Genomic DNA, 72,089 nt, shown 5'->3' with positions numbered 1-72,089 from the left:
AATATACCAGTTGTTTCACAGTCTTCAAATGTGACTTCCTGTGACCACTGACAACAACTTCACAGACAAGGAAACAAACTGTCATGCTGTTTGAAACAATATGGCCCCAGTCACTCTGTGTCCCCAAAGAAAGCACTGATTTGTTTAGTTTGTAGCAAATTAGAAGTGGAAAAAAAAGACTTATTGTGTGCAGTGCAGCTTGTGACAGGCTGATAATTGTAGGTTGTTGGCTAGTGAGAGACAAACATATTTAGATGGTGAACAAAATGAATGGAAAGCAAAAAAAAATCTAAGCAATTGAACAGTTTAATACATTTTGTATTTCTTAAACACTATCACCTTAAGTTGCATAACTGTAATTATATTGAATAAAAAAAAAGAAGAGAAAGTAGGCATAAAACACATAAGCATTTATTTAGTTTTTCATTGAACTGATTTTGAACAGTTGACGCTGTATTACACAATGCCAAGTTGGGCAATTGTTGAACTAAACAATGTGTTAAATACTGAACAGAGCTTTGTGTCAGCAAGACCACAGCAACAATATTACATTCCCACTCAGAAATGGAGTTTAGAAAGACGGCGCTTGAACGATAAGTTGTCTTGACAGAACATTGGATGACAATTAAGGCTGTCACGCTTTTATTTTCTTTGCACCGCACACATTTTGTGAAGTCACTCAAACCACCGCGGTTACCGCCAACATATATTTTAATCTCAGTTGTTATAAAATAACTACTAAATGTACTTTTTGAATGCATTTATGCCGGTACTACCCTATTCTTATAGCATATATAGTCTAAATGTCTATATTTATTCTAGGGCTGTCAAACGATTACATTTTCTTAATCGCGATTAATTGTTGAATTTCTGTAGTTAATCGCGATTAATCGCATGTTTTATCACATGATTAAAATTCTATTATTTTGCATTTCAGAACTGATTTAAAGTACATATTTGCTATGGAAAGCAATTCTTACCAGTGGATCTTGATTGGGAATCAAATGAATGCAAAGAAAGTGACTTTATGAACTTGATTTTAAGATTTGTATTTGTTTATTATATATTTAATCTAGTCACACATTTGAATCTAGAGTCAATATTAGGGTCGGGTATTGTTTGGTTTGGATACCGCTGCTAAAGCGGTACTTTTAAAACGGTACCGGTGCCTGAACCGATACTTTTTAAGAAAGTTTAAAAAAAGAAGGGTACTAAACAGTTGGTGACTGTAAAGAATGGCTTGTTTATTGCTAAGGCCAAATCGTCAAAATTAAATATTTAATAATAATGTAATCACTATAACAATAACTTATTTCACTAGTAAATAGCTGTTGAACGACAAAAACAACCACCAGATGGGAAAAGGGCATTTAACAATAACTTTGAATGCACCACGAGGCTGTAAGTCACGTGCAGCAATGTTTCTGCTGCCTGTAACGTCTGTTTCAGAGCATCAGAGAGAAGTGCAGACATATCAGTGGCACCGGAATGAGGCACCGAAATCCGCGTTGCTATTCTTGCAGCAGCAGGATGTGTTACGAGATAGTACGGCAAAATAGTAGCCTGTTAGGCACGACGCAAAGCTGAGTGAAGTGAAAATAAATTAATAAATGGCGGCATGCGATTAATACGATAAAAAAAATGTAATGCATTATGCTCGGCCCTTAAACGCATCGCGATTAACGCGTTAATGCTGACAGCCCTAATTTATTCCATTGTTGTCCTTAAGAGGCTGACTTTGCAGGAATATTGGTCCGCATCAGAACATGTGGGCAAAGTGTGAGCAAGCGGGAGGATTTTGGATGGAGCGCAGAGCGGAAGTGGAAGAATGGAAATTCAACTTGCATGGATTCGGCAGGCACGCATTTGTTATTGAAACACAGACAGATGTGCTACTAAACACTGTTTATTATATAAAAAAACAATAAAAAAAACAGCGGTGATAAGTTGACTCGGTAACCGCTACAGGCCAACTGTCAACCATTTTTGATAATGAATTCATTGTTTAAGTCATTACATATAAGCAAAAATGCCCACACAAAAGAATCACAGGTTTCTTAAATGTGAGTATTTGCTGGTTGTCTTCTATTCAACTCTAACTCAACGGAGTTTCTTCTGACTTAGGTGTTTCTACATCCATGTCCATTTTAGCTCAGTTGTTATGCTTTTTTTTAAGGTGTTTTATGTGACATGACGATGGAGGTTCATAGTTTGCATCTGATTATGTTATGAAAGCCATGATTTCTAAGGGGCTGATTAGCTTGTGTAGTCCAGTTGTTGATTTATGCATCAGTATATTCATATATACATATGGAAGGCCTGGTTATGCTCCCTTGTTAATATGTGTACTTAAGTTTGAAAAAGTAAATAAAGATAGGAATGCTGGCAGATCATTTGACAGTCACATGAATTGCCTTAGCTCTCTTTCCCAAAAGGTCCACACTGAATTATTCAAGAGTTCTCTCGTACTTCCAGTGTGCATGGTACGGAGAAGAACAAAATAATTGGTGCTCTGGAAATACTAATTTGTGCTCTCGGATTAGTAATTTGTGCTCTCGATTTCATAATTTGTGCTCTCGATTTAACAGGCTATTGTTTTTGGCGTGAAACAGCCTCTTCCAAGATCTGTCTCTCGCTCTTTCGCCGTTCAAACAAAGCCACAATACCGCCCCTTAATGAAAAAATATGCAGTAGCTACAGTTCACAAGGCTGCCTCCGCACACAGGACATCTGAACACCAGGCTTTTTTTCCACGTTCTCTCTGAATGCCACAATTTCTGTGGCTTTAGTTGGCAAAGGAGCACATACACGCAGACCCCCCACATTACAAAGCACCTTCATGTTGCTTCTAAATAAACACACTGAATAAGTGACGCAGGCACAGGCTCAAAGCTCTGTGGCTGCTGATGGGCTCGAGCACCGCAATATTTTCCCCTGCGCTATGAATTGCAAATAATAGCCTAGTAATTACAATATATTAGATCAGATGATGTGGCCAGATATCACATCAGATATCTGACTGTCCCTTAAAAATTAAAAGCAATTACATGATGCAGCGCTGCATGCCCAGTCCTGCTGGAGACAGCTGCTCCAAAAGAGCATACAGTTAAATATCAAAACAAACGTTAATGCAATATATTAAAGCTGAGTGTTTACTGACGTGAAGAAAAGAGAAAGAAAGCTGTGTAAAGCATGCATGCTTACTCTATTGAACAGAAACTCTTTTAAACATGCAGCTGTGTTGGCTTTTACGTACACTAGAACAGTTGTTAGCACTGTAAATGCATGAGCGAAATAGGCACAGACCACACCAATGTTTTGTACCATTAGATTGTGACCAACCCTGTCGCCTGAATTTGATAATAATTGAAAATCATTTATGAAGTTACTGGTGATGTGCCACGTGATTTAAAATGCCCATTCCCAATTTGGAGACGCTCATATAGTTCTGCTGCTGTGTGATGGCCACAGATATTTAATAATTACCACAAATAACCTGAGACATATAAACGTAAATGTAAAATGAACTAATCTAACACATTACAGAAATTGTAGAGCAAAATGAAAGTCGCTAAACTCAACATATATGAAAGCCATGTTTGCCAAGTTAACGATACAGCTAATTATTAAGTCATAGCACCGATTATTGATTCAGGAGCACAAATTTGTTAAATAGAGGGCTTTGTTTCTTCTCCATGACACATTTCCGGCTCCGTAGCATGAAGCTCATTGCAATATAATTGAAACAGGAAGAGAGATTTACTACACACTAGGGAGCTGACAATGAGTGGTTCTCAATATTGAAACAAGGCTGTCCCTTGATCGTGCTGACCTGTTATTTTTAATTAATTTTTGCTCATGCACATTTGATTAATTCCTTAATTCAGTTTAAGGATTAATTAGTTAATTAGTTTAGAAATAGCCCGTTTGAAAAAAAGGAGCTTGAATGGATGTATAGTAAATTGCAAATTAAGTCCATTTAAAAAGTATCACAAGAATTCTAAAAAGAATAACGATAAGCAAAAACAGATGACAATTTCATAATCCTTGGATGGGCTCTACCTTTGTTCTGTGCTTTGTATTCTGTCTAGAATCTGGTTGTTATAGGGATGCTGATGTTTTCACTCAGTTCAACAGATGTTAAGCAACAACAAGTTCAAGTTGTTTGAGACTGGAATGATCACTATTGTGTTATGCAATTAAGTCACGGCAAATGCAAAAAATGGGATGAATCAGACACTATATTAAATTGAAATGTGAATCTGTTTTGCGGAACTTATTTCAAAATGTACTCTAGTAGACATTCATAACAACTTAAAACTGCTTAATAGTAATTGTGTCAGAAAGGATTTTATTTGCAAAAAAAATAAAGGTACATATAGTTAGTGGTTTTTCAGAGATGGACACGTTATACATGTTGGACAATTTTTTTTGGAAAAATGTTTTATGTCATTTTAAACTGTATGTATGTCTAATGTTCTAAAATTTTATTTCCTAGCCCTCCTTCTCTTCCCCTAAGTGGCTTTGTCACTTGTCAGGCTGTCATTGCAACTAAGAACCTGTTCTTAATGACTTGCCTGTAAAAATAAAGGTAAAAAAAAGTGCAATATCCTGTTGGTTGTGTTGCTATATTGCTATGTTGTTATTTATTTGCTACATGTGTATATTGTATACTTTAAAGCTTTTGATATCCAGTCTTTCCAGTTTGCTCTGCACTTGTACAGAACATGCTATTGCCCAAAAGAACGACCTGAACTGTGACTTAAGCTCAGTGAAAATCATGAAATCACTTCAAATGCAGCGGTTGTCAGAAGGCTGTCAGAAGAGTTCTAACAGAGTAGACCAAGCAACATAGATGTATTACATGATTCAACTGTGTATGTGATGCCCCTGCAAAAATGCATGGGTTACCCCATAGAGTAGGGCTGCAGCTATCGATTATTTTAGTAATCAGGTGTTCTACTGATTATTCCATCGATTAATAGAGTAATCTATCTAGTAGATATACAAAAGAAAGGTTTCATTTTTAGAAAAAGCAACAACTTTATTGCTTGAATTGCATACAATAATAGTAATTGGCACTAATATTTCTAAGCACTGGTCGCATGGGCCACCCAGCCCTTAAATTAGGTGGCCAAAGTAAATTTTTTGGTGGCCCAAATGCAAATCTTTTTCACCCCACTTCCCTTTCATGCCTCTGGCTCTTAACACTGGATATACAAAGAAAAGCTGTTCACTAAGCCCAGGTACATGTGACTGTACAAAGGTAACAGTAGGGCTATTTAACTATATTGTTCAGGAGGACACAATCTCAGAACGCTGAGCTGAGTGAAGTTTAGAAAGAATGAAGAATGCAGACATCATTGGTGTGGTCCGATGACGTCATATAAGTGCATATCAAGTAGCCATGTGCAGGAGGCGCTGGTAAAAAGAGGGGCTGGTTTGTCTTCGCCAGCAGCTACGGTAAGCTACTTTAGCTTTTTTTCTAAAAATTAGCTATTTGCAGAGTAGCATGCTGTAGTTGTGTAAAACTCTGGACGAGTAGCAGACGTTAATGCAACCTTGTGTAACTTGCCCACTCCGTGACACACTGTACAGAGTTTTAGTTTTTTTTTGCAGCCCAAAATGATCCCAAACTTTCTGTCGTTTTTCTCCACCTGTCTCTTCTCATAGCCCCTCACTATTTTTGCTGTCTTCCTTCATTTTGTAATCCACAGCGTCAGTCTTCACGGTATGTCTAGTGCATAGACAGTAAAATAATGGACACAGCGACGCCATAGACTTCCACGGAGACCAGTGAAGTCACTTTTCCGGTGATGGCTGAGCGTTACTGCACAGCCTCAAACTGAGCTCGAAGACGTAGATGTGACGTGAGCAACCTGTCTGAAAGTTGGAAGTCTTCTGGTAGCTGTGCCAAGAGAAATCTCAATCATTCCGAATCTTGCAGAGACGTAGAGCGTAGGTATATGTAAGCAGATAACATAGGCACAGGCTAATTATTACTAGCTAGTTAACATTATTAATTAAACTTAAACAGCTAATGTAAGTCGAAACTGCCTGCGAGCTTCTCCTGACTACACGGTAATTTCTCTAATGTGCGACAGAAAGTCGCGTGGTTATGACACAATCGTAAGCCTATTCTTACAAAAACGTCTGCTACGGGGCTATAACGTGAGTAATGGAGCCTTTTATACATTGTTGTGTTTCTTTAGAAATAAACAATGGACAAATAGTCTTTAAACGATCCAGATGTATAGTTATTCACTGTCAAAGTGACGCCAAAATGAATGGGAGTCAATGGAATGCTATTGGAAGGTGATGGCTTGTTAGCCTACAATCTCCCCATAGGAGGTACGCTTTCCGGATGCTCGCTTACCCCCTTGGTCTAGTGTCCACAGCAGCGTCAGCCAGTTGTGTGACAGTAATAATCATCCGTGTGGAAACATAACGGTATATAACGTTAGTTACATCGTTTAAAAAAATCGTTTCAGCTCTACCATAGAGCCAACGAGGGCTTCACACACAGGTACCATGTGCCACAAGAGAATTTTTTGGGGATTTTCGGATCACAGATTCCCAAAGTAAGAACACACTTTTACCCTGCATGGGTTTATCAAAGTGGTAGGCTTGTTAAAATAGGTGGTTAAAAGGTATGCTAGATCACTGTTACACAGGGCTGTCAGAACAAGCTCGCCAATTACAAGCTGTAGTTTTTATTACATTGAAAAAATTGTTGGAGATTTGGACAGTTTTAGAACGTCCCAGTTACCTAGTTCACAAAGCTAAACTACGGAGTTATATTTGAACGTGTGGTGGTACATTTTGAGCACAGAAATATTGTTTTTTGCAGGTGTAAAAAATGTGTTTTGTAAAGAAATTATTATTATGCAAATACAAATCCAGCATGGCACATTCTTATTAGATGAGTCAACAGCTAATGCTGGCAGATAGTACACAACTGAAAATCTTTTTTAAGCAATATTTTTTAGCTCAGGACCTCTGAAGCATTCAAGCCTTAACAGCAACATGCAAAACTGTAACATTAGCTCAGCATACAACGGGAAACGCAATAGATAAAAACAGACTCTTCTGATTCATTTTAAATATGACATATTGATTTTAAATTGTCAAATGTGACTCACAGCAATTACTTTCTCTTTTTTTCAAGTAAGAGGTGAAGCTCTTTAAAGTTGACTTCCAAGTAAAATACAGCACGGATAAAATATCAGCACAGTTAGTGGCACAGCTCTGGCGCAACAGGTAATGTTCTTTCTTTTACTCACCCTGGTTTTCAGTATTTTCATTAAAAGCCTTAGATTGCAACTCCTGTGTGTGGTCTGTTTTTGCCAGTCCTGATTTTGTGTTTTAACGTTTTGGCTTGCCAACCCTGATCTCTGCCGAGTGTATACTATATGGCAACACATACACAACAGTAACAGATACCAGGCAAGCCAATATTCCATGTTTGCATCACCACTTCAGGGCTATTCACAGCATTTGAGAATGTATTCATCAGCCTTAGCACTGCCTGTTCACACATAACTCAAAGCTGAGTACTGTGTAACAACCTGTCCTGTAGCTTGTATGAATTGGATCTGCAAGTTCTGCACATTTTCTTCAGCTAACCAATGCAGCAATTTTAGGTAGGTCTTGCACCTTGCCTTGCTTCTGCAATGACTCTAAGTGCTCTTTTTTTCAGACACATGTTGCTCCTAGAAATCAAAATCACAAATGTATGAATCTCATCCAGCCAAATCATTGACTTCAGCATTAACGCGTTAATCGCGATGCGATTAAGGGCCGAGCATAACGCGTACATTTTCTTTTAATCGCATGCCGCCATTTATTTATTAACACTTCACTCAGCTTCAAGTGAAGGCTACTATTTTGACCCTTTGCAGCACCGTTATTTATCATCAAGCTGCCACTTCCTCGTAACACACCCTGCTGCTGCAGACTGCAGACATGATGGAGAAAGACAGCAGAAAAAACAATTCTGAATGGTGCTTTTTGTTTTCCAAAACTCCCGGACGGCTCATTAGACAAGTCGAAAGCCACATGCACGTTGTGTAAAGCCAAATTAAAATATCACCGAAGCATGTCAAGCTTCAGCTACCACCTACAGAGCTAATTAACGTGACTCAGGTTGATGCTAGTGGGTCTTAGGCAAAGCACTATTTTGGAGAGTGCTACTCGCCGACCTGTTGATGAAACCAAATCCAAAAACATTACTACAGCTCTTGCGAAATGGATGGCAACTAACTGCAGACATGTCAGCATCGTAGAGGTCTTAAAGACGTACTACAGTTGGCATGTTCTGACCCGTCTTATACATTGCCGTCGAGGGGGACAGTAGTTTCACCATACACAGCCTGTACGACACGGAGGAAGCAGCCCAACTGGAACTGCTGCAAAGTGCAAACGCTGTCTCATTAACCAGTGATCACTGGACGTCAGTGAGTAATCAACATCATTTAGAAGTTACTGCACACTATCTTGGCTCTGGTAAGGATAGGCATTTTTAGTTTTTTAGTTAGGTACTTGGAGGAATTGTGCAATAATGACAGATTCACACATTTTTCTTTTGTTTACAGTAAATAAATAATAAACAAATACAAATCTTAAAGTCAAGTTCATAAAATAACTTTCCTTGCATTAATTTGATTCCCAGTCAAGATCCACTGGTAAGAATTGCTTTCCATTGTTAATATGTACTTAAAAACAATTCTGAAATGCAAAATAATAGAATTTTAATCATGTGATAAAACATGTGATTAATCGTGATTAACTATAGAACTTCAGCGATTAATTAAAAAAATATATATATCATTTGACAGCCCTAGTTATGTACTTTCAGCTTGTATTTTGGAGGAGGCTGCAAAAGAGATTGTTGATGTTGCTGTCCAACTAGAAGAGCATGACATTCTGCACAAGCCAATACCTTTGCAACGTTAATAGGTCTTCTTTGCAACAATCTCTTTTGTATTATCTGCACTGATTCCCATTTAGCAGCTGCAGAACCACCATTAGTCTGTGAATGATGTGGAAGATGATTATAATTAACATTGCCATGAGCAACTGCTCTGCTCTATGTTGTGGATTTCTAGGCATTTCAATCAATGTTACACCTGTTGGAAGAATGCATCCTTATTTCAAGCCAATATGCTATGATTACTTCACTTTCATTTGTTAGATAAACAAGGATCAATACAGATTTGTCTGTTTCAGTGTAGGGTCAACATTAAAATAGTTTGTAACCAGGGGCGCCCAAATAGTTCATAGAGAGGCGCCCATATATAGAGGTTTACTCCTTGACGCAGCGGGCCCGGGTTTGACTCCGACTTCTGCCCTTTGCTGCATCCCCTCCTCTCTCTCCCTCCTTTCATGTGTTCAGCTGTCCTGTCAAAATAAAGGCCTAAAATGGCCAAAAAAATAATCTTAACCTAACTGATTTTACCCCCCCCAAACATTGATTTTCTTTTTAAAACTCAAACAACATGACAGTGACTCTACAGTGTGATGGTGGTACTTTGTACGAACATTTTTACCTCCTAATTAGAGCGTTGTTGTGAATGTGAATGTACTCATTGCATTACTGATCTATGACTTAGAGCAACCTGATGCTGAAATACTAACATCCCAGCTGTCATCTTAATTACACTTCAGTGTAATTTCTCTGCTTCAGCTGTCTAATGATATGTTTTTCTATTTTGTCAGCAATGGGTCTTTTTTGTGACTTTCCCACCAGATGTAAAAAAATAAATAAAAATAAATGTCAGTTCTTGTTTGATGTCAGTTACATTTCTCCCGTTTTTAATCATCGAGTTCTCAAGGGTTTTTCTTTAACTCAAAATTATAATGAAATGAATACATTTAAAAAAATTACTTTCCCAGACTGTGCATCACTATGATGAACTGTGCTAACACACCAGGTGCATCGCCACCAAAATTGCCCTTGAGAATTAGATGTTCTGTAATATATCCTAAAAGAAAAGTCATGTAACAGGCTAAAACCCCTTGCCTCAAGAGTATCTACCCTAGGAATACTCCTGAGCCAGGAAAGCATCTGGTAAAGGAGTTAAATCCATCCAGCAGCCATTGTCAGTGCCAGTCCCAGGTGGGCCATGTGGAAGCCAGTGAGAGACATCCACAACTTGAAAACACCTGGGTTCTTCCTGTCATTATTCACAAATTTAACCCAAAATCACAAAAATTGTGAACAATTTGGTTATTAAACTGAATTACACTGGTCTGTCTTGTTTTCTAATCTGCTGAAAATGTATTAGTACCAGCATGCTTATAATATTGTATTTTAATTGCAAAACATGTACATTTATTTTTGCTTCTACTGAGCCTATGAGTTATGAAAGCATATGCTGAGTCAACGCTATTGTTTTTACTTCGTCATACTTCCACATTCACTTCCTAATTAACATTTGTCTTTATTGATGAAGAGACCACCGTTACAAAACACAACCAGGAAACATCTTTATTGCACCACATTGATTGTTGTTGTGTCAGAATGTCTTGTCCATTGTGTCATCAGAGGATACAGTATTTTATTACCTGTATTACTCAAATGTATGCATTTGTAATGCAGTTTCTGCTGTCTTGAATCTCTTTGAAAAATACTCAAAACAAACGATCCAGACAGATATCTTTTTTGTTGTTGTGACATTTATTTAAAACTTTATAAGCAATGGCCATAAATCTAAAAGCAGTGTAGCAGAGTGTTAATGTATTTTTACACCTGAGCAGTCACTATAATGATATTTTTTTTTTCTTTGCTAGATAACAGGCAGGAACCACAAGTAACAATACACCATACCAGAGATCCAAAGTTGTCTCCAACGTTGTTAGAGAAGCCCACTATTTGAGAACAGTGCTGTCCAATACGTCATGATTTGATTTCTCTGAGTATGGCAAGTTTCAAAGAGAAATACTGAGACAGAGAAGAATGTTGGCAGCCTGGAGCAGAGAAATGTGAAACCTCCACCTTAATGGAGGAGGAAAGATCGACAGTTATTGTGTCACCACTTGTCAGAATAGAGGAGTGGAAGTATACCATAGAGCTTGAGTTGTTCTGAAAGTAGTTTTACAAGGTACCATCTGCTAGCTGTCGGAGGAATGCTTGGGGAAAGCGGGATTCAATAAAGGATGTAGACTGTTGGCCACAGCAACTGATGAAGTGAGAAAACTGAGTTGCGATGGTGTGTCAGACTAAAATTAATTATTTCTCACCAGGAATGTATTTCCTATAGCTGCAGTGAATGGACCACGCTTAGATTAGTCTTTTGTTGACTCAAAACTTATATTTTGTCACAAGCATACAGGAGCCAAACTTTTACATACATCAGTGTGTCTTGGACTGCCATGACAATCATCACTCATTTGTATGTGAACCCACATAATTGTCACTCGGCTGTGCAGTTCCTGTCAGCTCTACGGGAGCTTTATAGGTTTTTCAGCTCATTGTTTTGGTCTCCCACAACTAAACTGGTTTGGTTCACTCTCACTGCTCTCGTTTGCATTGTTTGCAATGAAAATGCTCCAAAAACCAACTGTATGCCTCCTGCCCAGCACCATAGGGCATCTGGTGAATATAGTAATAATAATAAAACCTTTTTATTTGGAGGCACTTTTCAAAACACCCAAGGTCACCTTCCATTAGATAAAAACATAATGAAACAGCAAGACAGGCAATGACAAAGAGAAGACACAACATAACATGTGAAAAATGTGACAATAGTTAAAAAAAAAAATATCGAAATCAATGCATTTCATAAATTATAAGTTATAACCTTATATGTAAGCCAGTTTAAACAGGTGGGTTTTGAGGTGGGATTTGAATGATGTTATGGTGTCAGTCTGACAGATGTAGCACATTAAGCAGTAGCAGACCAAAAGCTGAGCTAAAAGGAAGGTGGATGTTGGACTTAAAATCACCAGGTGACTAGCAACATAACTCCAAATTAAATATTGATCCATATCTGCTGCATGCGTAAATAGGCAACTCTTTGCAAACACCATATACACTTAAAATGTTGTAAAATCTCTGTTGTGTTTGCACCTTGTTTCTACTGCCCCCATGTAGCCAAAATAAACCAGTGTTTCATATTTTTAGTATTAATTGAGATGAACTTCTGGTAGAAGTTATGCTTCACAATGGTACATGCATAACTGGCTGACTCACTACAAACATTGACCTCTTTCATAAATTAACCGTCGTAGTATCTTGAAAAGAAATTACATTGATGATGTTACGAGTCAAAATGACCCGTACGGTGTAAATACACTCAAAACAGTCAAAGAATCAGGTAAAACCAATAAGAAGTTTATTTTACATTATATGAACATTTAGAAAGGAGAAATGCAAATCATTTTTAATTCCCAAACTATATTTAGCAATTATTTAGTGAAAGTTTTTTTTCTCATCAAAACATTTTTTTTCATGGAACTTGGTCCCATTTTCTCAAAATATTCTCTTCACATTTCCATTACTCTCCACATGATGTGCAGAATGTAACTGTGTGCTTTCTGCAGATGTAACTATTGCATTTCACACAAGGTGTTTGTTTTACACTTGCATATTCCATGCATAGCTAGATTTGGCATCATAGGATTTCCACGTTTTGATGCCATACTTGGCAGGCTTGTTGGGCATGTACTGTCGGAAGGGACAGCACCCCCTGAATTGAACAAGGCTTTCGTCTACAGCAGGGGTGTCAAACTCATTTTCACTAAGGGCCACACTGGAAAAAGAGAATCACACCAAGGGCCAGACATGGAGAGGTTATGACGTGCTTTTGTTACTGCATGTCACTTCTTTTTTTTACATTTTGGTAGCTTTTTTCCTCATTTTTGTTGTTTTCTTTCCGACTTTTTTGTGGCTTTCTCAGACATTTGTCACCTTTTCGTAAATTTGTTACTTTTTCCGACATTTTTTGTACGCTTTTTGTCGCATTTTTGTTGACATGAAAACAAAATGACAAAAGTCATTGTTGTATATTTAGTTGCAGCACTGCGTTGCCGATGTGTGGAAAAGGAACTTCATTGACACTGTTCTTGATTATAAAAGGTTTATTACATCAAGGATTTCAGCATCATGACGGATCCTGCAGAAGAGAGTACAAAGCCAGTATGCACTCTGTCTTGCTGCAGCAAGAACATGGCTTATAAGGGGTACGTTTAGGTAACATGTTAGATAAAGTAAATAGATGTGAGTTGGCAAGTAAAGGTCTGAGTCCCTTTGAGGTCAGAGTCTTTTTGGGGGGCTCCAACACTACACATAAAATCATTGATCCCACTCAGCCCCCAATCACAGAATCACATAAAACATCCTCTTCAACACATCACTCCACTGAGAGGAAAATCATTAAACTTACTTCACTAACACGGTGCTCATTATGTCTCAGCACATTTGAGCTTTATACAAACTTTAACCTCATAGGCTCTTCAGATACTACATCATCAAAAGAGTTCCTTAGCCATAGAATTACGAAATCAAGCAAAACAATGATCATTTTTTTCATGTGTTTCGCAGCCTGAATATGAAAACCATCTGCTTCTGGGGGAATTTCTGAGTCTCAGAGTCGGTAAATCTGCCATATGTCTGCTTTGAATGTCAGGTAATTGCAGTGTAAAAAACACTTTCCTGGGTTTTTGGTTTGCCGCACAACTAGGCGGGCCAAAATGTATTGTGAACCCAAATTGATGCAAGGGGCCAGATTTGGCCCACAGGCCTTGAGTTTGACACATGTGGTCTAGTGACAAGGGAACCAGGATTGTACAAGACAGGTCAAATTCCGACCCATTTATCCCATACATCTCTGATTGGAGCTAGTTTGTCTCTTTCACGTCAACCAGCTCTGGTGTTGTGGAACAGCCGAGATATCACATGAAATGACTCCAGAGACATTGTTGCTGGAAAGATCCGGATCGTCAATAGCATTGTCTTCGGTCTCTGAAAGATCCTCTGACTCTGAAATCTCTTCCTCTACATCACTATTACCATCAAAAATCTGTGCTAAAACTTCTTCAGTTGCAAATCTTCTGGCGCTCATTTTGTAGTGTGCGTGTCAAAGAGATGACATTACAACAGTGAAGATGACAAGCGTGAGAAAGCTCCATCTACTTTACATACTCACCTGGTTCTAAATGGGTGTTGAAAGCCAGTCAAATTGTAAATAAATGCAATCAAAATAAAGGGCATCAAAGAGAGATATTCATTTTGGGTCTTGACAACTACCTACCCACATCAAAGTCTCTGGGTCAAAATGACCCACAACATCATCTTTGTATACAAACTCTGAACAGACATTCTTCTACACATCAGTGTGTTCTGATTTAACAGACACGTTCATGACCCTAAATGAGGAAATGTCATACAATTTCATGAAGAAAAAGATAGGTTAACCAGTATTTTGGTCAACACAAAAACGGAAATGGGTCAAATTGACCCTTAACATAATATAAGGTTTAAGTCAACTCTAGATTTGATGGAACTTCTGCATTCATTTTCACTTGTAACTGTTAAAAAAACCACACAGCAACAATTTGCTACACTATAGTATATTTTGACAGATATTACTTGCACATCGCCCAATTTCTACTAGACTTCTATGACAGCAGCAAATGTGGTTGCTAGCATATGTGTGTGCAATGCCTCAATACAATTGAAGAAACTAGCATGTCACAGCATGACAATCTGTTTAGAATTCTACCATTCGTTACTAAGGCTTCTTTTTTGCCTTATGTCCAGATATACAACCCAGTCTCACGGCAGTTCGTGATATATGGCTTGACTGTGTACAAGTCCTACTGCATGTATACATGCTGAATGATGGTGTTTGCTTCTGCCACATCCCGAGAGAAAATGTTGGACAAAAAGGGTAACTTTGCCATTTGTTTTTACTTCTAGAGGTTAAAAGTGTAACATTTTTGTTTTTACTTATTCAGGGAAGGTTCACTGAGAGGGAGCCTCTCTTTTGCAGGAACACCCTGATCATATTCACACAGTTACACATTCATACCTGGAAGCTGTCCAATACAACCACAGTCTGACCCAGATTTTATCCTGTCGGTCTGGGGACTGAACTGACGACCTCCCGGTCACAAGCTCGCGTCTCTAAGCTTTAGGCCACCAGTGCCCAACAAAGTAATGTAAGTGGTAAGACATTGTCCCGGTATTTTACAATATATTCATTAATTTTAGTGTTTACTGTCCTTTTATGGGAAAAATACAATTCTGATGAGGTAACGGTAGCTTCTAAACAGACTGTTTTTGGCTTTTAATGGATCAAGGGTTTGAATTAGAAGATGTAACTGGCTGCTTACGGCATCATATTGTGGTGATGATCAAATTATGTGTTTTTTTTTTTATCTTGCTTTATCTGGCAAAAGGCAAGGTTGTCAAGGAAGGAAAGTGGATCTTTTGAGAGGTTGGACTGAAGGTCATCATCATTGACTTGCCTGGAGCTATAACAATTATGCCCTTAAGTAATGTTAGGTTATCAAGCTTTATAATTCTGTTAAAAGTTTATATTATTCAGGCAAAATCTGCATGAGCGTACGTATCTGTAGAATATGTTGTAAACAGTTACTTGTAAATTAGGACTGAGATATGCTTGTACAGCCAAAAACAAAATCGACTATTTTTATAGTCCAAATAGGTTTTCCACCTACGTATGTCGTGAAATGTTAAGACACAAAAAGAAATCTACATGTCAACATTTCACAGACAAATATCCCTGCAGAATATTTTTTTTTCTTTTCAGATGGTGAAATAGGATATGCTATTGCATGTCTTTGTTTTCCACAAAATACCAAAGGAATTGGCCTCAGAATCTATAATCATTTCATTTCATGTACTTTAACCTCTCCAAATTGTGCCATGGCAACACTGTTTCCATGTACTCCTCAAGGGAAAACATGGAGCATAAAAAAATGCATTAAAACAGGTTGGATACTCTATAATGTTGGACCATAATGTTATTTTGGATGTATAGTAACTGAACGCATATCACCCTCATATCACCATGTGCATGTGGTGATTATGGTTCAACAGCAAATTGGTTGAGGAGAATTACAGAATTAATTAGAAAATGAGTAACCTGTAGACGGAGAAATGTCTGTCGCATGTTAGTGTCAAGCCTTACATGTTAGATTTTTTTAGAGAATTGTGGGTAAACAAAAGGAACCAGCCACGTTTATGATGTCAAACCCAAAGAGTGATGCACACCGACTTCTGTAAAACAAATAATTGTTTGCTGAAAAAAAAAAAGATGAATGGTTTTATTTATAATAGCCTCCCACCACATTTGCCGCATGCAGCCTGTCCATGCACACAGTTTTCCACAAAAAGAAGTTATGTAACGCAAAATCCACTTGATGAATAATAACAAATAAAACGATATGTGGCTCACCCAATGCAGAAAGGAAAGAAAGGGAAGAAGACCAGTGTCCTCTATATTATGTATTCATACATGGACAAGCTAGGGCATAAAGCAAACAGACACATGGGTAGTCATAATGTTAGATAAGGATATTTGCATCATTATTCAAGCCTGGAGCAATAGTTTTGTGGATTTAGTTAACATAAAGATGAAAACTTTGTAAGCCCAGCGAATTTGACAAAACAGCTCTGTTTATCCATACATGTCAACATACATGTACATATGTTGACATTAAAGGTTCAACCAACATGTTTTCTAAAACTATTGATAGAATAGTAGGCTGAGTCTTAAGTGTTAAATCAGAATGTGTGCCGCAATGTCAACAACAAAAGTATAACACAATGTCTATACGACAAATGTGGAACATACAATGTTGAATTGTTGATAAAATCTATTGATTTCATCCATCCAACCATCCACTTTCCAGTGCTTATCCAGGACTGTGGTGTGCTTTCTCCCTAGGTAGAACCTGTAGCCCTTCTTAAAGATCCTGGCCTAGATGGGATATAAAATATAATCCATCCAGTGCTATGGGCTTTTAACAGCCTCTCTTCCCATTTGGACACTCAGGATACCTCCCAGTGGAGGATGAATACCTGAGAACCATCTCAACTGGCTCCTTTAAAGCGAAGGTGTAGCACTGAGGCCCTTGTAGATCTTGTTTAAAGATTGCAACAAATAATTATGTGTAAAATTGTTCAACTAGTTCTTAGAATTTCTATTCATAAAGTACCAAAGGAAACTTTTATTTTTGCTCAGTTGAACTAGCTTACAGTGTTTTACAGTTTACAAAGTTCATCTCAGTCATTGTCTGAATTATTGAAATATGTGATCCCTCACTGCAATCAGTGTGTATGTGAATTAGAGTGTGGACCGGGCCGTATTTTTCTGTCCGAGCCCGACCCGTGTCCGACAGAGCAGTAACCGGACCCGACCCGAGCCGGACAGGCATTAAGATATTTATGTCCGAGCCCGACCCGAGCCCGACACAGTTAAAGTCAAATTTTTTTCTCATACTAATGACACATGTATGTTTGTTTGTGTGGAAAGTCCGCTTTTATTAAGCAACTGTAGGAAGTCATTCGGAAATGTCAACAGATGAGCGCATCAGCGCATACGGAGCAACAAGTGCACGTTAAAGGGATACTTCACCGATTTAGCATTAAGCTTTCAGTAGAAAACACGGTAGTATTTTTGAATGACCGTTCTTCCCTCCCTCATGTCCCCGAGATGAGAGATCTCTTTATTGTGGGTCTGGAAAAAATCTTCCGATGACGGAAAACGACGATTTTTGCGTCAATGGAAGATTTTTTGCCCAGAAGCAATGGACTACAGCCAGTAGTTTGTTTTCAACCCGCCCATAGGGAGTTGGACTGTCGTCTTTACTCGAAGGTTGCCGAAGCAAAACGAGTGTCAGCCATCTTGAAGCTTCGCTAACAGGGAGCGCCGTCTTTTCATCAGAAAACAATTATGTGCATTCAAACTACCGCACATGTGTACCACCGGGATACATTGGTACAGATCGGAGAATATGCAGGAAACTTTATTACAGACGGAATCTGCGGTGGAGTGGGACAAAAAAAATCTACCGGGAAATTTCGTAGACCACCGGCCCTCGGGGGGCGGGGGAGAGATGAATGTTCAGAAATAAGAGGTTGCTGCAGCCCGCCGTACAGGTTAGTTTGACCATACGGGATGCAGTGGCTGAAGTAGGCAACGGCGGCGGCTGAACAACAGTGTACCGGACTATCCAGCCTGCTGCTCTGTCACCGGGTAAGACTAGTGGAGGTGGGCTGTGTTAACACGGACTTGTGCAGAAATGAGCTGCTTGTATCCAACTAACTGCTAACTGCTGGTGGAGTTTGTAACTGTTAAATGCCGACCATTCTACATTCCACGCAAATTTACAGCTGTGTTAATACTCAGTGCTAATGCTAGTATGCGTTAGCTGAACTTTACGGATAATAATAAAGGCCTAAACGGCCTATAATGTGTGTGCACTAAATGTAGCCTGTTTCGTATGTCGTTTTTATATGTCATTTTATATATATATCTTAAATGTGTAACACCACTTGAGCCACGGTGAAACGTTGTTTCGTGTATATGGTTGAAATAACAATAAAACACACTTGAGTTGAGTTGAATGCTGCCTCACTGTCTGTCTGTCTGTAAACGTTAGGCGTGGCTTGGGAGTGGAGTCTAAAGCAGCGAAGCAAGTGCATTCTGGGATTTGGTGTCTGTCATCCATATTAGCCAAAAACACATTTTCTGGCTTATCTCGGCCTAGAAGGCACCAGTTTCTATAATTTTTCCACATTTCTACTACATAAGTGACCCAATTTAAAGACATATTTGTCTTTCCAACAGTGTAAGCTGTTTAATTTAAAATGTTCAATGTGGTAACCTTTCCTGATCGCTTCGTTTCCGAGCGTGGTCAGAAAACTAGGGGAGACTCGTTACCTCCAGGGACGACGTTATAAAATAAATAACGTCTGGGTTAAAATCCCGTTTCTGGTGAGCAAATGAATGAACTTGGCTTTCAGTCTGGGGTTTATTTCGGACACCGCACACACTGTGTACAAAACTTAAACTTATTCCACCAACTCTGCTCCGGTCGCATCTACACATCTGCTTCCTCTATCTCTCTTCTGCGCACTTTCCAAACACACACACATACACACACACACACACACACACACACACACACACACACACACACACACACACACTGAGGTCTCTTAAAGGAGCCGCAGCAACATTTTAAAACAAATGCCTTATTGCATGTGTGTGCGTCGTATGTATGTAACTCTGCCCGACACAAACCCAAACATTATTTTTAAATATCTGTCCGAACCCGGCCTGGCCCGTCGGGTCCCGTCGGGCTCGGGTCGGGTATCCATCCTCTAATGTGAATGAAGGAGATTCTATACATCATGTTGAAGTTTATTTTATGTATTGCAGCACTTGGAACGTTATTCTTAGTCAACATGGAGTAGAGAGGAAGCATCATGGCGAGACCTCCAGGAACATAAAAGTGTCTGTAATAGTGACTCAAATGCACCATGTACATATGTTAACACAGATAACACACTGCAATGTAAGTCATCCTTTCTACCGCCAACTGATTGGTGATCAAAAACCTTTAGGGGCACTTGGGGCTCTCCACTGGGGTGGTAAAGGCTGCAATTCTTTCTGAGTTTACCCCTAAGACAATTTGCAGCTTATATATTATTTGGATGTCTGTCTTTCTGTCATGTGAACCTGTAACTGTCTATATAATCTGACAGTGATGCAGTGGGAAGAAAAGAATCATATTGGTTTTTCCCAGTTGTTTAGACCACTTTCCAGTTACATAATGTGTCTTCAAACTTGGACTGAATTAAGATACAGTCAAATATGACTGCTATGATTTACTCATGATGAGAATAAAGTATGCCAGCCGCAATTATTTGAGCTAACCGTGATCATTTTGCATAATCGTTTCCACAATCAACAGATTTAAAGACAATGTTACCAATGTGGCAACAAATAGAAAGTGAATTTGTTGCATTTCTATCAGCTGGGTAAATAAGCTGTCTACTGAACACAATGTTCCAATGTCATGGCAAAAAACATTGAAAAGAGAGAGCTTGGCTGCTAGATTGTACTGCTGTCTGATCTGTTGTATTTGTTGTTTTCTGAAGCAAGATGATGGCAGAGAGGTGGCAATATTCGATCTCTTAGTTTATAGCAGAGAGCCCTTACCCAAGCACTGTGTTTGGCAGCTCTGGGGAAACTTGCTGGCGTGGTCGCTTCCACCCAGCTTTTTTAATTATACGATTCACGTAAAAGTGTTTTGATGGAAACACGGTGTTTATAGGAGTTGAAAGATTTGTGTTTCCCCATCGCATAAGCCATGAAGTCTTGCACCACTTTTTTTTTTTACATTAAGTCGGCGTACACAACTGTTTCAGAACAAGCTTTTTAAAATAAAGTAAAAATAATAAGCAGAGGAAGAGGTGAAACAGTGTTTCAGCAAACTTTTTGAAGATTAATTGACTCCCCAAAAATTGCATAATTTCGATGACCATTAAAGTTAATAACATAGATTTAGGCCTAGTTTCAAAGCCAAACAGAACAGCACCGATGCGTGGCATAACACAAAAATGCGATGAAATCGTTAATCGCTATTATTTTTATAACAATTAATTGCCAACTTAAATTTTAGAATTGCAACGCTTTACTTAGAACATACAATTTACATGTCATTTGTCAGATCAAGTTTTGGATGCGGTTATGTTGTCCTGATCAGAAAAAACAAACAAAAACGATGTCTATGTGCAGATCTCAGTAGGAACAGGAGAGCAAACAAGACGTCAGTGAAACATAATTATCACAATTGAGACAATTTTACTTGCATTGTTAATGGAGCCTGAGTCCCCTTAGGCTTAGGACTGATGCACACAGCTCGCAGCTCAGAGTGTGGTCAAGAGGTGTGTGGTGTAATGGCAGCACAGTTGGAGACAGTGAGGTGGAACACATGACTAGTGGCAGTTATAGAGGCAAGTATCAGTCATGACTCATCAAATTGCCTCTTTCCTTCCCTTTAAAAGCAGTCCTTAAGGCTCCAACAATTTGAGTCAATTTTTATGGAGAAAATGGTCTTGAGTAGATCTGCCAAAAAGGTGTCTTCAAAGATGAAAACAATGTCTATGGTGGGAGGTGTAAAATCCCCGGAATGATTGCAAAGCGCATTCAATTCAATTTTGTTGGAAATCAATTAACACATTTGTTTACCATTGGTCCAAGGAGATTCTCTGCCCAACGCACAGAATAATTCATGAAATAGGGCTAACAGCCCATAAAGAACTTGTGGCGGTCTCCATGGACAGTTTTGACCAGTCCCTCACATCTATATAGTTTAGGATACAACCACCTCCATAGTTCACACTTAATCCTTCTCCTACACTTAATGCTTCTACTACAAACAACTAACAACTCTCAAACTGCAACAACATAAGTAATCCCACACACACACACACACACACACATTGTAGGAAGTAGAAGGATGCCGGTCGGGCCTGCTAGCCTTGCTACAGCAACTAACACACAGTTTGCCACTGCAGAGACTACTATTCACCAACGCCAGATGGATCACACACAAAATGGATATATATGCTACAAATACACACAGAACTGCTGCTTGAGGATTATTACCGAAGCCTGGCTGAACACACTCACTCATCCCAGACGGCAGCTAGTGGCTAACAGGGTAGGTGGATTTAAACAATGTCTGAGTTGAAAACGCATCTTGTTGTCATGTAAGGGCCCTGTTAATGTTGCACAGACATTTTAATTGCATTTTGTGTCTGTTAAGAGGCACAAAGGCACTCTTTATGATATGCCCCCAAAACTGCAGTTTTAGCTAAGTGGGAGGTCTCGGCATTAGCTGCATCAGCTCCATGTTGCTAGCACCGATTCGGCTATCGACAGTACTCACATACTTATAGCTATCAAGATTAGTTCTCCTTTAATTTACCGTGTTGCATTATGGTAAATACAGGATTCACTGGTTTTGGAGCTTGAAGGAACTGAAAGTCAGGATATCTCAGCATTTGCTGAATTGATTTTGTCCATTCTTTTATTTAAAGTCCCCTCATTTCATTGAAGTGCTTTACCAAATCACTGGAGAACCCTGTTAAATTAGATCTTGCTTTTGGGCTTAAAAAGTCACATTGGCAAACTTGTCATCCGTAAAAAGTTTTTAAAAGATTTTCATTGGGAACTGTTCACGAAAGCATCACATGGCAGAGCCACAAACACTACACAAAAGATGATGTCCCATTTCATCACCAACATTTGACCAAGAAGACGCAAATGCAAATCCCAGTAGTCTTTGTCATCAGTATTACACTGTTGTCATTTAATTGCTGTTGCCATACCCCCTGACTGTGTCCCTCCCATTTCAAGTTGGTCCGGTTTTAAAATAAACTACACAAATGTATAATGTTTAAAGTGGACGTAAATTAATTTAAATTCTCTTTTATTCTCAGTCTGCTTCTTTTGCTGAAGTATGTTCACAGAACAGTTTAAGGATGACCTTGTACACCTAATCTGATTTGTGTATTTAGACAGGGAGCCATTTTATTTTCTCTTGCATTGACAATGGTTGTCATAGCAAGGTACTGTATGTTCAAGTCAACTGATATTTTTGCATTGGGTGCTGCAGTGAACTAGTAGCATGAGAGTTTTACTATTGATTCTCACAGTTTAAATGACTGCATTTTCTAGTACAGTACAGTATTAAGAGATATTACGCAAACAGACACTTAGCATAATTATTTCTATAGTAATAAATGCATTATTTCACCAGCTGAGCCCTGCACTACAAACTCTGGTTAATGCCTACGAGGGGGGATTGAACTGTGACATTTTTTATGATAGTGCCAATTTCGTCAATAAAAGCAGATGTACCGCCTGGTGAGTACTTCCATGACTAAGTGTTCACAGTCTGAGTGAAGTGTCATCACTTTGGCTGGGACAGGAGCATCCTCAGGGCTTTTCTTGTGAAACCGTCATCAAGCACTTCTTTCTACACACCAGCTCACTCCACACGATTGTCACTGTACATTAGTGGGGATTTGTGCACACCAGTGATGGAAGTTTCTCTACAAAAGTAACATGAGACACATTTTGTGAACTGAAATCAATTGCTCTGAGTTACATTATATTTAAACAACATTTGCTAGTTGGTTTTATGTAGCCTACAAACACAAGCACACTAATTGCAATCACACATTTGGCTGAAATGAATTAATTTGGTCACTGGAACACAATAATATATTAATGTAGGTAACATTGTAGCCGTACAGAACAGATGCTCAAAAATAGAAACATGTAAAGAGTTATTTTTGTTGGCGGCTAAGCTAGATTAAAAAAAAGAAAGTTTTATCCAATGCAATAATGAAAGATTCACTAACTGGAGAGCATAGCAGCGAGCAACTATAGGGTTTAAAATGAATCTATTAAAGTGACTATGCCTTATTAATAGGAAGCCTACAGACACACGAAGAAATTGCCATTGCTAAAAAAAAGAAAAATACAGCAATGTCTGTGAAGTTAGTGAAGAATAACTGTAAGCTAAAGAGAACTTGCAATTTATCAAATTGGGCCACATTCAACTTCCTTTTTTTTTAAATCAGAGCCCAGGTGCATAATGAAATACTAATAAGAATAAGAAATGCAGATGACTTCTGAATGACCTTTGATTTAAAAAGAAAAAGAAAGCATTGCTCAAGCTCCAGGCTGGGCCAGTGATCATACTGTAGAACCAATATGTTCACAGGTTCAATCCCTCTAATAGCCAACATGTGTCCATAAACAGATGTGTAAACTGTCAAAGTGTCCTTGAGTGAGGGACTGAACCTTACCCTGTACCCTCTCACCCAGTGTTAGTTGGTCTGGTGTAAGAGCTTCAGCTGCAGTAAATCTGTAAAATGTATGCAAATGTAAGTCATAATGGATCAGACTCTACCCTCCAATTCTGCCAACCTTGGGGGTGTAATTACAGTAAGGAGTAATTTTCGGAAAGTCTTATTAAGAGAAGGGTACAGGTACTGGCCAATGCCTGACACCTTTGATGTGGACGGAAACACTGAACGAGTCTCGGTTTTGGATGACATTTCTTCATCTTTATCGGGAAAACTGCTGAGAAACCTACTTTGGTGAGGATCACACTGTGTGTGTTGAATCAAATGATGGTATAGGGTATGGTGTTCACGTGCTCCACAGTATGTAATCAGAGAGAAAGGATTCCCTATATAATAGCTCCGCACTGCACCATTGACAATCTTCTGAGAAAGATTGGCGCCATTAAACAATTCAATTCAATTCAATTTTATTTATAGTATCAAATCATAACAAGAGTTATCTCAAGACATTTTACAGATAGAGTAGGTCAAGACCACACACACAATAATTTAGTTTAAAAAGACCCAAAAATTCCAGTAATTCCCCCAAGAGCGAGCATTCAGTGGCGAGGAAAAACTCCCTTTTAGGGAGAAAACACGTGGCATTATTAAAGTACTGCTGTGTTTTCTACTGCAGCAACGGTTTTGTTACAACAATTAAGAATCCACTAGAAACAAGCAAATGTCATTTTGTAAGACATTTTTTTTCTTTCTTTTTTCGCAGATGTTTTTTTTCGACTGACAGTCAGTCAATCTTGTATGTGATTCAGCTATTCCTGAATTAACACTGTACTGTTCTCACTGCAAACAATTCTGTCAGAGATGAAGCCAACCCCAAAACCCCAATGCACAGCTGTACACATGGCAGCTAAGTATAATTTATGCAATGGAATATTGACTTAAATAAAACATACTGTAATGTATTTCTTAACAATGTGGTTTATTTAGCAAAGTGAATGACCATCCTTTGAAAGATTGACATATTTTCACCATGTGATCTATCATCAATGAAACTCTGGCACTCACAGATAAGTAGTCTTCTTAAGTAATATAGGCAAAAACAAACATGTTGCAGCTAAAAGCCATCATCAGCGTAAGTGATGACGCTGATGATGGCTTCCAGCTAAAAATATGTTAATTTTTTTTTATGCCTACCTGTACAGCCTTTGTTAGTTTGTAAGGGATCTTGTGGCTGCGTACGATGCTAAAAGCAGCAACAGGAGACAGGATTTGAGTTTTCATTGCTCAGCTAATGTGGTCGTGTCATTGCCATACAGAGAGCTATATCAATAACCTGTCAGCACCTGTGGTTGTTATGCTAGCACAGCAAACAATGGGTAGACATCCGCACTTGAGCGTTCCTTTGAGAAGTCAAGGGAAATCAGAGAGCTAATCAGCGGCAGCTAGGACTGTGGAGGTGAATACAAGTGCAACAAGAAAGTGATGCTGATGGGAGCCGACACACAGAATTGGGAGAGGATCAGGAGACACCCTTACTTAAGGAAGCTGTTTCCTCAGCCTGGAAAACTTTGATTTAATGTAATGGAGTCCTCATCATGAGGGTAGTAAGAAAGCAATTGTAATTTGGAATTTTTTTTGCCCGGAAAACGTGTGAAATAAAAATGAGAAAATTAGAATTTTTGTGCGTATAAAGTATTTGAGAATGCTGCCTCTGACAGATAAAATGTTTCTATATATTTCCTGATACAGTTGTGTACAATGCTTGTTCTCCTTTTCTGATGTTTGCACAGAGTTGTTTGGGCTGCGTAACAACAGAGTTATTAATGTCCCAGGGGTGTAGATAGCAGGTAAATTAATACTAATTCTATGCAGAGATGTACAAATTAGCCTGTTTTTTTTCCCAGTGGCTTGTTAGTAAGGAACCGCACACACACACACACACACACACACACACACACACACACACACACACACACACACATTCATCCCGTACACACATGGGTATAAGTGAACATGACAAACCTCCCCTCCTAAAGTCATACATACAAACACAGTACACAAGCCAACATATGCACACATGAAAAAAAAAAAAATAGAAACGCACACCTACTTCTTAATCTCCCAGCACCATAAACACAAAGAGGGAGCGAATTATGGTGTGTGAGGACTTGGCTTGGTTTCAGAGGGAGGCTACCTCGCCGCTTGTTTGGATGTTAATTAGTTTGGCCTGTTTGCATTTTTGTTTATCTGGTGCAGAGAGCTTGAGCTGATAATCTATTCACAGTGATATTGAGAGATAAAACTTGAGAGAGATGAGGTTGGCCAGTGAAACTGCTGCTTTTCTTAAATTATTCATCAACAGCGCAGCTCTTAGTGGCATCCCATGCATTTCAAAGTCACTTCCAGCGACCGTTTATCTGCTCAAGGTACATGTTGAGGACGAATATTGGCATCTAAGGACGCATCGCTGCCCGTCCCTCTCTGTCTCACCCCTCAGCATCTCCATGATAAATTATGCCCCACTCCATTCCCTTCAGTTGAATGAAAATGCTGTATCACTCAAAGGGACGTACTATATGGAGACCTATTGATATGCATCCAACATGGAGCATGTAATGAGACGAGATGACAGAGTGCCTGGACTACATGTGCACCTGTCACACAATGTCGGCCAAGTCAGTGGGGTAAAAGACGAAGATGAAGATGAACAGAGCAACACACACACCCACACATCTCCCTCGCTGTGTGGCTGATTTACAAGTTATGGCCTTTTTCTCCTTCATTCCACTGTCATTGAAAGAAGATTAGATGGGGAAGATTGCTTTAGACATCAAACATCATACGGTCGATCCGTCATAGCAGTCGCTTTCAGCGCAGCCTCTTATAGAGAGCTTTCTGGATGCATTCACAGTATGAAAAAAAGGAAAACACTCTGCGCCTTCCCAGTGTCAAACCTCGCCTTCAGCCTCTCTAACCTCCCCTGTTTCTCCATTCCACAGTCAACTGATGCTCACTGGGATGTAAGGGCACTATTTTCTCCCCTTACCCCACCCCCACTTTTTCCTTCCCTTTGCTTTTCTTCCTGTTCTCTCTCTCCCTTTTCTTTATCGCCAACTTGTGAATGGCAGCCAATCAGGGGCAAAGTCGCCTCAGCTTCAGCCTCGGTGACATCCACCGCCAGAAGTGATGCACTGCTAGAGAAAGAGAGAGGAGGGGATAGAGAGAAGGGAGGGGGGGGAGAGAGTAACAGAGAAAGAGAGAGAGAGAGAGAGAGAGAGAGAGAGAGAGAGAGAGAGAGAGAGAGAGAGAGAGAGAGAGAGGGAGAGATGATAGAAAGTAAGTGTAGAGGAGGAAAGGGAGAGAAGCCAGAGAGCGGGGAGAAGAAATGGAGCGAGGGAGGGCAGAGAGAAAGAGAGAAGCATAGAGCGAGTGAGGGAAGCAAGCAAGTGACTCTCTCTCTCTCTTTCGCTCTCTCTTGCACAGACACACACACACTCCCATACACATTCGCACCAGCTGTGCTGTTGTCAGTCTTGGAATGTAAGCACTGCCGTGAGGAGTCAGATTCTCCATCGCTAAGCACTGCCTGCTAAGGAGTAGGAACACAGCACCGTGCACTCAGTGACACAGATGGATGCTAAGCTGTAAAACTCAAAAAGGTAAGGGCTTTTTTTCTGGTGAATGTTAAAGGGCATATTTTGGCTGCCTCCAGACTCCAGGGGATGATCTGCTTTTTTTGCGCTGTGACGAAGCCCGACTAATGCAGCACTGTGGCTATCTCATGAAAAGAAGTGTTGCAACTTCAAAGAGGTCGATAACAGCTAAATTGACTGAAGCAGGTAATGTTTAGATCTTCTGTCCAATGCTCTAATCTTGAATCTGTCTTCATAATCTATTTGTGTACGAGGTGTGCTTGAAAATGAAAAAAAAAAAAAAAGAATGGTAGTACCACAGTAGATTTTTGTTAAAAATTTGAACTTAAAGCGTATTAATGATGCCTGATAAAACAAACATAAACATTACTACTAGGAAGTATTTTTAGCATATATCAATTCCCTTTAAATTAATTTAAAAAAGATAAATGTGAGCCCATGACACCTGTCACACAGGGAATAACAATGCATATGTGCAACTTTGTAGCATGATGTTGTTTGTCATACTGTGCTTTTTTAGTACTGACTTTGTCACCCAATCCAAAGTGGTTTTCGGAATCCATACTGTGCAATAGAGGATGCCATACATCTTATCTACATGTGTAGATGCATGTGCTTGGCTATGTATGTATATATATATATATATATATATATATATAGTATATATATATATATATATGATATATATATATATATATATTAAGTATATGTGCATATGTGTTTGCACCTGTTCCAAGTGTCCATTCCAGGCTCTGTGTGTGTGTGTGTGTGTGTGTGTGTGTGTGTGTGTGTGTGTGTTGAGATGCCGTGCGTGAATCATACGTGTGATGTGCTCTGGGCAGATTTGATGGAGAGGCACTGTACCATTCATATCTCTAAAAACGCATGAAGGTTTTTATCATGGTGTTCGAGCGGTGCAGCGAAAGCAGCTAACAGTGTTGCTGAGTATGTACATGTGCATATCCTCCACAGCACAAACTTAATCCTCCCCTTACTCTTCTTCGCTCTCTCTTTAACCGCCTAGTCCTCGGGTGTGCTGCCTCACACACCGACAGCTTTACAGTCACCAAAGTGATATATTAGGGTGTAGTAGTGTGCTGTGCACCGGGTCATCCATGTAACGCCATTACTGTTTAGTGCAAATTAGCCACTAACACGCTCCCTGAATTATTGTCAGATATGAAGTGACCTTTCGGTGTAGAAATGAAAAGAGGTGGAAATCCATTCTCCCACACATGTACAGAGGCTCTCATGAGCACTCACAGAGCTGGTTTTAAAGGATAAAACATGAATATTCATTTGGAAAACAGCTGTATATGTTAGTGAGGAAACAGGGATCAGGGAGACGGAAATCGGGCTATTCTCTGGACAAATTAATGGTTTTAATACGGACATTTTAGGCAGTTCCAATTAAACCCCAGCATTTCAATATCCTTGCAATATCTTTTTCCAGAGTGTATTTTTTTGTGGTTTAGCTGTGCTAACCTAGAAAGCCTTTCCTTCACATACTTAGATTTATAGCGAGACATATGGGTAGGTTAATTGATTATTATTACCTTGTTAAAATGCATACTCTCTTCTGAAAGCCATCTCAATAAAAGCATTATTTTAAATAATGGAGTGGACTTTATGTTACATTTTCAAAGTCAACATACTCTTTTTAAGAAAAAAAGGCCCTCCCTCACTTTTAGAGTAGCTTTTCAACAAGGAAGTGTGCACTGTATCACAAAATTGCTTAGAGGATTTCAAAACATGAGTAAAGCTTGCTGAGGTTTGCCAAAGACTGCAGCCAGTGGAGGCAGACTTGGGAAGGTCTAGGGCTCCACCAAGTGGAGGCTTGTACAGGTGCTGCGTCTTGGTACATCGACGCCCCAAATGCTAGATTTACATTTGTCTGTGCTGCTCTGTCAATACCAGCAAGACATCACTCGAGCTACTCAAAGTGCCAATCATAAAACACTAGTGTCTTGCACCCAACTAACATGTGTGGTTAGTTTGTCACTGCAAAAAATGCTGCATTTGCCAGCAGTAAATCATGTTATTGGATAAACGGTCCACATACAAATGATCAAGACTGGTCATGGCACCGGTTTTGTGACCTTGCAACGCTCTTCTTTGTTTTTACCACTCTCAATTAATGTACCTCTGCCTGTGCTCATTTATGACTGTCATACAATATAGTCACTTGTTGAATCCCTCAAGAGAACAACATACGGCTACAATCAAAATGGTGTTTGAATGCCAGCAGTTTTAAATGTGGTTGATATTTGGTTTTGGATGGGAGATGTTTAATCATGTCGCCCCACCCTTATGCAACTCTGCATCTCCGTGTGTGTCGATTTGCTTGGTTTTAGAGATGTATGCTTCTATAAGAATGTGGAATATATTATGAGAAAAGCTCATGAAATAAATGTTAATCAAAATGTGGCCCGTACATTTTACGTTAAATCCATGCAAACGGCGTGGTATGTTTTCTCTGGGCCAAAGTTGAAGCAATTGTCTGTACAGCACAGATGGTCAATGTAGGTGTTTATATTCCCCCATGTAAAGAGGCTTATCAATTTATTATGCATGCAAGACCTCTTGAAAAGGTTTGCAAACTAGATTTCTGCTGCACATATTTATTGTCCTACTAAAGTCAGAGAAGGCGTAAAAGTGCTTAGTTTTAATGTTTGTGGGTAAGCCTGCGTGTTCAATTTTGGGATGCATGTGCATACAGATTTATACAGACTAATGTGCGAGGTTGTGCTTTTCTGGGAAGAATATCCTGATGAACAGCTAGTTTATATCTGATCAAAGATATTCTTATTCAGCAAAACAAGAATGTATAATTTTGCAGATTATAGAAATGGAGCACAGCGGAGCTCTTGCCAGAATGTGTCTTAGCCACGATTAAGAAGAACAACCCTAGACAACACTTTAAAAAGCATACTCAAACAATTCGGTCCCTTCACATTTCTGTTTTTAATGCCAAGCCATATAAGCTGTCTACAACTTAATCTCATCATAAACATTTTTAACAAACTCCACTATTTAATAGGCCAAATGAGTTGAGATAATTCAGCTAGAGTCTATAGGATCTGGCATTGATTCAGCAAGCTCACTTATCCTTTAATGGAGTGTTTGGAAGAATTCTGAAAAAACACACTGGCCTAATGCTTAATAGGCCCACCACATCAAAGATTAATATCCAGAATGCTATTAAAACTCAAGGGCAGGCTGGAATGATAATTAGAAAATGCAATCACAAGCATCAGACTAGATTAATTGCAAGGCGGCGTTTCCTGATTTCGGGAACGCACGTGTCACACTCATGCCCCATCATGGGCATGCACAAGAAATAAAAAAACAAATGCAGCAGTGATCAGCAATTTACAACACTACCTATATTTTATCTCTTCTACTAAAGCAGTACATTTACAAAATTAAAATTCCTGTCCTGGCATCAGAGAAAGACACACAGTTGTAATTTATATTCTCGTAACATGTTTGTAGATTATTCAAAGGTTTAATAATAATAGTAATGATTATACCTTTATTTGTATAGCACCTTTCATACAATTAAATGCAGCTTAAAGTGCTTCACAATGTGGTATTAAAACAAAACAATCATTAAAGAAAAAACAACATACACAGAAATGACAACACACATAAGAGTAGGTCATAAGGAGAGACAAAAAAATCAAAAGGCAAAGATTTAAAAGTAGTAAAAGTGGCAGTAGAAAAAAAAGCTAAAAATGAACCACATTAACTAAATGCCAGCCTGGTTAGGTAGGAGTTTGGTCAAGTCTGCCATGCTGCTTTAGGTAGTGAGTACCAAGAGCTACTCCATTATTTTTGGTGTGCTTTACTTAAGCCCTAATGACAATGTTCATCCATAACAAACTTTGATCAACTCAATCAAAAAGTATTGAGAAGACTTGGAAAGTATCGCTGATTTAACAGATATAACTGAGCAAAGCTGGTCTGAGTGTCTAAGAAAGAGCCGAGTGAGCAATGTTTTAAGTTGAGATCTCATTAGCTTACTTATTTCATTTTCTATTCAAAGGATTACATTCATTTATATTCCGTACTTCACTTTCATCAATGGGACCATAATACTAATTTGTCCATAGAGAGTAACAGGCCCTTTGTTCATGTGAATACTTCCACTGATAATACAGTCCTTATTTAAGAGCTCTGAACAAAAGCAGAGGGATTGCTAAAGTCGCATGTGCTCAACTTTATACAGCATACCCTGAGGTACACAGTGAATGCTTGTCAGGCTATCTCTGGTCCTCTGGCCCTCGTACGGGAACCTTACTAAATAGGCTCTTTTAGCAAGAGAGGCAAGATTTATTAGCATTAACTTCCAAAAGACCATGAATTATGCATGCACACCCAGATTACCTATCAGGACGAGTCCTGGCGGTGACACAGCCTAAGTGACAAAGGAAGACTACCAATACCACAAAATACCTTATCACAGTCACAAAGCCTGACACATACTATACCTGGGGGTCATTGTGGCGATTCCTCACGTCCATGTAGATTTTCTCCTTTTAGAGTTCATCATAACATATTGGGGGGGAATACAAATCTATGGAATTAAACATCAGTATGCATATATGCCCAGACAGATTGGAGTTAAAACCTTGGAGAAAACGGCTAAGGGGGATGGAAAAGATATGCGTCTTTAGCAAGACAATTTATCTCTACACAGGGTTGTGCAGGTTGCTCTGTAGCGTTGTAAATGAATGAGTGCAAAGCAGGAGCTACACATAAAAAGTTAGTGTCATTTGAGTGTTTTACGGTGGTGCCTTTGGCTCATGGCAGAAACATTCTGCTCCTAGACAAGCCTGTATTTAGCTATTAAAATACGCTCAGTGTTTGTGCATCATCAGTAATGCAACTTAAGATTAGTGAAGTGTTGCTCACGCTTTTACTACGGAAATAAAAAGAAACAAGGAAACGTGCCAGGTAGCTGCAGTGAGTAACCTTAATTTGACAAATGTGCTGTGATGACTGCAGTCTCTTGTTGACACATTTAAATTGCAGTGGCTTTTATATTTTTCAGTCATTAATCACTCCCTTAGAAGTTTGTCTGATGACCCCTACTGCATTAGTTTTGCATACTTTCACATCATTAGATGACTTAAATTTCATTAAACAAGTCTACCCGAATAGGTATCTAAATAAGGGTTGAATAGTTTTAGAATAATGTTCATTAATTTGTACTTTTTCATTTAACAACCACTATATTTAAATGTTTTTTTTGTTAGTTTACTCATCTTAGACAAATCCAATCACGGAATTAGGACGGTGAAGCTCTCCTTCACTCACACAATGCACATTTGGTGATTGCAGAACTAGCTGCTGCCCTGGTAAAGCCCAAATTGAAATAGAAAAATGGCATACAGAGTTTTTGTGTACATAAGTGTTGCCCAATGGTAGTCCACAATCTGCCTCAATGGATCTTAACTGGCTAGGGTTTGAAGCCTATCATAAAGGAGATACACGAGTGTTGTGAAAGTGCTCCTCCACTAAAGTGTCCTCTTTTCACAGGGATCCAAAGGACATCAAAGAGAGGACTACAATGTCTGTTCTGTTGACACTGCCTTCCAGTGTTCATCCTATCAGAAGCTCATTACCATAATTCAGAAGTCATCCAGGACATTTCCCAGCTGATTGGATACCATGATAACCAATCAGGTTCTGCTTCTCCTGACGCTCTCTATCCTGTGGCCCAGTACTGCCCTGCCTTTCACACCCGGGAATATTGGGAATCTGTTTGGGGTGCCAGAGAGTGATGGCAGGATTCTTCAGCGCTCCAAACGTGGATGGATGTGGAATCAATTCTTTCTGCTCGAGGAGTACGTAGGAAATGACCATCAATATGTCGGCAAGGTACCGTGTTTAAACACATTGTCTGCAGACTAATTATAGAAGGTTTGGCTTGTTGAAGTAGTGTTTGATGTAATTGGCTGAAGACGAATGGGCTGCCAGAAATCTGGCTGTTACAGGCACAGTTAACTGGAGCTATCAGATACACAGCGAGTGCACATAAACTCTCTTCCTGCAGTCTTGAACAGTCCTTTTTGTAAAGTACTTTTTATCGCATGGTTTGCTCAGTGAAAAAACTAAACAAAAACATACTATTACTGTAAATCTAAAATCAAAATGACATTGATTTATTGTTGTGCAGATGCAGATGCCATCAATGTAAAAAGGAATATTTCCTCAACACCCAAAACACAAGGTGTGGCATTTTTTAACATTAAATATGAAATAATTTTCATCAGACGGGCTTCACACCACTGCTCAAATCAGTTACTAATACCAAGGGTACATAAGTCAGCTGAAGCTCCCTGTTGGCAAGATCTATTCAAAAGAAAATCTCTTTTCTTTATTCCAAAATGTCCACATAAAGAGATACATAGGACTGGGTACCAAATTCAATACTTTTTTAGGCACCAACCGAATTGCCTCCTTAGTATGGAGTATCAAAAAATGCCTCGTCATTCAATACCATATTTCAATACCTAAGGAGCAAATCACATCAGCGTCAGTGAGCCAAGTAGCATGCAGCATGCCTCTACCAATATCTAATAATGCTGCTGATTGGCTGTCTAACATTACACGTCATAGAGACACGCAGGAAAAACTCTACGTTACACACAGAGACGGGGCTCACGTAGTAGGAGCTGAAACATAAGTAAAAATATTTGTGTCGTAACGCTTAATGTGGTAATTTCCTTTTGTTAAAATGGATGTTATGAGATTTTTATCGAAAAAAGTATCGATCAGGAACCGGTATTGAAGTCACGGTATTGGTACCAGTATCAAATTCTTTTTAACGATACCCAGTCCTAGAGGTACATAAACACATGGCGGAAAAGAAACAGAAATAAAATTAGTAGAAAGCAATGCCCGTTGCTCTGTAACTGCAATCAAATTCTGACATTCTACATACTTTCACAAAGTGTTCACAAACATAACATGTTCCTGAGGTCCAAACATGCAACTGCATATGAAGGAGCTACTTCACTTTGTATACAAGTTTGACAAAAATTGTAATTCAATGAGTGATTTAAAAAATAAACAAACACAGATAAAGGTACAAATGTAATCATCAATACCAGGGCAAGGCCCAGACTAATCAGACTCAAAACATGCATACATTTAAAACCATTCTCGGATGTCAGAAAATGTGTTTCAGGCCAAATTCTAAAAATGCAGCTCTCGCAAGACACTTTTCTGAGACAAAGGAGAATTTCGGGACAATGTTCCTCCTCCCCACCCACCCAGATTAGAGAGGCTCTTGTCAGCTCACCCATGCTAGCACTATGAAGACAGGTGTGATGGGGAACGCTACAGTTATCAACTCGAGGGAGGGAAATGAGGTGACTGTCGACAGCCAATTTTCTCAGAGGAAGCTAGCTTTCATCACACACCTCATACTCCGGAGTAAACAAGTGTCTTGTGCAAGGTTGAGTAGGGGGATATGACAACTTCTTTTGCAAAAAAACCATCATCCTGATGTGGTGAAAAGAAAGGAACAGCAAATATAAATGGAATATGGAGAGAAGGAGGAAGAAGAAAACATATCAATCAAGAAGGCCAATGAAATCCACCTAGCTGTGTTATGTGATGAAGCAGCAAAGCAAATGCTAATAACTATAAATGGGGCCGCTCCTTGATATGTTGGTGACTGGTGTGACTCTTTGATGCTCTCTGGCGCCCAGCTTCTGTGGCATGACAGCAGTCACATCACCAGTTCCCTACTGTGTCCAATATCATTCACTATCAAACTGTCAGAAAAACATGCGGCTGTAATAAATTACTGAGGGGCATAGTGCAGACACATACTGCCATTCTGCTTTACATAAGGAGCTGCGGTGATCCGTATCACTAACTCAATCAGTTTAACTTTAGAGTTTTAGATAGAGAGACATACTGGGATGGTGACAGAGATGATATGGAGAACAAGTTTAAGGATAGATACATAAATATAGAGACCATACCAAAGGATGGATAGAAAAATAATAGAGAGAATAATCAAGCGATCATTTAATCAACAGTGAAATAATTGGCGCCTATTTTTGTCCCCCCCAAGCAAAAAATGCCATTTATTCTCAATTTGTCGTTTTCCTTTGTCATACAGTGGGTACGGAAAGTATTCAGACCCCTTTACATTTTTCACTGTTTCACTGCAGCCATTTGCTAAAATCAAAAAAGTTCATTTTATTTCTCATTAATGTACACTCAGCACCCCATCTTCACAGACAAAAACAAATGTAGAATTTTTTGCAAATTTATTAAAAAAGAAAAAAACTGAACTATCACATGGTCATACGTATTCAGACCCTTTGCTCAGTATTGACTAGAAGCACCCTTTTGAGCTAGTACAGCCATGAGTCTTCTTGGGAATGATGCAACAAGTTTTTCACACCTGGATTTGGGGATCCTCTGCCATTCTTCCTTGCAGATCCTCTCCAGTTCCGTCAGGTTGGATGGTGAACAGCCATTTTCAGGTCTCTCCAGAGATGTTCATTGGGTTTAGGTCAGGGCTCTGGCTGGGCCAGTCAAGAATGGTCACAGAGTTGTTCCGAAGCCACTCCTTTGTTATTTTAGCTGTGTGCTTAGGGTCATTGTCTTGTTGGAAGGTGAACCTTCGGCCCAGTCTGAGGTCCTGAGCACTCTGGATGAGGTTTTCTTCCAGGATATCTCTGTACTTGGCTGCATTCATCTTTCCTTCAATTGCAACCAGTCGTCCTGTCCCTGCAGCTGAAAAACACCCCCATAGCATGATGCTGCCACCACCATGTTTCACTGTTGGGATTGTATTGGGCAGGTGATGAGCCACAGTGATCTTTGGGTTCTTCTTTACCTCTCTCACCAAGGCTCTTCTCCCACGATTGCTCAGTTTGGCTGGACGGCCAGGTCTAGGACATGCACTGTGAGCTGTACGGTCTTATATAGACAGGTGTGTGCCTTTCCTAATCAAGTCCAATCAGTTTAATTAAACACAGCAGGACTCCAATGAAGGAGTAGAACCATCTCAAGGAGGATCAGAAGAAATGGACAGCATGTGAGTTAAATGAGTGTCACAGCAAAGGGTCAAATACTTATGACCATGTGATATTTCAGTTTTTCTTTTTTAATAAATTTGCAAAAGTTTCTACATTTCAGTTTTTTTCTGTCAAGATGGGGTGCTGAGTGTACATTAATGAGAAATAAAATGAACTTTTTTGATTTTAGCAAATGGCTGCAATGAAACAAAGAGTGAAAAATGTAAAGGGGTCTGAATACTTTCCGTACCCACTGTATATGACAGTAAACGTAATATCTTAAGGTTTTACTGTAGACTATTAGACAGGCAAAAAAAGAACGTTGATGACATTGCCATGGCCTCTGAGAAATTGTGAATGTCATTTTCTTGCACCGTTTCCATAAAACTTCAGTTAATTGAGAAATAAGTGGGCACAATGATCAATAATGAAACTAATCGTTAGTTAAAGCCCTAAAAACAACTTATAAGTTGGATGGATGGATAGAAAACAAGTTGATAAACAGATATTAGAGCTGCGATGATTCAAGTCTAGTCAATTTATCCATAAGTAAATACACAGAAAATTATTCCACTAGTTATTTATTTTTTTACAAGTTATTAACAGTTTGTGTCATTTCATAAGCAAAAAGGCCAAACAAGATATGCTGCCTGCCATTGGTTTGTATACATGTTAATTGATTGTCTGGACTGTTACAAAAAAACAAGCAATTTCAAGACACCGCCGTAGGCTCTGGGAAATTATGGCCTTTTTTTTTTTTCAACAGGAAAAATGGGAGGATAATGACAATTGCAGACAGACAAACAAATAAGAGAGGTAGATGGACAGAGAGATAGAACGAGAGACCAAATGCAAAAAACACTTTCATGCCCGGCACAAAGCCATCACAGCCTTGATGGCCCTCCTCATAAAGATCATTTAATGGCCTTTGCAGTGTACTGTGGGATACCTTGTTTATTTCACATTCAATCAAACCTCTCCAATCAACCCACACACACTCACTCACGGTCACTTGAGGTTGATTTCTTGATTACGCCAATCAAATCTGATGTAAAGAACAGCCACACTCTTGTCTAGCTCACTTTTTAACTGAAATGGAGGCAGTGCACCACTGGGACTGCACCATATAACAAATGCAGCTCATATTGCTTATCAAGGTGCTCAAAATGCATGCTGCTTTGAAGCCTACATTGTGAGTGGTGCTGACGGATACCTCACAGAATGATAAGAAAAATAACTGCATTGCAAGAGTAACGTTTGGAGCACTTACTCAGCAGCTATTGTCAACACTGAAAAAAAAGCATTGTGTATTTAGTGATTGTAAATATACTATGTGCGGCTGTGCATGTATCAAGCTTAAAACCCTTAAATCTCATTTTAACTGACTTTCATGGGGCCATTAATGAGTGTGAGCACTCAGTGTGTGCAGCTGTGGTGCCCTACTTCTTAAGCAGGGCTGTGAAGTGTGAACACTTGCAATGCTGAGCAATACAACCACAAAGTTTGGATTTTGGAGCATTTGAGTGGCGTGCTTGACGTGAACTAAATCCTATTAAACCCTGGATACACTGTATTGTCTTGTGCTTTGCAAAGGAAGTGTGCTGCTCTAAATTAGAAAATTCAAGGTAGCTCACTTTGTTTTGTTAATATTTTTTGCCAATAAGTCTCCTTGAGATTTCGCAAGGCCTTGTTCGATCCATTTCTGCATGAATTTTGCAGAACATCTATGAGCTCTGAAAACTACAAAGCACACTGGAGACATTGTAAGCTGCAACTTTAACCTGCATAATATACATTATAGTTTGGTGTCCCAACTGTAAAGAAGGTTTGCCTATGTCTTAAGAGAAAGAGGGAAGAAGAGTAATTATTCTGTATCCATTCTGCACTCTATTTTGCTATCTCCTCTTTGCAGCAGCGAGCAATGCTTACCAGAGACCTGACAAGAATTGCCAATGATGTTGCCGCTTTACTGACAATTCCTCAGTGTTTGTGCAAGGCGATTTAACTCATCAAGGCGCTCTTCTGTGCTTCTGTTGTAAGGCCTTGAAAAGGCTGTGTTTGTGCTGCAAGGCCTTGAAAGGAGAGCCACTAAATCTCTGCAAATATAGTGCGGTATAGTGCTAACATTTGATTTTGGCTGTGTGGAAAACACTTTGTGGCACACTTTGTCAAGTGTATGCATATCATTTTTTTCTAGCTGTACTAGATGTAACAGATTTGCAATACATGTTAGGTGCAGAGTTTAGTTTACTTTAGCATGTAAAACTTGCCTCTGGTATATGTCAATCAAAATCAATTTAGCTCGGTTGCTACACTTTAAGTCACTACGCTGAATACTTTCTATTATTACCATTTCTATGAGACATCCCTGCAGAAATCAAATCTTAAAACGTCCACGTTGCTGGTCGATTTAGATGTACAGGAGTGCAAGTGTTTTTTTAGATGGCATGTTATCTCATAATGTCTCAGTCAGTACACATTGCTTACTTCTGCAAAATGTCTCTTTATTTGCACTACCACTCACACTAGTAAAAAATCTATGGAAAGAAGAGCTGTTTACCCATATGATTAGGAAGTTGACAGCAGACATGCAATAATTAGCAAAAGTGCATGAGGTAAGGGCTTGGATGTCCCCGAGTATAGTGGAAATATGTAAAATGCATACCACAAGGTTCTACAAAGACTGTACAAGTCCTATTATCCTGTAGACAGCTTGGCTGCATAGGGTGCAGGCTCCTTTGATGGCTTGTTGTTTGTTGCTTCTCAGGTTCCTTTTTACAGGATTAACAACCCCGACTGGAAATATGGTAATAACCAGATAAAAACTACCAAAGAATACAATCAAAAGATTTGGAAGAGTGCAATTCTTGTGGTCTGTCTCGGAAATTGTATAGGCCTAATTATCACACAGGAAGCATAGAGGTGTCTTTGAATGGCAACAGTTCTGAATATTAGTAAGGATATTTGTCCAGCATTGCTTATACACCCTAATCCAGCAGCCAATATACAATACCACTACATAGACAATGAATTTCAAGGTAGAAAAAAAGGTGACTGTGGCACTATACAGATTTATTTTTTTTGTTCTCTGGAAGTAAATGGACATACCACATATATAAAACCGATCTGAATAAATAAATTCATACAAACACTCTACTGCTCACCATAATTAGCCTGTCATTCGTCAATAGCAGTAGGAGCCTTCACATCTATAACATCTCATAAATCCTTGGCTCTCTGGTGTACAGCTCCGGAGATAATTCATATCCACAAACAATGAATAGTCTGTCCCTTGAACACAAATACATGTGAAAATTCAGAATGACTGATATTCTTCTTTATAGACTTTGGATAATGGACGTACATGTGCATCAAAATATTTTCAAAAACAACGCCAAATACTGCACATATTGTTGATTTAAACTTGACAGCATCTTGTTTTCGCATGCGTCCCATTTGCCTGAGAATAGCTAGCAATACATGTCTAATTTCCATTCAAAGTTGTACTGCTGACATCACTCTTCCAACTGTGGGGGAAAAAAAATAATTAGTTTCCTCACAGCATGCCGACATTAATATTAATAAGTTGCTGACGTACATCTGTGTCCCTAACTTCATGTCATTTAAAATGTGAACCCATGAGATAGTGCTCTAAATATATCTGCTGACAGATCCAGTACAGTAATGAGCTTGAATCAAGTGTCTGTCACAGTATGCCGCCGTTACTTCTTCATGACACTTGGAGCCGCTTCAAGGTGATGGATAGGTCATAGGTGACTAATTTTAGCAATTGTTGCTGTAGGTCAGGTTTTCATCATTTTTCAAAGACACAATTTGGATGAGAAATCTAAGACTAATTTGATCTGAATAAATGGAGTATGTCACACTTGACACTGTGGGTGCCAAAGCAATGTTCTGTTCTGAGAGTGAAACAGATAGATCCCTGAGTGGGTTTAGGTCATCATTTCAGCATTCACAGGAGTGTCATAAGGTTTACATACATCTAGATTATGGTGTAAATGTAGTGGAGCCCCCATTGGCCAAAAAGTACAGCAGATTCAATGTATTCATTCCCAAGGAAGTCATGTAGCATGCACTGTTTATTTACTGCATGTTATGTAAATGAACTTGGGGATGAAGAATACAAACGAAACCTAAGTGTTGAGATACAGCCTCAACTAGAAAAAGAAGAAAGAAATTGCTAAAAGTTGCGTAAATTGGCCAACTTGAGAGGCGTGTGAAGACAGTAAGGAGTTAAAAGTTCTCAAATGTTACCTGAAACTGATGCATGTAATAGTTTTAAATAAAAATAAAAAAGAGAGAATTGGCAACCAGCGTATAAAGCTGAAATTGAAGATATGTAGAAAAATCTTTTTTTCTCAGTAATGCCTAAAGACAAAAACACCTTGGGAATACTCCTAAACTGGGAGACCCATGGCCAGACATGTATTTATCTTGTCTTATTATTATTTAAGTATCTTATTTCAAGCCACAGTAAAAAAAAAAAAAACAACACTTCATTGCAAATAGACTTGATGTTAGCAACAAGGGAGGCAATTATTTGTTATTATGTAGAGAGGTGTTCAAGGGCAAGAATTAGGACTTGTAAATATTCTGGATAACAATTTTTCTCTCAGTTTAATTTCACTTTTAACAGCTATGCACTGTTTCCATTGGTTAAACAAAATGGCAACAGTGTGTTTTCTTGTCTGAAGAACACGCCAGAAGATTGTACAACTACAACCCCATACAACATTACTATATTTTAAGTTTGACTCTATATGTATAACATGTGTCTCTGTACTTTTCAGCTGCACTCCAACATGGATAAAGGTGATGGCAATGTGAGGTATGTTTTGACTGGAGAAGGGGCGGGCACCCTGTTCCTGATTGATGAGAAGTCTGGGGATATTCATGCCACCAAGAGGCTGGACAGGGAAGAGAAAGCTATGTACACGCTCATTGCAAAGGTCCTGGATAGGAAAACCAATGCAGAGCTGGAGCCTGACACTGAATTTAACATAAAAATCCACGATATTAACGACAATGAGCCAAGGTTTGCAAAGGAAATCTACTTCGCCAGTGTCCCTGAAATGTCTGAAGTTGGTAAGTTATGACTCGTTTTAGTTCTTTTAGAGATGGCTGGATTTTTACAGCACAAATGCCCAACATTTTCTGTTTTGGGATTTGCTGCTTTTCCATGTTTTATATTGTAAACTGTTGATTGGGCTGTAATTTGAAGAAGTCCCCATCATTTTTTGTTGCATTTTATTATTCTTATTTCAGTAGAATAAACAATCTAGGAAATAACCCGCAGATAAACCTATAAATTCAATAATCATAGGTTGCAGCCATACTTTATTTGTTTATGTATTTATGTATTCATAACTGTATGCCATTATATACTGTAATTAATACAAAACTGCAATAAACACTGTTCAGGCAATGTAGAAAAAACACTGAACAGTGTTGTTCATCAGTCGGATGCACTGTCCCATTGTGACGCTGTATTCAGTTCTTCAAAGTTATTTACTGTTTTTGTGCTTGTGATATGTTTGGTCAGGCTTATTGGGTATTCATAACTAGTAATGCCATTTGCCATTTTAATAGGCAGTAGAAATATTGAAAGTTTAGATTGTCTTTCCAATTAAGGATTTGCTTCATTGCGCTTCACTTCATTCTATTCAAGTCATATAAATAAAGCAATTGGCAAGAATATAAACAAAGCTTATGAAAATAATGCATGCAGCTTGAAATCAATCCTCAATTATGCAACCACAAATTAATACACAGGAGCAATCAAGGGTAAATCAAAACCCAATTGTCTTATATGACAATGGCCTATTTGAAATTCATAATGTACTGTTCTTAGATTTCTCGGCTGCATGGATACTGGCAAAAGGTGGGTCAGGGTCACCACTACTCGTCTCTGGACTGATAAACTGCCTTATATGTTCAGACTGAACACACTGGTTAATCAGCCCAGCCAACCATGAAAAATCATGCAGCTCCCTTTTATGCTATCAGTGCTGGGACTAAGTGGGACAGATGTTCACGGGTTCATTAGTATGCACGGAGACAGTCCGACCCAAACAGGACACGGCAGAGGTCTCCTGAATGCCAAGGACATTATTTGCAATGTGGAGTTATTGAAACGCGTGGGTGGCTTATGCAGGACTTAATATGGAAGAGACTCAATGAGAGAATATCTGAGAGGAAAGTAGCTCCTACTAAGCTTACATATTTGTTAATTTCATCGTTTTTATTTACTTAGCACACAAATGCCACGTATCCAAGCACCTATATCACTTGGTTGTGGAGGCTCATGAGGTTTGGGTTTTAGTGATGTGATACAGTAGGTGATAATGTTTAATATTGCCAAAAATCTCTTTCAATATCGGTCGCTGGGTATAATCCCAGCTGATAACACCAATACAGTGTCCCTGAGCACAGTCATTATATTCCAGTTGTCAGTATTTATCTAATGTTGCCACACCTCTGGCTCTGACAACAGAGGTCAGAAAGAGATGCATCAGTAATATGGCTTTGCTTAGCTAAAAGCAACACTGGCTGTTTGTATGTGCAACCAGTGTATTTTTAGCCAGGAGTCTGTAAAGCTACATACTTTATGACTAGATTTGCTATTTCAGTGTTTCAATACATAAGTTGATTACAACTCAACATTACATTTAGTTGTAGGGATGTCCCGATCCCGATCACAGTATTGGATCGGAGCCGATTTTGGCTTTTTTTTTTACTGATCAGGGATCGGCACTCAGCCCATTTACCTTACCCCGATCATGTAATCAGCTTGTAGTGATCACAGCTTTTTATCCATACACGCCCTGCACCATGGACGCACTGCCAGACTGCCTGGAATGCCGGCATTTTTAAACCAAAATGGGCGCGGCCAGTCACCAGCATCTTGTAGCTTGCCAGCCCTTGGCAACAAGTAAATAAAGTCTGTCTTTCTTAGCATTCTTTTTTTTTTACAGCAGCAGATTACTTTAATTCTCCACAGTTCTTCCGTGATTCCTCCAGGAAACCAGCTTACAGGCCGTTATTCCCTGGAGCCGACATCGGTAAACACCCGAATAAAAACAAAGATTAAGACTATTAAGTGCAAGAGGCGTCACTAAGTTTAGTTTTCGTTGTCCAGCGGGGAACTTGAGACTGTTTATGTTTTGGTTGGGGGTGGGATCCTAAGGAGAACTATTTTGGTGTTGAAAGCTTCAGACACAATTTAGTTACTTTGTTTACATAGTTATTTTTGTGTGCTATTATCTGAGCAACGACAAGTATCGAATCGGGACTCTGTTTCGGAAGATATTCAATATTTAAAAGATGGGGATGGGATCGGGAGTCAAAAAAGCTGATCGGGACATCCCTATTTAGTTTCCCCTTTGAGTCTCACTGGCATTTAAGAGACCCATCTACGAGGACACCAGGGTGTAATCAAAGCAAATACTTCCACTGAGGTGCCAGAAGAGAAGCAGTCTGCACGACTATCACTTTTGTTTCACAGTTCCGCCAGCTGCAGCAACTACCTTGTTGTTTCTTACAAAAAAGGGAAGAAATGACTACTAATGTTCCTAATTTATTTTACTAAGACCTCACTGCCTTTTTATAGCCAACTAATTAGATTTTAAAACAGAGCCCTGCTATTTCACATGCCATTAGATATTTCTCAGTTTAATGGTTTGCATTGCTAAACAGTTCATTTGGGTTTACATCAAGTCCTCTCCATATGAACAGAAAGTAAATACAAATACAGTGAGTTAGTTAATTGATAATGTTGTGCAGTATCACTGCTTTGGCATTCAAATTGACTTTGCATGTTCTTTTTTTCAGGTACATCGGTTGTCACCGTGACTGCCAATGATGCTGATGATCAGACGTATGGGAACAGTGCCAAGCTTGTATATAGCATTCTACAGGGACAACCATATTTCTCTGTGGATTCTGAAAATGGTAAGCAGAACCTAGCAAGATCTCTTGGATGCAAGTCTGTAAACAGATCTCTCGCACTGCAAAGTCTTACTTTTAGGAACACATCACTGAGATGTCTTGTTTCAGCTGAAATGTAAATGCTGTAGAAATTGTTTATTTCAAATAGTTGATTTCATTGTATCTTTCAACTTTCAATTAAGTATCATACTGTATATAGATTTGGATTGGTCTGCACTAGCTGTTTGGAGAAGAGAAGTTTTTGCATAATGTCCTTTCTATATTAGTTTCAAACTAACAAGATTCGAAACTGGGTTTCACCAGTCAAGTCAAGTAATGTCTTAGCTAGTACATTTCTCTGTAATGTGTATGTTATGATTTTTAGTTTGGTTTGTTTCAGCAGGATTGTGGAAAAAACTACTGGCCACATTTTCATGAAACTTTGTGGAAGGGTGTAGCATGGTAGTCTGACAAGCCAGACCCACATCAAGATGTTGGGTCTGGCTTGTCAACGCTAGTTGATAGATTACATTTTTGCCGTATCCAGTCGGCAAAACACATCTTCCTTTTTTAAGAATGACTTCAGTGCCGTTCTTTGTTCTTTTCTCAAAGAAAAGCTTAACTCCAAGTCTTCCAGCGTCACAGCCAAAGCCAATTCTAAAGACAGCTGTTCGCCAGCAGCATCAGGCATCGTCTTTGTTTTCAAGTAGCAGGGAATTCACGCAGAACCACCGTAGCTCTGCCATCATTCTGTTAAGCCCACCTACCGACTTTATACACATGTGATTGGCCCGGCTAGAGTTTGGCTTTTCCAGCTCGCAAGCCAACGGAGAGTTGCTAGACCCCCTGGCTGCAAATTACATTTGCTGCTGATAGGGTGCATCTAGATTTCTAGGCTAGTAGCATGGGCCAATAAGGAACCAACTAATTTTTGAAGCACAACTTATTTTGTCTCTTTCAATAACATTAAGAGATACCACATGGCCTTGTTATGATATTATTTGTCTAAGTCTTGTGGTGGAAAAAAAAAATAAATAAATGATTTACTTGACTACAGGTCAAAGTTCTAAAACAGCATCACCAACAGAAGGACGCTTGAGTAATCAAATAAAGATATCTACAGCCATTAATTCCAAAGAAGCTAGGGAAGTGTGCGTGGTGAAAAAGAAAAGGAGTAACCTAAAAAGCCAGGTCACTTCCCTAGCTCAAAACCTTTTCCAAATGAAGGTGGTCCTAAACCAGAGGTGTGACATTATTTATTACTGGTACTGCATATGATTGGAGAGGCTTCACTTGCAATCGACTTTGGTGGTCAAAGTGAATTGAAAGACCAATCATCAAGCTCTGAAGACCTTAACCCAACCACCTATCAGACATCCAGACCTCCAGCCAGCCTACCAGGCTGTCAATCACTGTGTGTCTGTAATCCAGTCAAATGAATAGTCAAGATGCCAGCCCACAAGATAATCCTTCTCTGGGTGAGCAGGCATCTCCTCAGGCAGTCAGACGTTCTGTGAAGAGAGCAGCCTTAATGGAGGACTTTGAGACTCTGAGGTGCAAGCTTTTAAAGCAACGCTACGTAAAATTAAACAAGATACTTTAAAATCGCAGGCTAAAATTTTTTTTAACTCAACCTTTAAAGTGCTCATATTATGCATTTTGGCTTTTTCCCTTTATTGTCTTATATATCTTTTTTGTGCATGTAATAGGTTTACAGTTTAAGTGAAAAAGTCCACCCCAAAGGGACTTACCATCTCCAACAGAAAACACTGTTCACAAACTGCTCCAAACAGCTCTATTGTAGTTCAGACTTTACTTCAGAGACAAACGTGGTCACTTTGTAACACACGTTATAATGCTCGCCTAGCTGCTAGCGTGGCACGCCCTCATACTCTGCTTCTGACTGGGTACCTAGCTTACCTAGCTACTGCGCATGTGCGACTCCCAACAAAGATGGAACAGAAGTGAGATGTCTCACTCTGTATCTAAAACGGAGAGCTCAACACACAGGGTGAAAAGAGGAGCTGCAGCAATGTGCAGTACAAAAAAGTGTGGTGTTTTTTGAAAATGAAACCATGTAAACCTATTCTGGTACAACCTCTAAATATAATTATGAACCTGAAAATGAGCAGAACATGAGCACTTTAAAATAATGAAGTTACAACATTTAACATTGCAAAAAAAAAAATATAAAATGAAAATATATTGCAACATATTTTTGTTTCTATTCATGTTTACTATAGATTAAGATGTTACTGATGTGACTTTCTTTATTCTGTCTGATTTATTACATCTTTACGCAAAATGTGCGCTTATTAATGTGCAACTTGAATTGTCGCCTAGTTGATCAAAGGACACCATATGTTGCATTTCTATCATTGTAGAAGACAAATTGGTCCATATGCTACTCAGTTGTTACCTCTAGAAGTAACTAGGTGTAAATAATTAAAAACAACTGAGCCCAACAAAAAAACTACTCTGTTTGGTGCAACCCATTTTAAGTATGCCTACACTTAGACTTAATATACTGTACCTTTATTACTGTTATTACTACGCCCAGTTTGAACGTACAAACAGCTGGTGCAACCGGCCCCTGCACCTTTATTGCTTTTCAATAAGACTGCACTGTTAGTAGTTATAACATTTCTTCAACCATTTTACGTTGGCCTTCTTGTATAAGAAACCATGTGTCTGTGACTCAAAAAGCTTAAAAGGCAAAGCCTTTTTCAGCCTATACTTACATTATTTATTTGCAGCATGTCTTAAATTAGATGCAAGTAATGTCTGACATTTTGTGCTTACTTGCTGTCTAACTAATAGGTTGATGAGACAATGACAGTTTCATCTGTGGGTGTTCGGTACAGAGTAAATAGCTCTGTGACATTGTTAGCTTGAAGCAGAGATAAATGGACGTTTACACGTTGGATGTGTTTATTTAACATGGACAAAAGAGAAAGAACAGTGTGATTCAACATACAGCTTTAGGCAGTGGATCTGACCAAAAACAGCTGGGCACAATTTACATGCAGCAACCCAGAAGTAAGCTTTGACCGAAATGCTTTTGTTGTTTGACATCCTGAGTCCTGCATGTGGTTAGGTTCAAAGTCCTCCGCTTTTCAGGCACATCCATCCCGACCACCTCCTACGACTTGCATGTTGTACATAAACTTCTGATGCTACAAAAGCGTTGCCAGAGAACATAATCCAGGCAGCAATTACATTTCCCCTCAAAACATAATTGGCAAACCAAATTAGTCGTATATAAATGCAATTTTCTAGGGGACATGGTTGGGCACAGGAGTGGAATTGATCTTAATATTATCTAATTTTCAGTAAGGCAGTGCATACATTTTCAAATGAAGTTTTCCTTTAAAATGGCAAAAGTGGTGGAAATAATGCTATTTTTCTCCAGGCACCATCAAGACAGCCCTGCCTGGCATGGACAGAGAAGTCAAGGAAAACTACCAGGTTGTGATCCAAGCTAAAGACATGGCTGGACAGATGGGTGGGCTTTCAGGGACAACTACAGTCAGCATCACCCTCTCCGACGTGAACGACAGTCCGCCACGCTTTGCTAACCGTAAGAGGCCTTTGGCCCTGTGCTGTAATGCTTTGTAACAGACTTTTAAACATGAGGGAACTTTAGTTGCAAAGTAAAGACAAGTCTCTTATATGGACTCTTGACACACTCACACACACAAACAAGTATGTAATGAAATTGTTTCATTCACTGCCACGTACAGATTCCTTCCGTGTGACGGCTGTGGAGTCGACAGAGATTGGAGGTGCCATTGGACGTATTAAGGCTGATGATCCAGATATCGGGCGTAATGCTGAGATGGAGTACAGTATCGTTGGTGGTCATGACACGTTCAACATTATCACTGACCAAACCACACAAGAGGGAGTCATCATAATCAAAAAGGTAACATATGTTTTGGTAATTTGCCTTTCCTTTCATGTGCTATATAGTCTTCTTTTATGTATTACACTGCTTCCTGCTTTGTAGACTGCAATCGGCATCAAACTGTGAGCAGTCGTTTAACTATTTCTTAACTGATAATGACTGTCCAATCGGGCAAAACACTTATTGTGAAAAGTGACATGTTTTCATACAGCTGCCCCAAATTGCCTTCAACACATACTGAAGTGTTTCAAGGAAAGCCTTTCAACAAAAAACATTCTTACTAATACATCGGAAATACCACCTGCACAGAAACTATGTCTCTTGAACTCAAGGCAAAATTCTTTTTTTTTCTTTTCTTCTTTTTTTCTATGTAAACATGTTTCTTTCTGAATGAAATACCAGCTAATACCATATGTGACAAACCTGCCATCATCATTTCTTTAGTAGTTTACTTTACATTAGGAGTTTCTCACAGGAAATTCACAATTTTGTATGTTTTAATTGCAACAACTGTAAATTTGAGCTGTCTTTTTTTTTAATCTTGTCTCAATATGTACATTTAACTTTAATGGAAAGACAAAGTAGTACTGTTTCAGATTAGAAAAAAGCCGCATGATAACGTTTATTCATGTAAGGAAGACATATGACAGAATTCATTTTTAAACTGCGGTGTAAAATCAGATACCCTAAGTCTGTGAAATGAATAATATAAAGTGGTAATTTGCAAGAAACTCTTTTTAGTTCTCCCCCTGAGATCTTGCCAGATCAGTATTCCTCACTTGGATTTGTAACTTCGAATTTAGAGTATGAATAAGATAAAGGCAGACAAAGGAAATGCAATGAATTGCTTATCAAAATCCTGGAGACGGACTGTTTTTATGGAACGGTCTACAGCTTGACTTCTGATGCTCTTTCATCTCCAGGTACTGGATTACGAAAATAAGAGGGACTACGAGTTCAGAGTGGAGGTGAAAAACACCTACTTAGACGCAAGGTTCATCCACGGTTTGCAATTCAAAGACTATGCCACACTCAAGGTAACAGTAGAGGATGTGGACGAGCCTCCTGTTTTCACCAGGAACCCTTACATCATCGAGGTGCATGAGGACACGGCTGCTGGCAGCTTCGTCGGTGTGGTGTCGGCCAGGGACCCTGATGCTGACAACAAGCCAGTCAAGTATGCTACAAGACACAGCCAGAAGTGTTTAGACCTTAAACAGTGCCAGACTCCCTCCCACATGCCAAATCCCTTCCTTACCTTTGTCACACCAAAGGCATTCTCCTTGGGAATTATCTCCTCGCTATTTAGTAAACTTAGGAATTAATCAATGACCTGTTAAGCAGAGATTTCCTCACCGACCAAGTGGACGTAATTCGTTATTTTGGTAATGCGATTGTTTCAAAACTCATTGTCCCAGCTGTAATTATGGTAGTATAAAATCAATAAGAAAACAAGCAACACATGGCAGAAATAAAAAGTCTCCTCTTATCAGCTCTTTCAGCAGGATGATGAAATTGTGCCCACTTGGCTTAATCTAATCCATCGGCCTGACCATGTGTCGGTGTGTGTGGGGGTAGGGAGGTGGGGGGATATTATTCATGGGTCCCTCCTGGTTATTTCCCTGTGGAAGACGGCGGCGGCGGCGGCGGCCCTGTGAAGTGAATACAAACACTGTTTATTTCCCAGAATTATGTAAGGCCTCAGTGGCACTGCACAAAGTCAAAGAGCCTAATTTGCTGTATCGATTCACACAGCTCAGTACCGTCTTTCAGAACATATGGCGCCTGCCCGATATGCCACTCTCGGTCCATGCCACATGGCGTATTGTGTTGCATATTCAAATTTCAGTGGAATATGAAAGTTGACTATGACAAATGAGCAGGCACGAGGAAAGATGTATCATTCTTTGACAATAGGGAGCGTGCAATAAATATTTATTTTGGATTCAACTGATGTACTGTGTAAAGTACATTTTGTATTGTATGAAGTAAAGAGGTATGTTTGTCTTGTGAAGAGAGATCCGTGCAAGCAGAAAACATAACTGCACTTTTTATGAGCAACATTACAGGTATGCAAATGTCATAGAGATACACAAGTTGCTACATGTTCACAGGTCGAGGCGTGCTATTTTTATTTATTGTAGTAATTACATGTCTGCACCTTATTCTTTCAGATACTCCATTGATCGGCATACAGATCTAGAGAGGCTGTTCAACATTGATTCTGTGAACGGCACCATCACAACACTGAAAGCATTGGACAGAGAAATGTCAAAATGGCACAACATCTCTGTGGTGGCCACTGAAATAAGTATGTTTTGTATTTTATGTTGCAATACCTAACATATGGCCTTCACTGACTTTTGTCAGGCCTTTTTTCTTCAAAAAACATGCTGTTAATTTATTTATTTTAATCTATTTGTTTCAGATAACCCACGTCAGACAACTCGAGTGCCTGTGTTCATCAAGGTGTTAGATGTCAATGACAACGCCCCTGAGTTTGCAATGTCCTATGACACATTTGTCTGTGAGAATGTCAAAGCAGGACAGGTGCTGAACATTCATGAGCTTATATATGACGTATTGAAAGAAGGATATGTTGGGCTTACATTATCATTTAAATAAAGGTTCAGGTTTATTATCAGTTATAAGTATTGTGATCTACTTAGACTGTTATATATAATGTTGCTGAATTATCACCCGTATCATTAGGACTGGGTACCGAATGTAATACTTTTTAGGCACAGACCAAAATGCCTCCTTAGGATCCAGTATTGAAAAATGCCTCCTCATTTAATACCAAATTTCAATACCTAAGGAGAAAAGCTCATCAGCGTCAGTGAGCCAATAAGCACGCAGCATGCTTCTACCAAGATCTAATAATGCTGGTGATTGGCTGTCTAACATTACACATCGTAGAGACGCAGGAAAGACTCTACGTTACACACAGAGATGGGGCTCACGTAGTAGGAGCTGAAAATAAAGGATTTGGGCCGTAATGTCATTTTTTTTGTTAATAGATTTTTTTAAATTGGTGTCGAAAAAACTATCGTATTGGTATCGAAATTTTTGGAACGATACCCAGCCCTACCTATGTCACCTATCATTACCTACCTATCATTTTATATAGGTCCATGTTTATTATAAGTTATTAGTTTTGATATAAGTCATATGATATTGTGCGCTTGTGATCATATTTTATCAGATGTGTGTGTCAGATAGGGCTGGGATGGTATGAATTTTTTCTTACCGCGGTACAATAAAACAACAAGCTAGAGCTTCTCAAGACACGGGGGCTTTATCTATTGTCAATACTGCCGGTAAAGTGAATGGCGTTACCCCTGAAAAAACATCGGCTTAAACCTTACAACATGTTGCAGCCCGAGTGCAGTCCGTCTAGCAGCTGAGCAGACAGAGAGCAGAGAGGGCGACTCGACAGTCCGCTAACTTGTTGCCCTCTCTAATATAACCAATACAAGCCGCTCTGTTTTAGGCTACGAAACGTGCATGCAGGCTTAAATTCAACCGTGCCGTTTTATCGGGATAAAGCTATAAACAGAAGGAAATTTCATTAGCTGCTAGGCTAATGTGCAATGGTAAACACTGCAGCTGTAACGTTAATGTGTCTACCTCAGCTGAGAACGGAGAAATGTCTTTGCCTTTCCTACCGTAATACACGGTAGGAAAGGCAAAGACATTTCTCCGATACAAGACATTACACAGGTACTCTTGCATATAGGCATATATGGAATGTTATTATGTGTCATGGAATATTGAGTTCCCCAACTCGCGAAAGGTCGGATTTGCTCCATCTTTTGATGATAAGTTTTGTTTAGAAAACCTTGAATCCATGTAAGACACAATGTCATCAGAATCAATGAATCCATGTCATTAGACACAACGTGCACACATGTGCAGGCCAATGTTTTTTTGCGGTGACGAACAAAGACCAGCGGTAGGCGTCACGTGACCGCGGTATTGCGGTAATGCGGTAACCGTCCCAGCCCTAGTGTCAGAGGTGCTTAGCCACCAGAATATGCATGGATACACACATGACCTTCAGTTAAATTAACTTGGAAGGATGTGACACATCTGGTTATTGTGAGGCTGTGGTCTTAGGAGAACCATTTTCTATGTGAGGAAACCGTTTTCAGTCTTATTGGGCAAAATACCAAACAGAAGTTGGCAGTGATCATCTATCAGTCACTTCCTGACATTTACAGAGGAAGTGTCTGCATCCACAATGCTCACTCCATGATGCGCATGGTGAATACTGACAGATCTGTGTTGGGGCACAGTCATTCACACTAAAGCCGCATGTGTTTATAGCTTTGGAGTTTCGAGAGACATCAAATCCCTTAATTGTCTAAACACTCCTCACTAATTGCAGATTAGTCTACAATGTATCCGATTTGCCCCAGTTTACTCTCAGTGAATGTTTTTTTCTTTTTTTCTTTTTAGCATCTAGACACAATCCTGGCAATAACCTATACTGCATAACAATTTATAAGTTTTGAATATGATCATGTGTTTAAGATTAGATGCTTTCAGATTTAATCTAAGGTGAAGATTTACAAGCGTCCATGTGTTTTCTCATACTTTGTTTCTCAACAGCTGATTCAGACCATTAGTGCTGTTGACACAGACGAACCCCTTGTTGGACACAAGTTTGTCTTTAGCATAAGTTCCACCAATCCAAACTTCACAATTGTTGACAGGGAAGGTAAGATACACATTTGTGCATGTTTACTGAAAAACCAAACATATTTAAAGGCTTCTCCTTGTACGTTCAAATCAAATGTTAAAATTGTAATTTGTTCGATTTCAGTCTTGGTTGATTGATCAGTGAAATGGGGTTTGATATGATGAAAATCTTAAGGGCCATAACTTTATATCAATCATAAATTCGAACAGTATATAAACACTTTATTTGACAAGAACGTATTACACATTTCCAATGTGCGATTGCTGTCTTTTGATGGTCTTTGTCATGTTGGTGCCCTTTACTGAAAAAATCCTTAAATTTCCAGAGTTGTGGCAACATTTAATTTACAGAAGAGCCATTATGAAAATCAGCCTTCGGACAGTCAACCCACATCTATCCTGCCTTGTGTTACAGACAGTTCCTTGGGTCATACAATGAAAAATATGTTAATGAAAAAAGTAGTTATGCTCACAACCCTTCTTAGAGAGAAAGAAATGTAGAAGTCATTAAGCAAGCTTGCAGTAACATATTGGACAACTTCAAATGCCGGATCTGCGTATTCCCTTTCCATTTAGTAACTGATTCAGTATGCCTAGTCATTCAGAATGAATATTAACTCAAGATCCTCAACTACTGGGGTGTATCGCAGTAGACAAAATAAAAAGACTACAGCAGAAGCTTAATATAGAGACTGGAAATTCTACCCCAAGTGGAATTTTACAAACAAACTTTGGACTTTAATTAGTTTTTCATGTTTTTAATGTGGCCATGGGTAACCACTTTGCTTACGTTCTTATAGAATGAAGACTACCATATGACTCATTAAGCTGTGTTTACTCAAAAACGTAATTCTTCAAAAATAAGGTCACATATCACAAGTTGTTACTAATATGCTAAGTGTTTGTTTTAATTACTATTGAGATATCTTTACTCACGACCCCAGTCATTCTAAATGGCCACTGAAAGTTATCACGAGCCGTCTGTCACATGATACAAAGAAAAGGAAATAAAGTTTGCAATTCTTCCCTATATGATCACTTAGGTGAGGGAAACATGTCATTAGTGACAAGCTTTACCCATTTGCATGGTTCCACAGATAACACTGCCAATATCCTGACGCGGAGGGGAGGTTTCAGCCGGCGTGAGATGAGCATGTACTTCCTGCCTGTAGTGATCTCAGACAATGACTACCCGATTCAAAGCAGCACCAGTACACTGATCGTGCGCGTGTGTGCTTGTGACAGCCGTGGAAACATGCAGTCGTGTAACCCCGAGGTCCTGCCCTTCTCAGATGGTCTCACAACTGGAGCTCTGGTGGCCATCCTGCTCTGTGTCATTATTCTCCTCAGTAAGTCCCCCCATGTATGAGCATGTGTATGTGACAATGCATATTTGAACCCTCTTGACCATCCTGTGATATCTGTTTCTTTGTTCAGCCATGGTTGCAATTGCTGCTTGTTGCAAAAAACTCAGTTATTTCATGTAGGTCAAGTCAATTTGATTCATATCGCCCAGAATCAAAAATCACATACTGTGTTCACGGGGCTTTTCAATCAGTACAACATACAACTTTATCCTTTTATACTCTCAAATTATCCTTTGCTTTACCCCACCCCCGTTACTTACTGTTGCTATGCATGTTAAGCTGTCTATTTAGGCATAGCACATTATGCATTTTATACTAATAATGATGGCTGATTTTGAACTGTATGGTTCTTTCGTAAACAATGGGTCTATAATTTCACACGGAAGTTAACAAAAGCAGGCATCTCATTTCTAGCCAGCCACTTTTGATTTTGATGGCTGGAATGAGAACTTTTGCTAATTAACATTGTCTTCTTGAGTTGGTTGAAAACTCTGTCTCCAGCTGACGTTTTATGTTTCGAGCCGACTCTTTAAAGGATATATGATGACAAACCCCGTATAAAAGATCCTACGCATCCGCTTGTCCCAGGCCAAAGAGTCAGCATCCTTACCAATCGATGCTCCCTGTAGTAGACACATGTTCTTGTTTGGTAGGGTAGCAAGTCAGCCTTAGAAGCACAGAGTGTAGGAACATTCCATATGAAAATGTTGTTACTGATAAACAACGCAGAGGTTGTACAAAAGTGTCTAAGGGTACCAAGTCTCATTTAGAAGAGATAATACATGATTGTAGAATAACTGTTCAATTCCATCAACTCCAAAGATGTTACCTCCTGCAATGTCAAACATGTCCCTTTCTTTGTGACAGGGAATTTTTTCCAATTAGCGATCCACCTGACCTTGAAGTCACATTAACGTGTGTGGCTTGTACGCACTATGGACGCATATATCCCTACGGTCCAAATCGACCTTCATTGCTACCATGGCTGTGCTCAGAATCAGCTGTCGTTTTAACATTACAACTCCTGAACTCTTGGTAGGAAAAGAGCCAGACAAAGGATCTTTATGACCGTACCACAGCATACATTGTTATTCTTTTGATGTTCATTTTTTTTAATGGTGGTGTGTTGCCATCTATGGCGTGGACACATGAGACACAGAAATCATTTACAATCAACAGACAGGCCTTACTTTTATATGCTCCATGCTGCAGCCAATTTAAGGTACTAAAGTCAATAACATGGCCCAGGGTGAGTTGTTTTTCTCAAGTTCATGATGGTGAAGGGGGGGGGGGGGGGTGATAATAGTGAATACCTCTGCTATAACAAGGTCTATCATTACAAACCCAACATTGATTGAAAGCTGCCCCAACTCCCTGCAATCAATAAAATGTTGCTGAAAATATGCAGTCCCCACTCTGGTTGGCACCAGCGTAGCATCTAAGTGTATTAAAACAATTATTGTGACATGAAATACTTGCAATTGATGATGCAAGGAGATGTTGCTCTTAAACAGTTCTATCTCAAAGTGTTAAAATAATGCACAGGAATGACACCTCATACCTAAATGACAAAGTACGTTGTTTGTCAGTGCCTTCCAAAATGACTCATGTGGTCAATAGAATAATGACTCATATGAATGAGCATGCAACCTACTTAGAAAAGCTTGGATCTTTAATTGTAGTCATCTTTAATCTCAGGAATACTGCATTGATTTTTGGCAGATACAAACCGTACGCCCCACCCATCTACCCTGATGGTTTCCCTGGGCGCTTTAAACACGTCATGTTACGGTACTTCCACATTTGCTTCTGAGAGAGGACAGTAATTATTAATAGGACCACAAGAGGTTAACTGTCAAGAAAACACGAAAAATAAGCAATATAAGGCATTTAAACAAACAACCAATGCAGTTGGTATGTCAACCCAGCAGTATCAAGGACACTGCAGTAATATTCAACATTTCTGTCACCTGCTGCAAAGCGCTACAGGAGGTTGTGTTAGGGTCCTTTGAACATGTAAGCAATCATTAGCAATTCAAGCAGGTCCAATCAAAGACAAGTCACTTTGCATATTCTGTTATACACGACAGTTCTCCCTCAGAATAGTACTTTGGTCCTTAGCTCCATTTATTTGCAAATAAATCCACGTAACAAAAAGGTCTGTTTATTTCCCTGGTAGGTTGCATGTTACTTAATGACACCCTAAAGCACCACTTTAGCCCTCCTCGTGATCTAATGCAGTATGTAACCGCATACAGGGCACAACAGTGCCTATCATTTTACCCAGCAAAAAAACAGAAACGTGTAGTGCTTATTGTCAAGGGCATATCAATAAGTAATGGGTTTTCAACTGTCATTGAATATTTACCCCATTGGCTAAGTTTAGTGCTTTACAGGAGCAGTTATGACATGGGGACTGTAATTCTTTGCATACTGTTGAACTGTTCAATAAAACTGTCCTCTTGTGTGTGTGTGTGTGTGTGTGTGTGTGTGTGTGTGTGTGTGTGTGTGTGTGGTCCTGTATATGAGCCCCTAACCCTTTCCATGTGTCAAAATTGAACCCCCTTCCTCCTGTCACAATCTCTTTTTTTTTGGAGTTTGCCATTTGATCTGCACCCTGACTTAATTTAGTAATATAAGCAAATTGGTATTGACCAGCTTTTCTTCCATCTGCTTGTTTTAACTCCAAATTTTAAATTGGGTGTCTGGCGGTGGGCAGATCTTCTTTCACATATCGAGTGTACTGAAGGTTAAACGCAATGCTCTCCTCTTGAGCAAAATATCATGACATCTGCTCATTATCTGACACTTTTCGCGCTTGAACCCCCCTGACAGACTGTCTCATTCACCTCTGCTTGACTCCGACAGGCAGGCGCTGAGCTAGAACGGCTCTCCCTATCTGGTCATTCTCATTGCAGCCCTCTGCTCTGTCTAAAATTGTGGCACTGGTCAGTTTATAAGAACCTTAGAAACAGCCACCTCCACCCCCATACAACCCATGTTGAAGGCACTGTAATTAACACTCAGGCGGGAGGCAAGTATACAACTACAGTGCCTGCTGGTAGTACAAAAAAAAGGTAAAGGAAGGAGGAGGAAAGGAGGACATGTGAAGCAGGGTTTATGTTGTCCTAAATGATAGATTGCTTCTGCTTTTTCTGAAGAATTATGGGTTTATTTAGAAACTTGCTACCACACAGTGCCACTCTCTGGAAACATGCTCACTCTGCAATATCTGATTGTCTTTAGCTGCTGAAAAAAAATGGAGATGAGATAAGGCTGTGTGCTAGAGAGAGAAAAAAAGGATCCTCTAACCACCGTACATTTCATACAGTGAATGTTCCATTCAAGGGAAAAAGAAAGTGAAAGCTTTTTCACTGAATCTTTAATAATGGGAGGTGAATGCCTGAGGCAGTGTGGGGGATTTGTCACTGGTAGCAAATGTGTCTCCCCTCTGCGCTTTGGCTCCCCTGTGCTCTTTAATGCATGACACATGTTAGGAGGCACACATCTTATGCTGAGCTTTCTCTCCCTGTATTTCCCACTGTTTTTGTGTAGTGATCGTGGTGATGTTTGCTGCCCTGAGGAGACAGAGGAAGAAGGAGCCTCTGATCATCTCCAAAGAGGATGTCAGAGACAACGTTGTCAGCTACAACGATGAAGGGGGCGGAGAGGAGGACACTCAGGCCTTTGATATCGGCACGCTGCGCAACCCAGAGGTGATGGATGCTAACAAGCTGCGCAGGGACATCATACCCGAAATGCTGTTTCCCTTTCGGAGGACATCACCTATAAAGGATAACACGGATGTCAGAGACTTCATTAGTGGGAGGCTTCAGGAGAACGATTCTGATCCAACAGCGCCCCCCTATGACTCCCTGGCCACGTATGCGTATGAGGGCAGTGGGTCACTGGCAGAATCCCTCAGTTCACTGGAGTCTGCTGCCACTGAGGGGGACCATGATTATGATTACCTCAGCAACTGGGGACCACAGTTCAAAAAGTTGGCAGAGATGTACATAGGGAAGAGCCCCGACAGAGAGACCTAGACAGAGACATGATGGTCTCTCTTTTTCCATGCCCATTTTATTTCCTATCTGTTTATCTAGCTAGCTAGCTAGCCACGCAGCTATTTGTCTAGTTCGTTAGTTAGCTAGCCAGCTAGTTGACCGTCTGTCTACCTATCTATCTATCTATCCAGCTATCTATCTGTTTATCCGTCTAGTTTGCTAGCTAGCTAGTTCGCTAGTTAACTAGTAGTCTGTTTGAATCTCACACGCGTGCGTGCGCACGCAAAGACACAAAGACAGCAATTCCTGCAATCCACTTGTGGATGCTAAAAGGGAAATTAACACTTGAACTGAGTTGAGCTTTCTCATTAATGGAGATAGAGTATACTTCTCAAAGTTTTACTGTTTTTGGTCATAATCAGTAAAGATGCCTTTGACTTGTAGGATTTTTTGTGAACTATGGTGTGGACAATGTGTTTTGTAATTGACCTGAGAGATAGTAGTATTGTATACTATCAATGTTTAATAGCATTGGACTGGTTTTGGGTGGGTGAGAGAAGGAGTCAAGTGGTTTTTCCAGCCACCTCCATTAAATACTGTAAATGTACAAAGTGTTTTTAATGATGGACATCCTATATGCTATTTGCTATCTTTGTTTGACAAGCAATGTTCATGTGAGTGGTTGGTGCAGTTTATTTGTCAAACTGTGAATTCATTTAATCATATAGGTGTAATATGTAATGGAAAGTATGTTGTAGGATAACTGTCATACACTGACAATTCATAATGTCTGAATGCTGAGTCATATTGTTTATATTTATATTTTTATACTTATTTTCTTAATAAAATTATGTAAAAAAAGACAGCTACAGTTTCAGTCCATTGTCTTTATGTGTGGTTTTTAGGCTGTTGCTGTAGATGTTGTATGGATGTATTAAGGACAAACACAATGACAGTTTCCTGAAGAAAAGCAAGTATCCAAATGTCATGCAGTTTGGGAAAACTGTTCCACCCACTGTAAATATCAATGGAGATGTGGTTGATCAAAGCATTTACAGAACTGTCTAGGTACGCAGTGGGATAATACAGGCCATTTTGAGATGTATTAAAACTGTTAGGCCTAGGTCAGTGTACATGGCAGGGATTATATAACAGCATTGCATTTTCAGTTGCTTTTTTTATCTGGGTTAGTATTGTTACAATTTATAGTTTTCAGAATAAAACACAGAGGGTATAACATGTATAGAGACCCAGAAAAAAGAAAAGGAAAGAACTCATCTTTATTTATTTATCTATTTTATATCAACATTGCAATAACTAATTTCCCTTGACTGTAAACATCAAATTAATTTGAAAATCTAGCTGTCTTGTTAGCATAACCATTTCCTCCTGAAATTGACAAGCTGCCTGAATTCAGCAACGATGTAAGAGGTGCTAACTTGGGTTTTGAGAGAATATGAATATCCCTACAGAGGTGGAATGTAGTAAGTAATGCAGTGCTCTGTATACTTGTGGGATGTATTTTGTATGCAGATTTAAGATGAATCTCATCTGTATTTGTAGCAACATTTAAGGCCCAGGACATGGTGCATTGCCCTCTACAGTGCATCTCATTTTGACTGGAGTTGGTCTTGGATATTCTCTCTTCTTCTTCAAAAACTGACTTTAAGAAGAAGGGTTTCTTGTTAGCTATACCCATTGAGACATCACAAATGATACTTGAGGAGAAAGAGTCATTGTGGGGTACATCAAGGATACATTATCTCTCAACTGTGTGCTTAATGGTGGCCGGGTTGTCTCAGTGGTAGAGCAGGTGCACATATACTGAGAGGTTTATGCCTTGACGCAGAGGTCCAGGGTTTGAATCCGACCCGTGACAATTTCCTGCATGTCTTCCCCCTCTCTCTCCCCTTTCTCAACTAGCTGTCCTGTCAAAAATGAAAGGCAGAAAATCTAAAAAAACCTGTGTGCTTAATGTTTACTGGGAAACCTAGCACAATACTCAGTTCATTAAACAAACCAAAGCCGAACAGAACTAAAAGCCAGAAGAAAATTATGTTTCCCAACTTAAAGTACAATGAACTCTGCTTGGTTAATTACCCGCTCATCTGCAAATGTTCTGTTATTCAAAACAGTACTTGCTGATTAGTGGGCAGCTGTGGAGATGACAATACCTCCAATCAATGCCCTTCTCACGTTGTTTCACTTGATTTCATATCTTAACAGCTGCCAGCTTACCGTTGCGGTGCCACACATGTACTGTAGCTGTCGTCCTATTTTTTTTATGTATGATTCCCGAAGTAGTTCCAACCAGTGGTGTAGTCTATGCGATAGGCAGGTATACGCAGTATACCCACTAAGAAAGCTCCAGGATTTCCATATACCCACTTAAAAATGCCCAATGACATGCAACAACATACTTTCCATTATAGTTTGGATATATTTTGAATTGTTGTCATCTGTGTTTTTCTTCTTCACATAGGCTAAATAAAGGTATTTCCACTGTAAATTGGTGCATAAAAGTGTATCAGAATACAGGAAATGAAGTCGTTCATGCTCCAAACTTCCCTGGGGGAGGACAGCCAGACTCCCCGACTCAAAGGCAGATTCTGGCCAATATACAGTACAGTATACCCACTACAATACTAACTTAGACTACACCACTGGTTCCAACATGTGTGCCATACTCAGAGGAATCAAAGTCAAACTGTGTGTCAGTCTACTCAGAAATAATGATTTTACTATGAACACTTTTGTTTTAGATGTTTGGATTTTAATCGCAGCATTCATCGCTACGATAGTAAGTCACTTAAAACAGAAGAACAGAAATAGCACTTTTTTCTATTGCTGAACAAAGAGGTACTACAACAGTAACTGAAAACCACAATATTTAGAATACCGTTAACAAAGATTTGCTTTGTGTAAACCTCACAACACGTCTATTTCTGTAGTTTGTCTAACTCATTTTGTACAAAAAGAAAGCAATGTTTGATTCATACATTACAATGTATAGAGTTAAGTGGTGATTAGGTGCACCCATACAAATATAACAGCCAAGCAATAAAGCCCAGCTCTGTCCAGCCATCACAGAGAAGGGCGTAACTTTGGGTTCAAGATATTTTTTTTTTATTTTTATTTTTTTGGGAGGGGGGGTGCTTGAGATCTCCACTTTTGAGCAAAATTGAAATTTGACATGTGAAACACAATATTCTGCATTCTGGTACTTTTTTATGCATTCATTTATGGTGCAAATGTCTTTATTAATATTAGGGAAATTATATTATGGGGGAGTGTTGCACTGGCCAGTTTTGATTATTTTGATCATTTGTAAATTATGCCTATGACAGAGAGCATTTGACTGAACACTACATTTTGAGGCCTTTGCTAGTGTTTGTGTTGCAATGGACTGCAATACATGGATAGGAGTTTCTATTGTTTTGGTCCTACTAGAATCACCTTTCCAATGATTCAGTCAAATACAACAACAATACTCACCAAGGCCTCAAAAAAGTCAAATTAACACCTCTCTAACATGGTGTGTTTTTTAATTATTTGCAGGGCTGAATTGTATTTTATTGTACATGTGTAAAAAACTCCATTATTGAATTGTATTTAGATAGATAGATTAGACAGACTTTTATTAACCCCAAATTGGGAAATTCTGTGCTACAGCAGCAAAATATCAGACACATAGCACACATACAGAATATACAAGAAACAATACATAGGATAGAATACAAGAACATGTATTCAAAAAATTAAGATTAAAACAATACAAAGGAAAGAATGCACAAACGTTGCATTCAAAGTTGGGAATGCAAATGTACCACTACTTAAATGGTATTTATGAAGATGTAAGTAAAACTTATGTTTGTGCAAGTTGCACTTACTTCAGTATAGTGATGTATATGAGTCTTATCCAACACTCAGTGATGAAGTGTTAAAAAGTGTTATTGCCTGTGGTAGGAATGATTTCTTGTAGAGGTCAGTGCGACGCCGAAGCTGGCCGAGCCTCTTAGAAAAGGTGCTCCTCTGTTGTACCAGTGTATTTAATGCACATTCCAAGACGTGCACCGACAGGAGGGAGCAGTGACCGTGCTTCTGTCCGTGGTAGTGATTATTCTAGAAGTGAGGTACGGCAGGAAAGGCTATATATTGACAATCCTGCTCTCTTCGTCATCTGCCACTGCTTGCAGACTCCACAGAGCATACCTTGTGAACACATGGGAGATTCTAGCGTTTCCCATATTGATCATCTTTCTGCTACTAATGATGATGCAAGTAATAGAACCAAAATACTTCAACATCTTATTGTGTTATGCCATAACAGCTAGCTAGTGAATTAACCAGACAAGGGAAGTTTTGAGAATCTTGTGTTGTAAAATTGGTTGAATAAAGAGCATACTCTGCCATTTTTGTTGTGTTTTTTTCACATATTTAGTCTATTGTTGAGCACTCAGTAAGCTATGGAAGTAGCGACAGGCATACTCTTCTTACAGATGAATAATTAAAACTTGTGTCAGGGGTTCGTCAATGTTGTCCCCAGCCACACCATTTAGCTGTAGATCTATTTTTCATTGTGGATACGGTAGGATCTGTCTTTAATTAACCAAAACACTGAAATATGGATATTGTGACTTTTGTACAAAAAACAATGAGATTATAATCAATATACTTGCATTGGAACAAATCAGTTAAGACTAAAAACTGCATACAGTCCATAGGGTTTGGCCATATAATTGTGTATGCAGAATTAGTTTCTGCTTTATGTTTTATTGCATAACTGTTTGCAAGAGTCATACAGTACATTTTGAACATTAACTGTATTCGTGAATGTGAAACACTACTGTGATATGATTTTGCTTGTCATAAAATAATTTAGTTTTCTGTGCAGTGGGATGAATCAAAGGAAATGCTCTAAATTTGAACTGCTGTGCAGGGACGCAAAGGCCCAGTGAGAAGTGATTATTATTCCATCATTTCATTAATGGTGTATCCCATTATGTTTCATGTCTTGCCACTAATTTGACCACAGTGACCTGCTTTGAGCCCAGCCTCTTTTCTCTTTAAGGTCTCTATTGGCTTTCTAGGCAGAAAGAGATCATTTTCTCTGCTCACCATGCTCACACAACTGCATGATGAGAGCTTAAGTAGAACATATCCTGTTTGATGTAAGAAAGGCATTTGCATGCCACATGGAATAATACATGATACTTAACCCCTGATGGTAAACCAACTTTGGGCTACTGCAGCTTTATTAGTTCAAGTGAGTATCATAAAAGGAGAAAAGAACTGCTGACATTTTTCTCTGATGGACTAGCTGCAGGATGTGACTGAAGCCAGGCGTACAGGATGTAAATTATTAGTATGCTATTTCCATTGATTACTGAGATAAGCAACTCACAAACAAAATGGTTTTCCTACTGCAAAGAGGGCACATCCACAACATACATTTCAGCACCGATCTACAAAAAGCTTTATGGTTTGCAGATTGTTTGTGCACAGCTGCTCTAACATTGTCACAAACAGACTTCAGACAGCAGGTTGATGCCACAACTTCAAGACTTTCATTTTTTGTTTGTGTGCCCCCTGCCAGGCTCAGAAGAAGACCTATTGTCAGGATTCATAATGCATAATGTTTCATATGGGTGTACTGTGGCTGGAAAAGACTAAACGATGCAAAGTACAACAATCAATAATGCAGGTGAAATATTGGTATGCAGACCAGATGTGACAGCACAGACGGGCCACCTGAGGCTTTGTTTCTTGTCCTGTGCCTGGACTATTTAAAATAGTCCTTTCTAGCATAACATTTCCCCAAAACAAGTTACAAGCAGTTACCCAAGATACCCAATTTTCTAACATGCCATGCATCAGCTTAATGTGGCTAAAATGTAACTGAAAGGGTGTTATTTTTAACACATATTGATTACATAAATGTCCATTTGGCCACTTGTAAAGCCTCAGCTACCCAGCTTGAGTGCATAATTGATTTTTCCATTAACTGACCTTTAGAAACTAAAACCCGCATTTGCCAATCGGTAGACTTCAGGAATGTGCTGTAAAATAAAGTCTGCTTAAAATAAATCATGGAGAGCATTGTTATCAAAAGCTACTACTGGAAATATAGATATTGATGTTGTTTTGTGCCTAAAGTAAAATGTAAGTTAGAAGTTAGTTAAAAGTTATGTTTTTGTGTTGTCTAAGCACTCACCATCCATCCGTTTCATATTGTGTAAACACTTTATATTAGGACTGACTACGGCGCGTCCAGGGTAGGCATGGCCCGGCCAGTTTTAGCCAGGTTGTACACCTTAGGACAGATTGTCACATGTTTGTGAGCCAGAAAAGTCACAGCATGGCCAGGCAATAGCCAGTGAAGAGAACAGAAGACTGTGAAGCTTAGTTGAACCCCGGAGTCTTGACATGTGGTGACACCTGCTTTGTCTCACACACCTTCCATGAGACTCTTGCTTTTAAGACAATGGACAAATCACAAAATGTGTATTTTTAAGAAGAACAAAAAAACCAAAACATAACACATGGTAACCAGTGACTGCCTTGGTTCGATTCCACTCTGAACTAGCATATTTCATCAATCCAAAATTGCAATTTAGACTGAGAAGGTCTCAACTGACAGTTTTATTCATATCCAACGGCATTCATCATTTCAGAGGATGGTCGTGTCAGTCCCTAACATTATGAACTCAAACCAGATTTCTAATACTCCCTTCAAGAAGGAAAAAAAGAAACTAAAGTGGTAACCAAAGCCATTGCAGAACACTCAAAAACTGCCAGCAAAAAAATGACACGTATGGCAGTTTGGGTCCACATCAAAATCAAAACCCAAATTCAAACTCAGTGCTCAGAAAGAGCCTATTTCTATCAAAAGTCAAGAATCAACCCCTTAAGATATTTTCAATTTGGATTTATTTTTGTACAGTCACAGGTGTATGAAGTCATGATTATATTGTAGGCCATTGAGATACATGTAAAAACGTGTAGCGTACTAAAAAAAAATTTAATAAGAAAAGTAATTTATTTTGTTATTACTGCTGTATATTTGCGCTAAAGGTACATGCTTGATGAACAAGATTTTCTTAAAAGCAGAACACTCAGGTGCCTGGGTAGCTCACCTGGTGGAGCGCGCGCCCATATACAGAGGTTAAGTCCTCGACGCAGCAGCCGCAGCTTCGACTCCAACCTGTGGCCCTTTACTGCATTTTATTCCCCCCCCCCCTCTCTCTCTCTCCCCTTTCATGTCTTCATCTGTCCTATAAATAAAGGCCTAACATGCCCAAAAAATAATCTTTAACAAAATAAAAGCAGAACACTCAAAGTGGATTTCAGTACTAAATAATAAAACAATTTAAAAGCAATATATCCTTTAAAATGAGCATTCTCGTCATTTATTTGTGATGGTAGCAATTTCAACCATTCCCTTACCTAAAAAACATTCCACTTTTCACGAAATGATTACACTTCATTTTGCGATGGCAATCAGAACGGAAATTTAATTAAATAAAAATGTTCTAATGGAAATTTCATAATAAACATCCTGCACTGACCACTTTTTTTGGTAGCAGTTGCAATTTCAGAGTCACTCTTCCAGGTTTTAAGCGATTTCAGTGCTCTACTGGCTAGTAGTTATGGACGTGGGCTGAACATTAAAAAAAACACAAGGCAGCTTTTTTCCCTTAGGAAAAGAAAATTGCTTCTGAGCACAAAGGGAATGCATCAGTGGCATGGCATACTGCCTAGTTTGTTATAATTACAAGCAAAAGCAGTTCTGAATAGGCATCTTAATGACCAAACAAATTGTTGCATATTTCAAACCCATCTGGATAATTTTCTTAGGGGAAATGTAATTGCTGTTCAAAAATGTTGAATGCTATCTTTGTTGTAGTGAGTGTATGCACACACAAACAGCATCAGAGATGATGCGTAATGGCACTTCCTTTGCTGCCAATGAATTGTTATTCTGTCAGGTTTCATGCAACGCAGGTGCTGCCTTCTGCCTGTCTGTCAATTAAGCCTGTAACAAGTCTATTAAAGCTTGGTTTGAGAGCTGCTTTTACTTGTGTGTGGTATTGCACTTTAAAAGCAGACATGATGCAATTTGCCATATTGAACGTAACAACATGGAATCTATCACAAAATGTATGTTCAACACAGTTCAACTTAAGTTGGACTTTTTAGCTTCCTACTTCCAACTTGGTAATGCCATAGTGTGCTTTAAGAATGTAGTTTCTTACCACTTCAACGGTAGATTTATTTCATTAGTATTTGGCTCCATCTCCTGGAAGCCTAAAGTCACAGCACATAGATGCTGCAATTCTTCCAATAGTTGCCATTATTCTCACCGATAATTTTTCAAAAACTATTAGAGACAAGTCTTCCAGATCATGAAATAATATGGAAATGGCAAGAATATAGAAATGTATAGATGTCCACTTTGAAGTTCAGTACCAGTCAAACTGAATCTAACGAAGTTGACGAACAGCAGTATTATTTTGAGGAAATCCTACTAGATATTATTGATATTATATTATTAACAAAATTAAATGATTTGGTATATATTTAACTGGACAGATAGCTCTTTATTAAGTACACAATGTTTACAGTATTAAAGTCTGTTTTGCACCTATAGTGTGTGACATAGACACTCTGTATGGGCTGTTTGGTTTGATGTCCTTGGATGGCTATCAACAGAGGGCAGCAGAGATCTTTGAACAGGTAGTTGAAAGCCGTACCAAATGTTTTGCTGCAACACTCACGCTCCCATGCACTAACCTATAGCAACTTCAAAGATTTAAATGATATTTTAATGGAATGCATTTTTCATCCAAATCTTGCAACCCCAGAAATTCATCACAGCACAGATATGAAAGTATCACTGAAAGTGACTGATGAGTCGTTCCTATACGCAATCAGGTAGTAAAGATGTAAATTAGTTATTTGTGTATGCAAAACTCCTCAATCATCTGGCTATAATTTAAAAAAAAAGCTGAACAACTGTACAGATTGAGACTTTGCGCTTCTTCAGTGGCAGTTACAGTACATTGCGTGAGGAATGATATAACATTCATTTACCTAAAATAATTCCATAAGGGTCATCGAAAAGTAAATATATTTTTAACCCACATCTAAAAGTAAATGTTTTGTTTTATTGTATTTCCCAATTGTTTAGACATTCAATTATGTAGGTCTTACCACAAGAAAAGACCCATCTTTTTTCTTTCTTTCTTGAAGACAAGCATATGCAGAATAATAGATGGAAGTTCTAATACATTACTTATTCAAACTGGGTAAGTTGACAAAGGGTGTTGACACTGGGTTATGACTAGGCGACATGTAATGAGAAAGGTGTCACTGATAACTCACATAAAACCATAGCCCTTCTCGGTTGGTTTTGGAACCCACAACCATTTCTAGGCCTGGATCTTTTGTCTTGCAACCAGCGGCTACAGGTACATACATTTTGTTTTTACATTGTTCTTCTCTAAGTTGACAATAAAGCAACTAAGCATGATTCCATAAGTGTCTAACTAGTCCTTTAACGGATGGCAGCTCTTTGTCAGCTTTAGGTAAATGATGCATACATAGGTATAACAGTTCACCAAGAAGTCATTTAGTGTAATTTAGAATCACGGTATTCATGAGACCATAACTTCCATTGATCTAACCTATACCTCTACTCTGTACCTCTACCACTAGGGAAATGCTTCCGTAACCAATCTATGATAAAACATTCATCATAAAAGATGCATTGTTGAAATTGCTGCGACTGTTCTGGATGCCATTTCATTGGTTGTGTTATACGAGCTGCACCATTGAGTGTTTATGATCATGGACGTTCTATGTCCATGTTACACAGATGAGATGCTGCCAAAACCGTACACGCTTTGTACAGATGACTACATTTTCTGATTTTGCCTTGTCCTTGCTTTCACCCTGCGTACAATGAAAATAATCTGAAAACAGTGAGTGCCTACTGTCATCAAAGAAATATGTGCATGAAACCTTTGAGATGCATTAACCAATCCCAATTTATTTAACACCTTATTAACCAAATTAAATGCGCTCACATGTGGAATCCTTCCATCCTTTCCAAGCCTGAAAACTTTGCTATGTAACAAAATCTTGAAAAATGCAGTCGTTCTGCAAATAAAAAAGCATATTTGCAATGGTCATTGGGTTGTTCTTATGTCTATTTTGCAGTGCCAGCATTTGAAAGATTACAACATGTTCATACCACCCCTTTTATATAAGCTATGTGAGTGCAGCCTCTAGCTTTTGTGTATGGAGTGTGTTCCAGAGGTCAGCTCTGATCCCATCTTCTATTTTCTACGTTCGTTAAGCTCCATTCTGCTAAGCGTGTCCAAATAGGGTAATTCTGTGTTCAATTAAGCAGGGCAGACACAGGACATTCAACACAATGTCAATGAGATGCCACTATGAGTGAGCTATCAATTTGATAGACAGTCAGAGAGGAGGATAATAAGCTGTTGTATGTCCCCTGATTCTGCAGCACCCAAGGCCATCCCTACAATTGAATTGCACCGGTGCCTTGGTAAGTCACAGCTGATAGGGCCTCACACATTGCAAAAAGCCACCTTGCAGTGACTGACTGTGTTGTATAAATGTGCAGTTGTCTGTAGCTATCATGGCACTGTCATCCTACCAGCCATGGCCATGAAGCCAGTATAAAGAGACCCACTAGGCCACACAAAGCACTGCAGTTTTCCTTAGGCAAGTGGCCAGTGAGAGAGAGAGAGAGAGAGAGAGAGAGAGAGAGAGAGAGAGAGAGAGAGAGAGAGAGAGAGAGAGAGAGAGAGAGAGAGAGAGAGAGTAAAGTAGGGAATTAGGGGGATGGGATGATTCTGCTATGCACAGCAGGCCAAATATCCCTGGGCCACAAGCCAAGTGGCCAGTCACAAGGATGGCGTGCCAAGAGAATGCCATCCGGCCAGGTTGCACAGCCAGATAAAAAGCTCCGCGGGTTGCCTGTAGCTCAACACAGACATCCCATAATACAGCAGTCCCTTCTCACTAACTAGCATATTGCCATAGTGCAGTTCACAGCAATGCGTATGCACTGCAATCGCTGAAAAGAAAACCAAACCAAGAACAGAACACTGCTATGATCTTCAGAAAACTCTGTCCAGGTGTGAAAATACGAGTTTATCCCAGGGTTGGCCAAAAGAGAGACAAGACTCAAAGCTTTGATTTTGTTTAGTCACAAAGCCTGAAGCCGATGCACTGACATTTCTTTTGTTGGGCTTAGCTAGTAAGCCTCTGAACAAAAGTTCCTCAGGTGTTCGGTATCTACCTACTGTATCTCAAAAGATACAATAGAGAGATGAATGCAATACTTTGGAAAAACTTTCAATAGTGCTGAAGGTTCATGACTCAATAGGCTGATGGCTGTAGACTACAAGGTTAGAAAGTTCTGGTATCTTATCCAACATCCCGAAAGACCAAAGTAACTAATAAGACTGCAACTACCGAGTGTTTTCTTATCGATTACTCTGACAATCCAATAGCCCAACACAAAGGTTTTCACCACTAAACATGTTTCTTCTTTCAGTCACATAATACATAGATATGAGCTACACTAAACCCCAAGAATAGATTGGGCAGCATCCCAGAAGTCTGACTAATTGGTCAATCTTTACACAGTACTAGCAATCTTAAAGTACAGAAGAAAATATGTATTCATTCTCATGCGCCTGTGTGTTAATACTTGTGTACTCGTTAGATTAAGTTCAGTGTGCAGCAGGCATTTCCAGAGAGTATGGTTATTTTTAATATAATTGTATTTTATTTACAGAGTAAGCAATGAGACAGCAGGTCACACAGTTAAATTAAACTAAATATAATAAAAATTGAAAAAAAGCAATATGAAGATGGTAGGGTTTGTGTTGCATGAAAACAACTGCCAGCTTCCCACACACACAAGTAGCAACTAAGGGGAGTATGCATCTGTTATATGTCAATACGTACATCTATTCAGCCTTATTATGACACTGTGTATTAGTAAATGGTCTGTACTTATTTCCATCTACTTACTTCAAACACTTTGTCCACAGTTGTCACCTCCAGAGTTCACAAGAGTGAAATGGAATGAATAGTAAAAAACATATGAATGAAATAAAAAAAAGAGTCCTGAAAGGTGGTCATTTACAGTTCACTTCAAAAAATATAATCTTTGTGTATTGCTGTTACACTGTCAAAATGGAAACAGGTTTAAACCTTAAGCACCACTGATCTAAAGTGATGTGCCTTTAGCTAGGATATTGACAAAAGTAAATTTTCTTTTTTGGCTTTCTTGGAGTTAGAAAAAAAGGTGGCAGACGAGTGCCAGGGTGATGTCGAGAAAGCAGCTTGAGGATGGCAGGGGAGGGGCAGGAGGATGTAATGACAAAATTGGGAAAGACAGGGTGTCAGAATTGGGAAAGACCAGAGGAACCCACCTTTTTTTTCCCCCAATATACAAAACCACCATTTCTGCTGATGAGACTAGTCTTCTGAGTCACGGTACATGTATTGTAGGCGAAGTGAGAACAACACATTTTCCCAATCACAAAAGGGATTATGCAAAATAGATATGACTAAAAGAGGTGAAAGCTGAATCGAGTAGCATCCTGTAAGTAAGGGGATAGATGTTTGCATCAGCCTGTTCAATTCCTGACTGAAGTCTTTTTATGCATTTATTAATTTTTAGCATATTTCCAGTCAGTCATATGGGAGATAATTACAACAACTAAACCAGATGTGCAATGCAATATTTTGACACTGGATATCTTGTATGTCTTGTAGATATGCGGTTTACCACGTATAACTGAAAATAGATTGGGTTTGTATTAGGGGTGGAACGGTAAACTGAAGTCACAGTTCCGGTTCATACCTCGGTTCAGACATCACGGTTCGGTTCGGTACAATGGAGGGAAAAGCATAACAAAAATGCAGAAGGCAATTTATTTTATTGTGCATGTCTCAGGCTGTACCACCTGGTTTCATACAGTCTTTCCACTGAGCTAGCTGCAACAGCCTAAAGTGTATAAAGTAAGATCTAAACAGTAAACAATAAGTAGGCTACCCCACATCATCTCCAGACTCCATCTGGAACTTGTAAACAAAATAAGACAATCAGCTAGTAGTGTGATATGGGAGACAAGCGCTGCTCTCATATGTGAATGCACAGAGCAGGGGTGTTAAAAGAGCAGCTTCGGTTACACAGAGCAGTTGACGAATTGTGGCATTAGCTTCACACGCTAACAGCGGAGCTAGCAGCAAACAGCGAAGCTAACGGCGGAGCTAAAAGCGGAGCTAACAGCGGAGCAAACAGCGAAGCAAATGGGCCTGGAAGCATTTGTGGTCGACGCAAGAAGGGATGATACAGCTACAGTGCATCCGTGTTTGGTTGTATATGGAAGGGACTAGTTTACTTCCTGTGGACTCACTGGACCGACTTGACATGTAGGCGGAGCTTGTTAGCTTCAGAGCTAAGGCGGGGCTACAGATTAGGTGTCCCTAAGAAACGCGTATGTAACAGTTCCACATTACATTAATTAATTTGCACGCAAGT

The 72,089-nt window shown here is 39.2% G+C and overlaps 1 protein-coding gene across 1 annotated transcript; it reads left to right on the top strand.

The window, feature by feature from the left end:
- Positions 1-33,192: 33,192 nt before the first annotated feature.
- LOC144537042 (cadherin-10-like) lies at positions 33,193-58,642 on the top strand. The gene is made up of 11 exons (XM_078280454.1): positions 33,193-33,402; positions 41,378-41,672; positions 44,418-44,537; positions 47,926-48,093; positions 48,257-48,438; positions 49,344-49,597; positions 50,595-50,731; positions 50,849-50,970; positions 53,035-53,143; positions 54,222-54,473; positions 58,047-58,642. The coding sequence occupies exons 1-11, from the start codon at positions 33,193-33,195 to the stop codon at positions 58,535-58,537; spliced, it is 2,340 nt and encodes a 779-aa protein (XP_078136580.1). The 3' UTR covers positions 58,538-58,642.
- The last annotated feature ends 13,447 nt before the right edge of the window (positions 58,643-72,089 follow it).

This window comes from Sander vitreus, chromosome 22, assembly GCF_031162955.1.
Source record: "Sander vitreus isolate 19-12246 chromosome 22, sanVit1, whole genome shotgun sequence".
Taxonomy (NCBI): domain Eukaryota; kingdom Metazoa; phylum Chordata; class Actinopteri; order Perciformes; family Percidae; genus Sander; species Sander vitreus.
The sequence above is the reverse complement of the archived record's forward strand: the minus strand, read 5'-3'. Positions and strand labels throughout refer to the sequence as shown.

Bases quoted from the DNA above. Each gene is read 5' to 3' on its own strand.
- LOC144537042 (XM_078280454.1), top strand. From the start codon at position 33,193: ATGATAACCAATCAGGTTCTGCTTCTCCTGACGCTCTCTATCCTGTGG. The intron at 41,673-44,417 runs GTAAGTTATGAC...TCTTTTTTTCAG, and splicing joins CCCTGAAATGTCTGAAGTTG to GTACATCGGTTGTCACCGTG. The intron at 44,538-47,925 runs GTAAGCAGAACC...ATTTTTCTCCAG, and splicing joins CTCTGTGGATTCTGAAAATG to GCACCATCAAGACAGCCCTG.